The 60,372-nt window shown below is 30.3% G+C and overlaps 4 protein-coding genes across 7 annotated transcripts; 1 reads left to right on the plus strand and 3 right to left on the minus strand.

Annotated features, from left to right (window-relative positions):
- Positions 1 to 11,557: 11,557 nt before the first annotated feature.
- On the minus strand, positions 11,558 to 17,800 carry LOC107451542 (uncharacterized). Of its 2 annotated transcripts, none has more exons than XM_043046305.2 (2): positions 17,440 to 17,800; positions 11,558 to 12,580 (listed from the first exon to the last, which is right to left on the minus strand). In XM_043046305.2, the coding sequence occupies exons 1-2, from the start codon at positions 17,557 to 17,559 to the stop codon at positions 11,933 to 11,935; spliced, it is 768 nt and encodes a 255-aa protein (XP_042902239.1). In that variant the 5' UTR covers positions 17,560 to 17,800; the 3' UTR covers positions 11,558 to 11,932. The 2 variants fall into 2 exon arrangements, with proteins under 2 accessions (XP_042902239.1, XP_071043179.1); XM_071187078.1 differs by lacking the exon at positions 17,440 to 17,800 and adding an exon at positions 13,931 to 14,239.
- Positions 17,801 to 18,014: 214 nt separating this feature from the next.
- LOC139426895 (probable serine/threonine-protein kinase DDB_G0284251) lies at positions 18,015 to 18,593 on the minus strand. The gene has a single exon (XM_071187026.1). The coding sequence runs from the start codon at positions 18,591 to 18,593 to the stop codon at positions 18,015 to 18,017; it is 579 nt and encodes a 192-aa protein (XP_071043127.1).
- Positions 18,594 to 26,877: 8,284 nt separating this feature from the next.
- On the plus strand, positions 26,878 to 39,603 carry LOC107439101 (Tumor necrosis factor alpha-induced protein 8-like protein sigmar). 3 transcript variants are annotated; one of them, XM_016051593.3, is made up of 4 exons: positions 26,878 to 27,174; positions 33,221 to 33,262; positions 35,508 to 35,707; positions 36,657 to 39,603. In XM_016051593.3, coding segments are annotated over exons 2-4 (567 nt in total). In that variant the 5' UTR covers positions 26,878 to 27,174; positions 33,221 to 33,261; the 3' UTR covers positions 37,023 to 39,603. The 3 variants fall into 3 exon arrangements, with proteins under 3 accessions (XP_015907079.1, XP_015907068.1, XP_015907086.1); XM_016051582.3 differs by lacking the exon at positions 26,878 to 27,174 and adding an exon at positions 27,233 to 27,265; XM_016051600.3 differs by lacking the exon at positions 26,878 to 27,174 and adding an exon at positions 27,510 to 27,532.
- A 10,703-nt stretch (positions 39,604 to 50,306) lies between these two features.
- LOC107439091 (nucleoside diphosphate kinase homolog 5) lies at positions 50,307 to 58,449 on the minus strand. The gene is made up of 2 exons (XM_016051570.3): positions 58,295 to 58,449; positions 50,307 to 51,393 (listed from the first exon to the last, which is right to left on the minus strand). The coding sequence occupies exon 2, from the start codon at positions 51,337 to 51,339 to the stop codon at positions 50,584 to 50,586; it is 756 nt and encodes a 251-aa protein (XP_015907056.1). The 5' UTR covers positions 51,340 to 51,393; positions 58,295 to 58,449; the 3' UTR covers positions 50,307 to 50,583.
- Between the last annotated feature and the right edge of the window lie 1,923 nt (positions 58,450 to 60,372).

Raw genomic sequence — 60,372 nt, forward strand, 5'->3', positions numbered from 1 at the left:
GAATTAGGATAAACTACGTACTTTTTACTCGTACCGGCGGTACAAGTAACGAAAGTAAAAGTACTGCCTTATATGGTACATACTGTTTGGCGTGCACACATCGCTCATGGGCGTTACTTAGTAGGCGTTACTTTACATAGCATTTCAAAGCTAAATGCCATTAATAAGTGCATCAGTTCTTTTGGCGGAATCCCGATTTTAAAAATGAGTTTCTTAGCATTGAAATACGCTAAATAAAAAAAATAAAAAAATAATTCCTACTTAGAAAATATTTTAGATGAAGAGTGATTTTTTTTAAATATTTCTTTTAATCAATAACAGTCTTACAGTGCCATTTGTTCTTCAAGAAGAGATTTATATTTTAACTTATTAAATTCTAAAGACGTTTGTGAAATGGGGTACAAATTCCAAATAAAATGATGATGTAGAAAATGTTATTAAAGTTTTATAATTAAATGATGCATTGATGCATTTAAAGAAATACTCAAAGTAGAAATTAAATATTTGCCATAAATAAATCTAACAGTTTCATTTAAAAAAAAATTAAAATTTTTGCAAGTATTTGACTTTACTTTATTCGGATGGGCGAATTTGAAATTAGTTTCGTTCAGAAAGCTAAAGATTTTTCAAAATAATATTTTTTGTTTTTGTTTGAATGTACTGCAATAGCTTATATGTTCTTGTTAATTAAGAACACATAGGTTTATGTACATAAACATACACTAGTTCCTTCGTTTGAAAATAGCACGTAAGACAAAAAACACAGGTCCTTAACATATCGCATCATAAATTGAAATGTATTATCAGCCGATTACAGATTTGAAATCAGCGTTGCGAAAAATATCTAAGATCCGTTTGAAAATTAAAAATCACATGCAACAGAAGAAGATAAAATTGTTCTCCAGTGTAATCGATCCAAGTAAGATCGGTCAAGCAAGGCTGTGTATATTTTAACCAATGCTCCATATTGGATGGCAAAGTTTCAATAACTATATGAACGCTACAATCGGGAAATTTGCAGTCAAACAGAACTTAGAGACTTGGACCACTTTCCAACTATCTAGTAAGTTCATATTTAAACTAAAGACAATACAATTTAAAATTGTTTCTTAAATGATCCATCAAAATTTATCTAACAGTTTTTGACAAAAGAAACAACTCTGAAGAACTTTATTTTTGGTGTAATGAGAAAATTTCGAAGAAATTTAAATTTCGATTAAAGCTTAATTCTATTCGGTGATATAAGTTATGATCATAGCAAAACAAAGTACTAATATTGTTTTTCTTAAAAAAAATTATGCGCTTTATAACTGTATTCCGGTGTTCCAAAAAGGGCATCCAAAATATAAATTAAAAATCTGCGCAAAACCTTTATAAAAACCTTCGCAAAACAATTTCGCGATGTTGAACAAGCTTTCCTTAAAGTAACAAACTTTCATAAAATCTGCAGCTTAGATTAAGATATAGAAAACCTTCCCAAAAAGTGCAGCTTTGAAAAATGTTTTTTAATCCTTAAATAAATTGCAGATTTTCTGCAGATGATTTACCTTTACAAAATCTGCAGTTTTCATAAATGATGATTTCTTTAAGGCTTTCTCTACTTGAATCTAAGCTGCATCTTTTACAAAGTTTTTTTCTTCTTTTTTTTTTTTTGACTTAAGGAAAGCTTGCGCATTCTTACGCATTTGTTAAGATTTTTTTTGAAGGCTTTTTTTAAAATAGCTTCAACCAGCAAAAAATTAAAATATTCAAAATGATAGTTTGAAGGTATTTTAACACCAAATATGACTGCATTGTTTATTTAGGCAATTTATCTACTGAAAAGCTGCTGCCTTTGTTTTAGCAAACTTACCCAAGATGCTCCGTTTTTTTTAATGACATTTTCTTATTTTTTAAAACCATAAGAAATTGTAATAGAGGAGACCTCATTAAAAAAATTACTCTAGACACATCAATTGAGGTTTTTATTTTTTTTTATTTTTATTATTTACAACTGTAAATTTTTTGTTACATGAATGGCAAAACTGAAATTCTACATTGCTATGCATTTTTTTTCTTCTTTTTTAACAAATTATGAGACATTTCACAGAACTTAATGTTAGATTCAGTGTGTTTTTCCTTCTATTAAAATTCAAGAACTAATTGTAATGTCTCTCTGTAAAGATGTCTGTTTGTTCAATTATTTTTGCGTCATACTTCTGATAAGGATATTCTCCTTCTACGCATAGAATTTTCTTCCATAATTACTGAACACATAGTCTCACATATTTTAATCCAACCTCTGCTTCGTCCGTTTTTCATTATAAGGTTACAAGTTATTCTGAAATGCCCAACCGTGTCCATTGAGCAGCTCTGTGTAAAGATTGTTATAAATTGAATTTTCGTTCCTAAGTACTGAACGCAATTGATTGTCTGCTGGATATGAAACACGACTGCCAAAGACCAATGATTGTTTTTCTGCCAAGTCCCGCATATTCTCTCTCAATCTCTGCTAGGTTATTTCTGCTTTATGATGAGGATCCAATTATTTTGAAACATCTACAATCGTCAAGCACAGAGTACTGAACACATATGACAGTCCTTTGGACATAGAGCACGTCTTCTGAAGAACTATGTTTTTTCTTTTTATTTTTCTATTTTTTATTTTTTATTATTATTATCTGCAATGCATACACTCATATATTCTCATTAGGTCATTTTTGCACTATATATAGTTTGCTAAAAGCTAAAGAACAATTCTCATTTGGTATCTTTTTTAATTTTACATGTATATTTACTTATTTTTGCTTCAGTTTTTTTTTTTGCATCATATATTGTTTGCTAGATGCAGAAGAACAAATCTCACTTGATATTTTTTAAATTTTACTTACATATTTATTTATTTATTATTATTATTATTATTTTTGATTTTTGCTTTAGCATTTCTTGAGTTTTTTTTTTTTTTTTTTTTTTTTTTTTTTTTTTTTTTTTTTTTTTTTTACACAATGCATAGTTTGATGAAAAAAGTGCTGAAAAGTCCCATACATTCTCAATGGGTCAGTTTTTTTTTCTCATTTCAATTTCTTTGCTTCAATGTTTGTTTTCTACAAAATCCTACGCATTCGCATTCAAAATCTGCTACCACATATTTTCTTTGCAACAGAGCTCGGGATATGAGGTAACTCTGGCACTTCTATTATAAAAGCCATTTAGTCCTTCATAACCTATCAGTCAACAGCCTTTGTGTATGACGTAATATATTGCTCTTAAAACTTTTTTCTTCTTCCCTTTACTGAGGAGAGTCTTTCTTACACAAATTTTAAGGCAGGTTTCTTTCCTTGACAGTACACTTCTCTTAAAACTTTCATTCTATTGCGTCGCATATCTGAGCACATTAGGTGAAAATCTATAGGCTACTTTCATGTAAGCTTCGATTCTGTTATATAGTTGATATTCTAATTAATTAAAATGAAATCGAAGTATTCTGTTTTTGCAAGCATTTATTTTTTTTCGCAGTCAACTCATGAACGTGTCCTTCTGAAGTGCGCTGTTATTATTTGATGTGTGCTCACGCAAACCCTCCTGAATAGCTATTATTTGTGGACGATTTGAGGTTTGAGTGCTTCCAGAAATAACCCTCTTTTTCGGAACAGGTTTCTTATTTTTTGCAAATTCATCGGTTTCCAAAAACTTTTTTAGCTCAAAAACTTCCTGTTCCAATGCTGCATTTTTACGTTTTAGCACTTTACAATTCTCACATTCTATGAGCTGGTTTTTTTCAAGTGGTTGTTTCCACTGAGTGTTAGCTTTTTTTGCTTGCAGGGCCTTTAAGCTAACGTCAGCAACTCGTTTCACACCGTGATTTCTATCTATACTAATCACTTGGTTCTCCTCGCTACCAAAATTTTGCCATTTTTGATCTGGCCCTCTTCCTATTTGACCACCACTTTCAAAGAAGCAGTGGTCAATTGCCTTTCCGGAAAATTCCACTGGATTTCAATGCCTGTTGATAAGTCAAGTCTCAATGGTTTCCTTTCAACTGTATAAAATTATCGTCAAACAAAACTTATCACTGATCTCAATTCAAATACCTAAGTGAGTAGAAATTAATTTTCAACTGTTATTCTGTACCTTGTGTCCATTAAATTTGCCATTTTCCTTTATGCTGCCAAAAAACCTTATTACCAATAAAAATTTGACTAGCTATATTGTTTAAATTTTAGCTAGATCTCTGTATTTGATGCCAATGGACGTTACTAGTAGCATTTAAGACAAAATTGGAACTTAAATGGTTACTTGTAATTTCACTAAGTACAAAAAAGTGTAGACAGTAAAGAAAATAAAGCCCTGAATATATTTTTCTAACAATTAGATTTTTACTAATCAAAAGCCCATCGTAACGGCTGAAACGGGCAGCCTCAGATACGAGAATTAGGGATTCAGCTACAGAATCGGACATAAATACTTATAGTTATTCATTATAGCTAGCTATTGAAGTTATTCTTTATAACAATTAGGATTTGCACCCAGTTTGTGAAAATCCGATCATTGGAACGAAAAGTTACTCAATGTGATATCGTTTATTTTGCGCGCACTGTACAGCATTGAAACAGATACTACAGAAACATTTTTCGAGCCGTTCACAAAATGTTCAAGCTAGAGTTGGAGTAAGAATCTTGTTAACATGGAAGACCTCCGAAATCTGTTTAATCTGAAGAAAAATAACATTAAACTAGGAGGCTTCGCCCCCTGCTCGCTCGCGCTCGCCAACCCCCGGAACTGCTTACGCAGTTCATTTCGGATTGCTTCGCAATCCGATGCTCGCTTTGCTCACTCATTGAATACGTTCTTAACGTCTAGCTTTTGTATACTTTTTTGAACACTGAAGTTCCGAAAACTTTGCACTGTAGAAAATTCTAAGCCTGTGCATTTCAATATTAATTTGAAATTGCAAACAGTTCACATATTTTTCTTAATCACACTATTCTAAATTTCAGTTGTTGCGAAAAGTAACTGTTGTAAGTTTTGTTTTAAAGTCTTTCCCACCAGAGGGCTAAAACCATGTGTTGTAAAACAATATGAAATAGTACTGAAAGCTTGATGTAAAGCATCGGCTTCGATGAAGATAATTTTGTGAGAAATTTTTTGATAATTCGGTGAGAATTCACCCGATTAGACATATGATTCTCACTACGTGCTCTTGCGCGCCGAAGCCTATCAATTAAAGCGTATTAGCGTTTTATATAACATGGATTAGCCATATGATACTCACTACGTGCTCTTGCGCGCCGAATCCAATCAATTAAAAATGAAAACTGTTGCCAGCGCGAGAAAAGAAGTATCATCGGTTTTATTGATACATACGTACGTATTAGCGTTTTATATAATATAGATTATCAAAGTTTGATTATGTATCCTTACTGGGTAACTTAAATACAACCTTTAATAACACAGGCCTGCGATGAAAAAAATACAAGGGGTCTGATAGCTGAACTTAATGTATTTTTTGGTGCTGAAATGGAAAATAATAATGAAAAATGTCCATCACGTCACGTTTTTTATAAAAATTCAATTTTACTGGAATTTTTATGAACATTTACCATAAAAAAGTTTTCATTTTTGACTTTCTTCCCTTTTCGATGGACCAGCATTCTACTTTGGTCAAATCTATGAAAGTACCCCTCTATCACTACTTCCTGTCACCAGCCCTCTCTCTGTAATAATCTCTCTCTACCAATAGCGTCGCGAGAATCCTTATCTAGGTCCGCTGACCTCTCAGAAACACTAGCAATAAGCGTTATAGGGAGCCATTTTAAAGTTTGCTTTTTTCTGTGCGTTTCGTGAAACATGGCTTTGAGTTCAAGACATTGTGAAAATTTCCCAGATGACTTTTGTTATACATGCGGCGAATATAGTGTAGTTAAAAATCTCATGAGGAGCATTACAGACTATGTAAGACAACTTTATCTCGCATATTTTGACATGAAACTCGGAGATCAGGACAAATTTTGGGCACCTCATAAAGTTTATGGGCAGTGTCTCAATCATGTACGCTTATGGCATCAAGGAAAGAAGACAGCCTTAAGATTTGGAATTCCTATGACGTGGAGAGAGCCCCAAAACCACTTTGATGATTGTTATTTTTGTTCCTGCCATGTTCGTGGGTATAGCCGAAAAAATCAAAGACTAATATCTAAACCTGGCTCTCGTCCTGAACAAAATAAAATATATAGACCACAGTTGGACCATTTGCGGTGATTTGAAAGTTATCTCCATGCTTCTTGGTTAACAAGGGGGATTTATAAAGTACCCATGTTTCATTTGTGAGTGGGACAGCCGTGACAAGACTCAACATTGGGTCATAAAAGAATGGCCAAAAAGACAAAATGTTGACCCAGGCACCAAGAACGTTATTCGAAACAGCTTAGTTGATCCGAAAAAAGTATTGTTACTTCCGCTACAAATAAAATTAGGTGTAATGAAGCAGTCTGTCAAGGCTGTTCCAAGAGATGGCATTTGTTTCAAATACCTGTGCAAAAAGTTTCCAGGTTTATCCCAAGCTAAGTTGAAAGAAGGAATATTTGTTGGTCCAGATATCCGCAAACTCATAAAGGATAAAGAATTTGAGACTAACATTACAGAAACGGAAATAGAAGCTTGGGTTGCTTTCAAAGATGTCGTCAGTAAATTTCTGGGTAATTACAAGGATCCTGATTATAAGGAAATTGTAATGAAAATGCTGGACATATTTAAAACGTTGGGTTGCTCCATGAGTGTAAAAATGCATTTCCTTCACTCACGTGTGGACTTTTTCCCTGAAAATTTAGGAGCAGTAAGCGAAGAACAAGGGGAAAGGTTCCATCAAGATATCAGAGATATTTAGGGTAAATGTCAAGGAAGATGGGACAAGAACATGTTCACTGACTACTGTTGGATGATAGCTCGGGATAAACCTGAGATTAAGCATGAAAGAAGATCATCAAAAATAAGTTTCAGAGAAAAACGAGTATATACTTAAATAGAAACTTTTCTCTTTTTTTTCTTCTTTTTTTTGTTGCTTGTTTTGTTTTTGTTTCTAACTTTCTCATACACATACACAATATTTGTTATTCTTGGTTAATCGTCAATTTTACGTAAGTTATCTCAATTAAAACAAATTGAAATAGTATGTTGGTGATTTTCTTCTAGAAACTGATGTAAAAAGTTTGAACACAGGGAACTTATTGCTTTTCTCTTGACCAGAGGTGACTTCTGCTGTCTGGTAACAGTATTTTTTATTCATTTTAACCTATAAAAAATCAGTTGATAGCTCAAAAATCAATTTTCTTTCACAAGATTAAATTTTTACATAGATCAAAATGAATGAAGAGAACAGTTACCGGATAGTGCATGCAAAATTATTTGAGAGAATTCCTTTCCAAATAGGATTTCAGTAAAAACATTAATATCGATTTTATAAAAAATCCTGATGTGATTGGGGAAAATGAAGGTCATTTTCAAAATCAGCACATCAAATAACATATAAATCAACAATAACTTCTCTTGTATTTTTAAAAAAGTTCAATTTCGCAGGCTTGTGTAATCTGTCCTTGAAAAATGAAAGCCTACGAAAAGGACTAAAAACCAAATTGCAAGTATTACACATTTATTCAGATTATACACGATTTATACAGAAGTTCAGACAGTAATAAAAAGGAACCACGTAAGCCTGTATTCTCGAAAACTCTCGATGCTTAGAAAACAGGTTTGTTTTAGTTCAAAAATACAAGTCTTTATCCAAATTTATTTTATTGTACAAGAGGGGTTGGACGCAGATTAATTTCTGGGTTTACGACTATTACTGTTCAGCTCCATAAGCTTCCACATTTGAAACGAAACCAGAAGGCAAGGGAACTCCTGGATCAAACTAGCCTTCATGGAGGAATTTTGTTTCAACTAACCCGTATTTGCGTTACGTGGAGAGGAAACCCTGAAAGCCTCCCACGGTTAGCCCAACGGTATGAAGATTTTAACCCACGATCCGTCTACGACTCAGGATATTTTACGTCAGCACTGTGGTTGCTGCGAGTAGCAGAATTCGTATACACCAGTCAACTCTTGGTTTCAAAATTCAGCCATCAATGTTTAATTGAAAGTTGGCAGCAACATAATTGAAAAAATCTTTGTGTCCGAAATATTCATTAACATCTTAAAATAGTTCCGTTTTTAAGAAACTCACCTGATGCTTTATTCGAAACTTCTCATCTTGTGCAGTTTTAGCTCCCCATCAGCAGTATATCAGGAAGACACAATTCTGAAAAATACAAGATACAAAAGTAGAATGTTAACTGATTAATGACTGACTGACTAAATATGACTAATATTATATGAAATAAAGTATGTCATTGAACAATATGAAGAACATCTCCCGTAATAAACATATCACAGTAGATAAGTACAATTTAAATTTAAAACGCTAGTGATAGTACAGAAAGCTTCACTTAATTCTTACCAATAGTTATGAATATTTGAAAGTGTTTAATGCATGAAGTAAAAGAATTACTCTTAAACTATATTCCAAAGTAATTAGTTAACTTGCGCTTGTATGTACACAAGGATCGAAAATAAAATACGCAGTTATCTTCAAAAAAGTTAGAACTTTTATACCAATATTAGTATATTTATGTATTATATATTAATAAGTAGAGTAGTATAAGTATACTTGTTGTTGTTGTTGATTTAACTCGCACTAGAGCTGCACAATGGGCTATTGGCGACGGTCTGGGAAACATCCCTGAGGATGATCCGAAGACGTGCCATCACAATTTTTTGATCCTCTGCAGAGGGGATGGCACCCCCGCTTCGGTAACCCAACGGCCTGCACGCGAAGTCGAGCACTTTACGGTAGCACAGTTTAACGAGGACCAATACCGCACACACTCGGTCCCTACGCAGATTGATCCAAGTGGATCACCCACCCGCACACTGACTGCAGCCAGTGATGCTTGACTTCGATGATCTGATGAGAACCGTGTCTTAACGATCAGTCCACTGCGGGACTTGTATATACAATATTAAATATAGAGTAATAAGTGCTATTTATGTTATCAGAATTCATAAAAATGCTAACATTGGCGTTTGTATATTATTAATTTTTATTTTGTACTTTAATTTTCATTCACATTTGGACGCTTTTTTCAATTCCAAATGATTTCTTAAAGATTAAAATCTACTCTGTAGATCTTCAGTAGATCAAAATCTACTGAAGATAAAATGGATAAAGAATATCAAGAAATAAATTTTATATAAAGTTAAACAATTTGAATTAATCGGCTTTTAAACGCCCGGTGACTGAGTGGTAGAGCTTCGCGCTGTCATTCCACAGGTCCCTGGTTCGATCCTCGGGGCGGGTAAGGTGACTCAGCCTTTCATCCCTTCAGTGGGTCTATAAATGAGTACCAAGCATGCTTGGAAACTAAACACTGGGGGTCCCGCGTTCGGCTGACCACCTGACCCGAACATCTGCTCCTGCACCCCCGAGCTCAAGGTAAGGAAAACTGAGATGGGCACAGTAGGCCTTGGCCCTCTAAGGCTGTCGCGCCACTGAGTTTAGTTGAGTTTATTTTATTCATTTTTTTCCAGTTTTGTAATATTAATTTTTTATAGTCGAATTGAATGGCGATAAATCGGCAAAAAATGTTGCATTCACTATTTAGAGAACATTTATAACTTTTATTGTCGTATCATCCCTCTAGGTAGTTTGAATGAAACTGGCAAGGTTGACTTAGCCTTTCATCTCTTCAGTTAGTCTATAAAATGAGTACCAAGCATAAATGGAGGGTAAACTTTTGTATTTTAAACATTTTTTTTTAAACATTGAGGGTGAACATTTGTTTACCTCCATTGAATGGAGGGTAAACGCATGGGGGTTTGGTCATCTAATCGAAATGTCTGCTCCTGCCCCCTTGAGCCTAAGGTCAAGTGAACTTGGAAAGGTACAGTTGGACTTGGCTCTCCTTGCTCTGTTGTACCATTGAACTTAGTTTAAGTAGTCGGAAAGATTTTTAAATTTCAATTGAAGCTTATTTCTATTTGATGATACAAATTATGATCATAACAAAACCAAGTACTAATACAGTTTTTAAAAATAATTAGCCCATCAATAACTCCATTCTGGTGTTCCGAAAAGGGCATTCAAAATAAAAAAAAGAATCGCTGCACAAAAACATTTAAAAAATCTTCACAAAAGATTTAGAACAAGCTATCGTTAAAGCAATAAATTTTCATAAAATCTGTTTTATAAAGGTGTTTTTGACTTAAGCTTGTTCCAATTTTATTTACAGCATTTGTGAAGATTTTTTTTAAGGTTTTTGTAGGCTTTTATTACCTGTAAAAAATTAACTATCCAGTAAAAAAATTTGTATTAAAAATGATAGTTTGAAGGTATTTTAACACTAAATATGAATTGAAACAATCAAAATTGGTTTTATTAAGAAAAAAACTACTCTAGACACATCAATTTAGGTTTTTTTTTTTTTATTTCCAACTTTAAATTTTTTTTTTTGACATGAATGATTGAACCAATATTTTAAATCACTTTACGTTTGTTTCAGCAAATTATAAAACATTTGACAAATCTTAATGTTAGATTCAGTGTGTTTTTTCTTCCATTAAAGTTCAAGAACTAATTGTAATGTCTCTCTGTAAAGATGTCTGTTTGGTCAATCATTTATCAAGCTGCTCCATACTTCCCACAAGGATATTCATCTTCTACATTCTGAATTTTCTTCCATAAATAATGAACACACTTTACAGTCTGCTGGATATAGAACATTTCTAGTAAAGGCCAGTGTTTGTTTTCTACCCAGTTCCACATATTCTCTTTCAACCTCTGCTAGGTCATTTCAGCTATATGATGAGGATCAAATTATTTGGAGACATCAACAATCAGCACAAATTTCTGTAAAGACTGTGCGTAGGATTTTCGTTCCTGAGTACTGAACACATAGGATTGTCCGTTGAACATAGAGCACGTCTACTGAAGACCAATGTTTCTTTTATCTATATACACAGTCTCATACATTCTCATTAAGTCATTTTTGCACAATATGTAGTCTGCTAGAGAAAAAAAGTAATTTTTTCCTTATTTTAGTATTTTTTAGCTTTTTTTTTGCACAATATATGGTCTGGTGAAGGCAAAAGAACAATTCTCATTTGGTATTTTTTTAAATTTTATTTATATATATATATTTTTTTATTGCTTTAGCTTTGTTTCAATGACTTTTTTTTTAAACATTGCAGAGTTTGATGAAAAATGGTATTTTTTTGTTTTTATTTTAAGCTCTTTTTTTTTGTTTTTACTTTTTAGCTCTTTTTTTTTTTAGCCTTTTTTTATTTTTTATTATTGGCAAAGATTTTCTACTACTAAGTCTCTCAAACATTCTTCGTTTAACCTCTGCTAAGTTATCTATGCTTCATGAAGAGAATCAAGCATCTGGAAGCACACAATCTTGATAGTCTACTGTATATAGAACATGTCTACTGAAGTAGTACTACACAGTCCCATACATTCTCATTTAGTTACTTTTTCTCATTTCAATTTCTTTGTTTCAATGCTTGTTTTCTACTAAGTCTCATGCAGTCTCATTCAAAATCTGCTACATCATATTCTCTTTGCAACAGAGCTTGTGATATGAGGTTACTCCGGCACTTCTATTATAAAAGTAATTTAGTCTTTCATAACCAATTAGACTGCAGCCTTTGCGTATGACGTGATATATTGTTCTTCAAACTTTTTTTTCATTTTAACGAGGAGAGTCTTTCTTAGACAAATTTTAAGGCAGGTTTCTCTCCCTGACAGCACACTCCTGTTAAAACTTTCATTCTATTGCTTTGAATATCTGAACATATTGTGTGAAAATTTGTAGGCTATTTCCAGATATGCTTCGATTCTGTTATTCAGTTGATATTCTAATTAATTGAAATGAAATCGAAGTATTCTGTTTTTGCAAGCATTTATTTTTTTCCGCAGCCAACTCATGAACGTGTCCTTCTGAAGTGCGCTGTTATTATTTGAGATGTGCTCACGCAAATCCTCCTGAATAGCTATTATTTGTGGACGATTTGAGGTTTGAGTGCTTCCAGAAATGACCCTCTTTTTCGGAACAGGTTTCTTATTTTTTGCAAATTCATCGATTTCCAAAAACTTTTTTAGCTCAAGAACTTCCTGTTCCAATGCTGCATTTTTGCGTTTTAGCACTTTACAATTCTCACATTCTGTGAGTTGGTTTTTTTCAAGTGGTTGTTCCCACTGAGTGTTAGCTTTTTTTGCTTGCAGGGCCTTTACGCTAACGTCAGCAACTCGTTTCACACCGTGATTTCTATCTATGCTAATCAATTGGTTCTCCTCGCTACCAAAATGTTGCCATTTTAGATCTGGCCCTGCTCCAATCTGGCCACCACTTTCAAAGAAGCAGTGGTCAATTGCCTTTCCGGCACTCCACCTCTTCCGTCGATCGGGCATCAAAAAGATGTGAATAAAATTTAGGGCAAGTCTTATTTGCCCATTTGCAATGCCCGTCTCGGAAAACATTCCAAGCATTAAGCTCTTGAAAACATCCTCCTAAAAAATACAATTTTATTTTATTATGAATGAATTTTCGAGAGATAAAACAAAATTTTTTAAAATTACATTTGGACTGCGAAATTTCGTAAGAGCATCTTAGAATCATTTTAAATCGTTTCTTTAATAAGTGAAAGTCAAAAGAACATTCTTACGAAAATTTAAGAAAAATCTAAAAAATTCGGTATTCATTTCTATTTTTTTCATACTTTTGAATTTGGGTGTAAAAAAGCTTTAAAAAAATGAAAGAAATATATGAAAAATGAAGAATTTTGAAAATCTCTTTCAAAGCAATCAAAACAGTCGAAATTTGATGCCATTAGTTGCATGATTTTGCTTTGAAGCTGATTTTCGAATTTTCCTATCTTCTCTATAATACGCCTTTCCCATAATTGTGATTTGTAATTCTTACCACGGTGTGAAGTTTTGCATGTAACTCAATTTGAGTGGTTTATTTAAAATAAAATTCATGAAAATAAACTTATTTGCAGTTGTTAACCTCCGAATTCTGTCTTGCCGTGGGTATTATGATGAATATAACCTCAAAGATTCATAATTAAAGCTGGGAATGTTAAAACTTTTTAATTTATCGAGTTCTGTGTCTAAATTTTTGGGGCAAATAAATTGTAACTTTTTTTGTCGGATTTAATTTTTGACCTATTATTTTACTTTGAATCTTCTCATACCTGTTTATTTTATTTGCAGTATAAAAAAAAGTCGAAAAATATATATTATTTTGAAATGTATCGATAAATTTTGAGCGTACCTAAATTTTTGTGGCACAGTGTATCTACACAAAAACTAAATACCTGTGCAGTACTTGATATTTGTAACATTAGATCATTCAAATGAAATATTGAATAAAACTATCGCACTACTAACGAATATACTCACCATAAAATTAAGCTTATGTTTTAAACAAAAGAAAATTTAAAAAAAACTAGTTTTTATTGAAAAAATATTTTTATTAATTATTTTTTCAATTTTTAATTTTTCCATCATCTTTGTTGTTGTTGCTAATTCCCATCTGGTCTGACGGGGTCAGACCAGATCAATGAATCCGTTGATATTAAGAAAATCCGAAACCAGAATGGGAGAGGAATGAATGTCGTTCCAGTCCAGCCCTAAACAGTTCAAGATGTGCTCAGGAGATGCCTGGTTTCCATCATCTTTAGAATTACTGATCAAATCATAATTTTATACTTTGAGCCAATTTTGGGTGTTAATTTATCGTAGAAAAATTTGTGTTAGCAAATTTGGTGTAGAATATGTTACTTAAGTTATCAAAAATAATTATTTACCACCTTAAAAAACAATTAAATAAGGTTCTAGACATATATAAATATTTACCTGAAGAATGTTGAAGAGGACAGGATAAATATTCCTGTTCCAATTACCGGCGCAGGTTACTGCATTGCTCAGAGCTTTGTTGGTAAACAGCTCCAAGACCATCACTCCAAACGCCCACATGTCAAAAGCCTTGCCATCAACTTCTGTCGCACCCCCGAGTGATAGGCAAGCTTCTGGAGGTCTATACACACTCGGCAATCCAAGTTCATCCCTGAAAAAACAAAATTAAATTATTAAGTAAAATCCTCACCCAGAGACAAAAGTAACTCGGGACAAATCTATGATTTGAAACTAATTAGTGAAACTAGTACAAATTTCAACAAGATATACTTCGGTAATTTATTTTTAACAAACTTCGGTTCAATTATTGAAATACACATTATATTTTTGGTTCACTGCACTTTTGATAATATAAAATAATATATAAATAATAATATATTTATTTTATATTAATACAATAATAATTTAAAAATAATATAATCTACTAATACTAAAAAAACTGAATGGAATCATAATTTAATCTCAAAATTTAAATACATTTTAGGCAATACATTTTGACCAATATTAAACAAATGTTAAAGGGCTCACCTTGGTATTGCCTTCGTCGCAGATGCAAGACAAGAGAAGTCAGATATGACACCTCTATAATCTTGCGAGATCAAGATGTTATCGGATTTCAAATCCAGGTGACATGCCTCGTTAGAGTGCAAATACACCAGACCACAAAGAGTGTCATGAAGCCATGATTTGAGGCAGTCTAGGGCACATGGTTGACTCAAAAAGTGCCTATCTATAACTGCATCTTTCAAAGTGCCCCGGTGTACGGGCATTACAAAAACACCAACATCCGGGTCATTGAGGCTAAAATATTGCAAGAGGGGGATAATATTTGGGTGACGCATTTTTGGCCAAATTTCAACTTCACTTTTTTTAGTGACTTCAAGGGATACAACTTTGACGGCAACTTCTTGGCCAGAGAAGTCCATCATTTTGTATACGTCACCAAAAGCGCCAGACCCAAGTTTTTCGATGCAAACAAAGTGATTAGCCTCTAAAATTTTCATGGCATCTCTTTTGTGTTGGTACCGCTGCCCGGATGGATCGGGGAGCATGGGTTCTTCTTGACCCAAATCATGATCATTTTCATCAAAATGATCACCCATTTCTCAAAACTTCTTTCTCAAAGCGCAGGAAAAAAATTTCCCAAATTAATTTGCTGTTTAGCAAGAACTCTAAAGCGCACAATCAATCATGAAAGCACAAGTTAGAATGATCAAAAATGGTTTTACAAAGTATTTTTGCAAGTTTTCAACAATGAATATAATTTATTAAACATGTACTAACATCGTGTTTTAATTATTAAGCAATAATGAAATTTTTTATACACTGAACTCTTGATTACATTGTTTATTGTTAAGAATTAAAATTCTGCATCTGATTGTTAGAAAACAATTAATGAAATATTCAGTCAAAAGTTTATATTGTTGAAGTTCTACTTATAAAATACTGAATGAAAACCAAAGTTTTTTTAATCGATAGTTTCTAAATACCCATAAATAATACGTTTCACTAAACAGGGAAATTCGATACGACCCCACAATGCATTTATTTAAAATCCTACAATAATGGTTAAGCAAGGAAAAATAAATAAATAAAAAAACTCTATCGTCTTTTGAATTCTTAGGGATGATAGCTGGACTAAAAAGAAATGAAAATCTGTTTGCTTTAAAAGTTCCAAGTGTTTCGAATAATCATCTCCTTAACTCTTTTTTTTTCTCCTTGTAATCAAAAGGTTCTTAAATTTCAGTAGTGATTTTCTTACTCAATGAATTCATTTACGAACCATAATGAGTACATATTCTTTTCTATTTCACTTTTAACAATAATTGAAAATATATATATTCAGGGCGGTGATTATGACACACCCTGCGTGCTCCTTTACCTCAACTCAGTACATATCTTCCTGCTTTATAATTCAGGCAGTTCCTCAAAAAAAAGTGTCAGCAAAAATTGTCCAAACATTTGAAAAACAAGAAGACTTTTCATTGAACTAAACAAATGGAAACTTCAATGTTAATCCACTTTTTTTGCCATTAAAATATTAAAAAAAATGTAAAAGAAAAAAACTTCGTTCGATACAAATTTGAAATGGAAGAAAGGTTGACAAATTTCGAAAGCCTGAAAAGATGACTCTCCTCTTTAATTAATGGTGTTACCAAAATTTAATTTTTTGTCAGGGATTGTGACAAATCTGTTTGTTTAAATTTCTTACTATTTTTAAAACTGGTACATCAATTAAATGAAAGTTACCAGAGTGCAGATGGTCATGCAGAGACTAATGTGCAACTGGACACGACTTTCTACATCCACATCTACTCCATATTGGACTTGTTGATTCTCCTGACTGCATTTTGAGTGAAGAAAATGTAGACATGAATATATTAGGCTATTTGAACAAACACACCCTTGCACACACAATAGTGAACAATAGCTTAATATTAATTTACTAGAATGTTAAGCTATTTATCAGCCTGGTTGGCAGTCAATCTGCAGTAAATTGTGTCAATCTGCAGTACATTGCGTCAATCTGCAGTCAATTGAGCCAATCTGCAGCAATATCTTCACCAATTGAAACATGTCTGTCACCCAAACGTAATCAGGTGGAGACTATTGTAAACATTGTTTTAAAAAATCTATACAAGTTGTAATAAAAGTTTATTAAAAAATGCTAGTTAGTTTTTTTCCTTCAAAATTGCTGAATAACGTAAATTTTATCACTCTCTTGCACTGTATGAGTTTCAACTACTTTAATATTCTTTTATTGGTTTTGAAAACTGTCTTCTTCAGGATCCTTCATTGAATTTTTTTGCTTTCACTTTCGCAGTGAATCAGATTCTATTTGCTCGAAAAAGTCGATATATAATATATTCTTTCTTCGTTGTGGTGACAATTTGTCCAGAGATGGTTTCTTTTAAGTATTATATTCATTGCGGGAACTGCTTATACCACACTAAAAAAAGTAATGTTTAAGAAAAATAATCTCATTTTATTTAGTTTTAAATAAAATTTTACATTATTTTTAACTCATTAATCATTTCATGTNTTGTGGCACACTGTATCTACACAAAAACTAAATAACTGTGCAACATTTGATATTTGTAACATTAGATCATTCATATCAAATATTGAATAAAACTATCGCACTACTAACGAATATACTCACCATAAAATTAAGTTTATGTTTTAAACAAAAGAAAATTTTAAAAAACTAGTTTTTATGGGAAAAATATTATTATTAATTTTTTTTTCAATTTCTAATTTTTCCATCATTTTCAGAATTATTGATCAAATTATAATTTTATACTTTGAGCCTATTTTGGGTGTTAATTTATCGTAGAAAAATTTGTTTTAGCAAATTTGGTGTAGAATGTTACTTAAGTTACCAAAAATAATTATTTACCACCTTAAAAACCAATTAAATAATGTTCTAGACACATATAAATATTTACCTGCAGAATGTTGAACAGGAAAGGATAAATTTCCCTGTTCCAATTACCGGCGCAGGTTATGGCATTGCTCAGAGCTTTGTTGGTAAACAGCTCCAAGACCATCACTCCATACGCCCACATGTCAAAAGCCTTGCCATCAACTTCTGTCACACCCCCGAGTGATAGGCAAGCTTCTGGAGGTCTATACACACGTGGCAATCCAAGTTCATCCCTGCAAAACAAAATAAAATTATTACGTAAAATCCTCACCCAGAGAGAAAAGTAACCCGGGACAAATCTATGATTTGAAACTAATTAGTGAAACTAATAAAAATTTCAACAAAATATACTTCGATAATTTATTTTTAACAAACTTCGGTTCAATTATTGAAATACACATTATATTTTCGATTCACTGCACTTTTGATAATATAATAAATAATAATATATTTATTTTATATTAATATAATAATAATTTAAAAATAATATAATCTGCTAATACTGAAAAAAACTGAATAGAATCATGAATTTAATCTTAAAATTAAAAATGCTTTAGGCAATACATTTTCACCAATATTAAATAAATGTTAAAGGGCTCACCTTGGTATTGCCTTCGTAGCAGATGCAAGACAAGAGAAGTCACATATGACAGCTCTGTAATCTTGCGATATCAAGATGTTATCGGATTTTAAATCCAAGTGACATGCCTCATTAGAGTGCAAATAGTTTAAACCACAAAGAGTGTCGTAAAGCCATGATTTGAGGCAGTCTAGGGCACATGTTTGACTCAAAAAGTGCCGATCTACAACTACATCCTTCAAAGTGCCCCAGTGTACGGGCATCACAAAAACTCCTACATCAGGGTTACTGAAGCTAATATATTGCAGGAGGGGGATTATGTTTGGATGACGCATTTTTGGCCAAATTTCAATTTCACTTTTTTTAGTGACTTCAAGAGATACAACTTTGACAGCAACTTCTTGGCCAGAGAAGTCCATCATTTTGTATACGTCACCAAAAGCTCCAGACCCAAGCTTTTCGATGAATACGAAGTGATTAGCCTCTAAAACTTTCATGGCATCTCTTTTGTGTTGGTACCGCTGCCCTGATGAATCAGGGAGCATGGGTTCTTCTTGACCCAAATCATGATCACTTTCATCAAAATGATCACCCATTTCTCAAAACTTCTTTCTCAAAGCGCAGGAAAAATTTTCCAAATTAATTTGCTGTTAAGCAAGAACTCTAAAGCGCACAATCAATCACGAAAGCACAAGTTAGAATGATCAAAAATAAATTTTACAAAGTATTTTTGCAAGTTTTCAACAATGAATATAATTTATTAAACATGTACTTACATCGTATTTTAATTGTTAAGCAATAATGAAATTTTTTATACACTGAACTCTTGATTTAAATTTTTTATTGTTAAAATTTAAAGATCTGCATCTGATTGTTAGGAAACAATTAATGAAATATTCAATCAAAAGTTTACATTGTTGAAGTTCTTCTTATAAAATACTGAATGAAAACCAAAGTTTTTTTAAACGGTAGTTTCTAAATACCCATAAATAATACGTTTCACTAAACAGGGAAATTCGATATGACCCCACAATGTATTTATTTAAAATTCCACAATAATGGTTAAGCAGGGAAAAATAAATAAATAAAAAAACTCTATCGTCTTTTGAATTCTTAGGGATGATAGCTGGTTGAAAAAGAAATCAAAATCTGTTTGATTCCTTTAAAAGTTCCAAGTGTTTCGAATAATCATCTCCTTAACTCTTTTTTTTCTCCCTGTAATCAAAAGATTCCTAAATTTCATACGAACCGTAATGGGTACATATTCTTTTCTATTTCACTTTTAACAATAATTGAAAATATATATATTCAGGGCGGTGATTATGACACACCCTGCGTGCTCCTTTACCTCAACTCAGTACATATCTTCCTGCTTTATAATTCAGGCAGTTCCTCAAAAAAAAGTGTCAGCAAAAATTGTCCAAACATTTGAAAAACAAGAAGACTTTTCATTGAACTAAACAAATGGAAACTTCAATGTTAATCCACTTTTTTTGCCATTAAAATATTAAAAAAAATGTAAAAGAAAAAAACTTCGTTCGATACAAATTTGAAATGGAAGAAAGGTTGACAAATTTCGAAAGCCTGAAAAGATGACTCTCCTCTTTAATTAATGGTGTTACCAAAATTTAATTTTTTGTCAGGGATTGTGACAAATCTGTTTGTTTAAATTTCTTACTATTTTTAAAACTGGTACATCAATTAAATGAAAGTTACCAGAGTGCAGATGGTCATGCAGAGACTAATGTGCAACTGGACACGACTTTCTACATCCACATCTACTCCATATTGGACTTGTTGATTCTCCTGACTGCATTTTGAGTGAAGAAAATGTAGACATGAATATATTAGGCTATTTGAACAAACACACCCTTGCACACACAATAGTGAACAATAGCTTAATATTAATTTACTAGAATGTTAAGCTATTTATCAGCCTGGTTGGCAGTCAATCTGCAGTAAATTGTGTCAATCTGCAGTACATTGCGTCAATCTGCAGTCAATTGAGCCAATCTGCAGCAATATCTTCACCAATTGAAACATGTCTGTCACCCAAACGTAATCAGGTGGAGACTATTGTAAACATTGTTTTAAAAAATCTATACAAGTTGTAATAAAAGTTTATTAAAAAATGCTAGTTAGTTTTTTTCCTTCAAAATTGCTGAATAACGTAAATTTTATCACTCTCTTGCACTGTATGAGTTTCAACTACTTTAATATTCTTTTATTGGTTTTGAAAACTGTCTTCTTCAGGATCCTTCATTGAATTTTTTTGCTTTCACTTTCGCAGTGAATCAGATTCTATTTGCTCGAAAAAGTCGATATATAATATATTCTTTCTTCGTTGTGGTGACAATTTGTCCAGAGATGGTTTCTTTTAAGTATTATATTCATTGCGGGAACTGCTTATACCACACTAAAAAAAGTAATGTTTAAGAAAAATAATCTCATTTTATTTAGTTTTAAATAAAATTTTACATTATTTTTAACTCATTAATCATTTCATGTGTGAATATATTGAAGAATGGCTGGCAGAAACCACTACCAAGCTCAATCATTCATTTAAAAATATCAACCTCAAAAGAAAATAAATTGTTACTTTGAGACTTTTTTAAATGATTTTCACAAAAATACTGTTACAACTTTGGAATTTTTAGCTGCATTCAAATTAGACTTTTTAACAACATGTTAGAAAATGGTTGTTATTTCCGCTATAGCGCTTTACAAAACTACTACTTCAAGTACTACTGCTAAGATTTTAACACTTTTTTGTTTATTTTCAAAACCTAACACAATATTTTACTATTATTTATAAACTTTTTAGTAACATTTATTAAAGACTGCTGTGATGTGAAAAGTGCTATTGTGCCAATATTGGTAGTACAGAAATATTTAAATTAAGTAGATATTTTCTTGTATTAGTTACTATTTCATTTTTAAACCAATCACAATTTCATGACTGCTAATAAAAGAAACAATGAAAAATGAAAAAATGAATAAATATGACAAGCGAAGCTGACGTCTTCAGGGGGTACCAGCTCCGAAAGTCATAAAAGCAAAACCTTTTCTTTTGAGAGAGCACGACAAATGTCTAAAATTGTTCTCTCTGTACGCCAAAGATTTTGCCAAAGTCCAGGAAGAGAATACAACACAAAATACGAAATACATAAAGCAAATACAGAAGTATAAGAACTAGACAAATACATAAGAATAATACGCACAAAAACTTATTTGAAACAAAAATCCAATCACCAAATTACACTTCTGACTGCGAGACACAACTAAATTGAAACGAGATACAACTAGACTGCGAATAGTGATTAGTGTTGCTCATATATATCAGGGTCAATACGAATCCTTTGTTTTTTCATGAAAAAAAAAAAAAACTATTGAGGAAATAATTGAGCTAGGTATCAGTTGTGATTTTTTTTAGATAATAACAATTTTTAAAAAAAAATTAAATGAGATTACTGAGTGTTAACGGGTTCAATTTCCTAAACCAAGTAGTCTTAGCGTCCTTTAAAAAATCAAAGTAGTTAGGAGAATTATCAAATATTTTGCCGACTTTTGGATAAAACGAGATAATTCATTAAGTACTTTGTCACGTAAACAATTTAACTCTAAAATTGGAAAAATTTTTATTTTTAAATAAAAGCGAAATTTTAAAAGAGGCCATTCAAATATTACATAGGCATGTTTGAGGCAATTCTGAGCCTGATCTTCCCTTTTATTATCTATGTTTCATGGATTTTGCAAATTGTAAGTTTAAGTTGAACACCCAAAACAGCGGTGAAAGTCTGGAATAAAAATTCGATAAAAATGAAAAAAGGGTTTGTATCATTGTTTCTTATAATCCAGTACTATTTGTGCTAGGATCTTGAAATTTGGACAACAGACGTGAAAGATAACTTTATCCTGTGGTTCTGAAAATCGTAGTCAGAAATATTCAACCTGGAATATATATANCACACATTTTTACTTTTTTCTCCCTCCTACATGCAATCTCAAGCCTGAATGCATCACATTATTAAGATTTCTGCAAAACTCTACCTTATTATGGTACTGTTATTATAGTTCGACATAGAAATGATTTTTCTTAGAGATTTGTCGCTAATAGTTATAACAATCTATAAAATATCCTCTAATAAGATTTGTTGATAATAAGAAAATTTTTATCTTTTTGTATTTTAGTATAAGAGCCTGTAATAAATTATTTTAAAAAAGGAAAAATTTGTAATGGGATTATAAAAAAATCGTTTCGAGACTAGTTGTGAAACACATAAGATTCAAAGAATTGTTTTAGTAATATATAGCGATAATTTGATAAAAGAAAAAAAAAATGTTAGATTCTTTTTCTTTACTATCTACATTTAAACTTAATTTTTTATTTTCCAAATTTAAATGAACTACCAAAGAAAATCGAAGACTCCACCAAAAAAATTTTTATTCAATATCTTCCACTTTACTTCAAATGAAATTTTAAGAGACACGCTGAACTAAGAAACGAATTTATATATATATACTACTGGCCATTAAAATTGCCAACAACAGGAAGGAATGTAAATAACAGAATGATATTTATTGGACACATGCATTATAGTTGGAAGAACAAACGATTAAATTTTCAGAATATTTGAATGCATAGAACCTGAGGAATCAGTTTTCAAAGCAGCCTTTCCTGGCAGCAATAACATCAGTTATTCTCCTGGGCATCGAGTCGAACAGAGATTGGATAGCATGGACGGATACAGCATTCCGTTTGGCTTCAACATTATGCCACTATTCATCGACCGTAGTGACTAACGAGTGGTGGCGTGCAAGTTGTTTGGCAACCATTGACCAGACGTTTCTAATTGGTGAGAGATCAGGAGAACATGATGGCCAGGGTAACAGGCGAACATGTTCTGAGTCAAGGAAGGTCAGGATAGGGCGGGCAACATGCGGTCGTGCATTGCCCTGCTGAAACGTAGCTTTAGGGTGGCCTCGAAGATAAGGCAGAGTAACTTGCCTTAACACATAAAAAAAACCAGGCATCACCTGAGCACATCTTGAACTGTTTAGGGCTGGACTGGAATGACATTCATTCCTCTCCCATTCTGGTTTCGGATTTTCTGAATGTCAACGGATTCATTGATCTGGTCTGACCCCGTCAGACCAGATGGGAATTAGCAACAACAACAACACATAAAAAATGTAACGGCTGCTGTTCAAAGTGCCGGCAATGCGAACAAGAGGTGATCGAGACGTGTATCCAATGGCACCCCATACCAATGGGTGTTCTCCACGATGTCGCCAAACACGGATGCTGCCATCGTGATGCTGTATTCAGAACCTGGATTCGTATTAAAAGACGACTTCATGCCATTCCTTCATCCAGGTTCGTCGTTGATCACATCATTGGAGGCACTCCTGCGTGTGATGCATATTTTTTTAGTGCTTTACGCATTTGTTCGTTTGATCTTCTCTCACCAAGTTAATTTGTGCATAATAATAGAACTTATGTATTTTGTTATTTTTAGGAACAGAAGTGCTGGTTTAAGGCTTATTCATCACAATAAATATAATTCAGAAAATCTTACCTACCTTCACACAAAAAAAATAAAATAAGGTTTTAAAAATAAAATTATTTTTAGATGATGAGCTTGCTTTCTCTAATTTTATAAATCAATCTAAAAATAAATTATTTTAACATAATATCAATAAAAAAATAATTCTGTAAAAGATTACTGAATCACTGAATACTCAACTTCTGAATCACTCAGAAAAAAAGTGCAAATAGAATTTATTTTTATGTGATTAAGAAAAAAAAATAATGAAGGCATTGCACTTCCCAAGACTTATAAGCAACATTTAAATTCTATAAATAAGTTAACAATTAGTTACATGATGTATAAATATATAATTTATTAAACAGAATTATTTTAGCAATAAAATTGAACGTTTAATTGAACGTTAAGGGTGGCTAGATTTATTTAAATATTTTTATGTTTCCAAGAGACTCCGCTTTAGGAGACCGCTCGACCCCATAATTGTTTCTCATTCATCATTTTTTCTTTTCTTTAAAAGTCAGTATTTTCCATATAGCAAAGAACATTTTGTTCACTATTTATACTATAATTGTGTTGTTGTTTCTGTTGCCACTTACCATGCCAGCAAGCCTGCTTGGGAAACCAAGTGAATTTAAGGCAGATGATGTGGTTCTTACTCAGTGCTGCCATTTATGCCCAACAATACGATTTCAGTCACACTCGTCACAGCCCGCTTTACAAGGCGGAACCATTCATACATTCATTTATTGATCCACAGATTGTAATTTTGATCTGAACCAGTGTACGATCAATCTCCGATTCTGTACCACCTAAATTTCAGAAGATGCAAGCAGATTTTTCACCCCCTCACTTTTATTTCAGAGGAAAACAAAGTTTTCTATTTGGAAAATAGATTCAAAGAATGAAATTTTTTTAATTATCAATATTTCTTGACTTTATTTTTGCGCACGTCGAAATTTCAGAAGGGGCGAAACATTTTGTTCGCTCCGTCATTACTATTTGGGAAGAAAATGAAGTTTTCTACCCGGAAAATATAGGGAAAATTGGAAATAAAATATTTTTCCTACTTTTACTTTACTTTCCTAAATGTCAAAAAGCACATTATTCGCCCATTTAGTTTAATTTCAGAACAAAATAAAGTTTCCTACTTAGTTATAGACTAGCTTTCAAAGTTGAGAAAGAATAGCTTTGTTTTTATCTCTAAAGTCCCCAATTTTACTTGACTTTGTCTTGGCGGATATGCCAACAAAAGCAACAAATCGAAAAGAAATAAATTCGTTTTTTTTTCTTAGTAGAATAAGACCCTTAAGTAACGCTATTATGTTTGTATAACTGTGGTTAAAAAAACTCTTTTTGTTTTAACATATCAAATCTCTTGTTTAATAAAGATGTGAGCGATATCTGATAATTTTTTCAATGGGGATTTTTTTTTGTGTCTCCAACTCATACTTGAATATATTTAAATCAAAATTCAAAAGACGATCATAGTTAAGTATAAGAATCACATGGCTTGAATATGGGGTTGCCAGAAAAGGTGAAAGAGGTTGGCAAAATTGTTAATTGGCTAAATTTGATGGCATTTAACTGCATTAATGCGCTAAATGATCTCTGATTCAGAAAGGTGCCCCCGGGACTCGAACTCATTTTCTTGGGAATAGCAGTTATGTGCTTCATCTGACACTACGGGACCATGGTCATCAGTCTGCGGAACAAAAAATCAAGCTGAGTTATTTTCGCGGTTTTGCAGCGCAATGAAAACATCTCATACCTCATAATACACCTCCTAATTCGTCTATAATTTTGCCATTCGGTGTGGTAGTTTACTGCGTTATAACAATATCTCACCAAAATTCAGAATTATAGGTTAATAATAAGAGAAGATATAGGCCTTAAGTATAGTTAGAGCATGTGCTATATTCTTGTATTATATAGGGAATCATTCATTTACAATATTACATTTAGGTTCCTGAGTACCAAAACTAATTTGTCTATAATTTTGAGGCTTGGTCTCGTGTTTACTGACCTTGAAAAAAATATATGGTCAAAGTTAGAAAATTATGGATTAATTCAAAAACCAAATATTCGCTATCGCAATGCTCGAATACGCCATGTGGGTAGAAGACCGGTTCCATAGCTTGACCCTTCCCCTCTTCCCAGTTATATAGGAAAGTACTATGATATTTTTTCCTTTCTTATTATTTTTCGTATTTTATTAACACAAATATTTTCGAAAATTTCCACTGTGTCTCGCTGGAGGTGGAAAATTCTGCTCTACGCCACCTGTAGCCCATTTCGCGAGTCTATATCATTTATGGATGGTGTTTTCTACGCTAGGGAGCGCTGCAAGCTCGGGACTGCCTAAATTTCCGGGTTACTGTTTCAGTTGTATTTTAAAGCCATTTGGCATCATTCTGTTTTGAGATTCTTGCAAACAATGCATTTCATTACTTATTGCTTATGTTTGCAATACTAACAATACTGTTTACAATACTAAAAGTGTTAACACTAACGTAAGATGGTGCACAGCTTGCAACACGAACAAACAGTAATAAACAAATGGAAAGAGGCCAAATCAAGACTGCCAAAAAAGCGAGTTATTCAAAATCTAGCAACCATGTCACCTTTTTAAATAATAAATAACAAAATAACTAAAACAAATTTTCACTCCAAACTCCCCAGAATTACATATTAACATTAATATCTTATGAAATACGGCAGATTTGAGGTCAGAAATTATCTAGTTTATTTCTTTTATTGAAAACAAAATTATCTGTTTGAAAACATCACCTATAAGAATAACATGTAGTAAGCAGCTGCAAACTTTTTAACCGGAACTAGAGTAGGTCCCGAGCTCGAGATTGTTATTGTTTACATTTCTATTGAAAACACCACCCATAGTTTTATTATTGTGATTTGTGTTTAAACTTACCCGTACTTTTACCTTCCCTAAGAGTTTTGTGTAATTTATAAACTCTAAGATGTCTTACATAAATTTAAGAATAATATTACAACATAAATAAGGCCTATATAGGCTTTGCCATGTTTTGAGTATTATCCCTTATCTGACCATATTTGTGTAAAATATCGCTGTTCGTTATTTTTCCGGTTGCATCATAGTAGTCAAAATTAAACGGATTGAGCTAAGTTAAAATGAAAGAACGCGTTATATTTTAAAGACTACAAGCATAGTAACATTGGAAGATGCGCTTTTTCAAACTTAGTCATAAAATAAATCGAGAGTAGTCATTCGGAAGTTCGGCGACGAATATTACCCGTAGCGCCATCTTAAATTTTTTTTTTATGGTTATTCATTCAGTTTTGATATGTAACTACAACTTTGATCATGAATAAACTTTTATTGTTTGTTTTTTATTTTTTTTATCAGACAAAGTTTAATTGTATTTTGATGACCTCTCCTTTTCTTATAACTGACTTGTCAAGTTCATGATGATTGAAAATTAATAAGCATAATTTTTTTTTATGTTACTTCCAAAGAATTTTTTTCACTAAAGAGATTTTATGAAGTGTGCTAGTGCTATAATTTTTTGTGGACATACGCCGGTTTTTTAATTAAACTTACATACTAGAAAGAAACGCGATTTTGACTTGTATTAGTAATTAATTACAGGTAAGTTAAATGTTTCGTTTCAATATTAAGTAGAAAATATCAGAGAGAATTATTAGGACTAAAGTTTCAATGCTGTTTCTGTATCACTTTCGTATTGATATTTCTTATTATTTATTAATATATTTTATTAGGAGTTCGTTCAGTCAAAATTAGTATAATTTGTATCTTTTTGCAATGAATAAATTATTTTATTTTGTTGCAGCTGCAAAAAATTCAAATTTGTCTTTTCCCGGAAATGAAGATGTCGGAAATTCCTCGTTTAATAATAAACGATTGACTTTGTTTTGCCAATTATGTTTTTTCGGAAGGAGAAATAAATAATAAACTCGAAATATATTTTATTAAGATAGATACCATAGTTGAGCATTATTTTATTAGCTTCTTTATATATATTATATAAGTTTAAATGTTATTTACTTTATATTTAAATCGGATTTATTTATTGACTTGTAATTATCTATTATGAGCTGTCATTTAAAGTTATGCCGGATTTCTTCTTCCATCGATTGTAATAGATAGAGGTTATCTCTATAGATAAGACGAAATAGATCTACTTTGATAACAATGTTTGTTTTATTTATTTTATGAACGAATGTTATTTTTGAAGTTTTATTTATATACATTTTAATATGAAGTATTTTATTAGAGTTTTTCAAATTGTTTTTATTTTTCCAAATATTGGTTAATATTTTGTATTTGTGGTGACATTATTTTGAAGTGTTTAATAGGCTATTACAAAACATCTAGTCATTGAGATATTTGAGTTGTCATTTTTTAGCTTTATTATCATAACTGTTTGATTTTAAATGTTATTGAAATTGTGCTCTGATATTATTGAAATCTGTTGCTAACGGTGTCAAATCTTCTTGTATTTAACAGTAGGTGACATGGAACTTTTGAATTACAAATGTGTTTTGGAATAGTATTTAAATTATTATATCTTAGTTTATCTATGATTTTATATAAGACATTCAATTAAAATAATATTTTGATGATCTTGCTGAAAATCATTAAAAATTATAAATTATTTTCTGATTTTTTAAATCTTGTTACTTAAAAATGAGAAATAAAGTAATTTCTTCTTATTTAATTTTAATACTAGATAATAATGAAGCAAGCAATATTTAAAAACATTAGATTAATCACATTAAAAATTAGAATAATAGTGAAATGAAAATTAAAATTAGAATAATTAAAAATTAGAATAATTTCCTAGTGATTAATTTAATAGTTTTTAAATCTTAGAAGAAGTGTTTTTTTTATAAATTGTGATAAATTTTTTTTTTCTTTCTAATATCTTTTTTATATATGACATATTTTTTGCTAATTTCAATATAATATTATAAACAAAAAAGTACTATTCATCTATAAAGACTTAATTATACTTGAAAAAATTTGGATAATCTTTAAAATGTTGTGGTCTATCTTTCTCTAATTATTTTCTTATCCTATTTCCCCTCTTATGGTATATATGGCCTTCTGCTGATAACAGAATAATAAAATAGAAAAACCACTGATGAGTTTTGTAAAAGTTTACATGTAATTAAGAGAGAGACCAAGAATAGAATAGCAACTACTACAATTAATTCATTATTATTATCATTTCCTAGTCTAGATTATTGTCTAATAGTTGAGTATTAAAAATCACTGTTTTCAAAGTTTTTCATTATAATCTAACTTTTAAGCCTTTTTAGAAGGGCAGCCCATCCTGCTTCCCTTTTTAAGTGCCTTCTGTGCCCTTTATGTAAAAATAAGCCTCCATCCCTTAAAAACACTGCTGTTTTATTCATATTCCATTTTTAAAAAAATAATTCACTGTTTAGTTATAATAATTACCCACTAGTTAAATTATCTCTGTTTATATGTTTACTCATGTTGTTAGGATTATTCTCAACTGGTTAACTTTTTTTTTGGGGGGGGGGGAGTATGTGAATCAATTTTTAAATGATTTTATACAGGATGTGTAGCATTTTAAAAAAGTGCTTAAAGGTGCTTTTTTTATATTTGGGGTTTGTAGAAACTGTTTAATTTTCTATCTTTTAGAAAAAGAATTTTTTTTCTCTGCCATGTCGATTGTTCTAATTACAAAAAAATGCATGACTTTCACAATTTTCTCTGCATTATTTATCAGAAACAATTTATTTTATAATGATTATGTAAAGTTTTTTGAAATGTTTTTGAATTTTATTAATTTTAGGTTTATAAATTAAGAACCAGAGTTGGCCAAAAATGTAATCGATTACATTTTTTGATTACAGTAATCAATTACTTGTAATCATGATTACAATTTTCAAATATTTTGATTACAGCTGTAATCATGATTACAATATTGATTACAGTAATCAATTACTTGTAATCGTGATTACAAAGTTTGATTACAGCTGTAATCATGATTACATAGTCGATTACAGTAATCAATTACTTGTAATCATGATTACAATTTTCAAAAAATTTTGATTACAGCTGTAATCATGATTACAATTTTGATTACAGTAATCAATTACTTGTAATCATGATTCCAAGTAATTGCGATTACAAGTAATCACAACAAAAACGATTACAAGTAATTATGATTACAAGTAATCAAAATATATGATTACATGTAATTTGATTACATGTAATTTGATTACATGTAATTATGATTACATGTAATCTAATTACACGATTACAAGACTATTGTATTCTTATAAATGATTATATTTTACAGTAGATAGTAGAATGTATTTTATAATGATACATTTTGCACGTATTAACATGTACTGCATTTTGTACGTATTTGTATACGTACAAATGAATGTAACTGAAATGTATGTACATATGATTTTATCTAGTGCATATGTTCAGACATTTTAGTATCACACACATGTACATACACTTATATTGTAGGTATAAAATATATGTACGTATGTATATAGATAATAATTACGTATGTATGTGCAAACAATGTAGGCATGTACATTTATACACAATGAATATATGCATTTTATGCAAATATTTGTGTATGTAAAATGTATATCTATGTTCATGTACGCATGTATATACAAGTACTTGTGTTTGTACGAACATACATACATTGTCTGTACAATGCATGTCCCATGCATGTATGTGCAATTTATTTATGAACAGTACAATATATGTATGCATGTACAATATAGGTATATCTGTAGGATGTACAATATATGTATGTATACATGTACATGATATGCATGTCCAGTGTATTTATGTACATGTACATAATATGTTCATGCTCAATGTAAGTATCCAAATATGCATAATACATTTGTGAACTATTGTACGTACATTGGGCGTATTTATATTTCACATATATTCATACATGCATTCGACATGCATAACGTACGTACATACACACATTTGAGATGCATATATTGTACAGATGTATATACATATAGCGTACAGATGTATATACATATAGCGTACAGATGTATATTCATATAATGTACATATGATGAAATGAACATATAATGTTCATATAATGTACATATGTGTGTACATATACAGTACGTATGTGCATAAATATATTGGGCATAATTCTTTCGTACAAATTTTACATGTGTACATGCATGCTATCCCTATCTATGCATATGGTGCAATGTATATATGTACAATGAATGTATCCACACATGTACAATACACGTATGTTCCATGTATGCATATCCATATGTACTATATATGCACGTACAATACATGAATGTATGTACATACATTGTACATGCGTACATACATTACACGTATACATATGTACATTACATTTATGTCTAAATATGTGTACAATGCAATAAATAAAATGCATGTAAGTTAACTTTTAATGACTCAAGCAAGTTAAATGACAAAATCAAACGATATTTAAATTTAGTTTTCAGCTTTAATTGTTCTATATCATTTTGAAATTCTCTGAATAAAAAATTATTTTCAGGTATTTTCATGAAATGTTTGACAATACAGATTTATTTTTTTTATAACATAATGCATGATTCATAGAAATTTTTTAAATGGTAAGAAAAACGGTAAATTTTATGTGTGGAATTAATATTTAGAAATTCCAAATAAAATTATCGTTTGCTTTCTAAAAAATATGAGGTCGAGTTTCATATACCTTAGAATAATTTTAAAACAAATTTTAATAACTTTACTCATATAAATTTTTTTAATGTATGCACAATGTATGTGTATATTGTAATTACATATATTTAAATGTACGCACGTATTTGTACATTACTTGTAATTATGTACATGTATACGTTGTATGCACATGCATACATTGTGCATATAACTATTTTTTTGTACATCCATGCATTACATGCGCATAAGTATTAACAAAGTATGTAGTTATACAAGTACATACGTAAGTTGTACATAAGTACATACTTTGCGTGCACATATATCGATGTACATATAAATATGCATGTATACATGTACGCATTTTATTTACGCAACTATGTGCATATATTGTACCTTTAAATAACATTTTTACATATTGTACGCAAATACGTACAATTTTATATACAAACGTACATTGTATATACGTGCTATTATCGTAAATTTATACAATATATGCACTTAAGTACATAAAAGCATGCAAACGCATAAACATTATTTTCATATACGTTCATACATACATTGTCTATGTATACAAAGATACAAAACATTGCCTTTTTGTACAAACTAACATACATGCGTACATGTATCATAAATGCATAATTATATGTACTAAGCATATGCGCATTGCATTAAGTATATTACAATATAATTATGAATATTGTACGTACAAACAACGTTTGTGCATACATTGTATGTATAGGAATCGCAAATTGTACGTTCATGCGTGCGTACATTCTATGTACATAAAAATATGTAAACACATGAATACTTACATAAAAAATTTGACTATAGTATACAATCGTAATAACTTGTAATCGTATAGTTTGATTACAAGTAATCACAATTACATGTAATCAAATTACATGTAATCATGATTACATGTAATCATATATTTTGATTACTTGTAATCATAATTACTTGTAATCGTTTTTGTTGTGATTACTTGTAATCGCAATTACTTGTAATCATGATTACAAGTAATTGATTACTGTAATCAAAATTGTAATCATGATTACAGCTGTAATCAAAATTTTTTGAAAGTTGTAATCACGATTACAAGTAATTGATTACTTGTAATCGTGATTACAAGTAATTGATTACATAGCTGTAATTATCTGTAATCAATTACAGTTGTAATCGATTACTGTAATCAATGGCCAACTCTGTTAAGAACTATAAACGATAGAAATTTTTATTATTTATTATTGCACAGATCCTAATGATGATTATTTTTTTTTGTAAAGAGCTTAAAAGGTACTTAAAATGTGCTTATTTTTTGTTGAAAAGTATGGTTAAAATTTTTTTGATATCCAAATTCAGTTATTATATAATATAACTCATTTTGATAAATTTTAACGGTGTTAAATAATACCTAAATAAAATTAAGTAGTTAGGACACCTTTAAATTGCATTAGTTTGAACTTTGTTAACGTTACATATATTATTGTAATTCAGATTATGAATAGCTAGTTTGGGAAGTTGAAGTTGGCACCTTTGCAACAAGAGAACTGATCAAATGAACGAAAACATCTCTGCTTTATCCCTTTGTTCATTTCATCATTTCCCACAGAGTTTATTTGTAGTTAAAAGTACAAAATTTATTTATTTGTTTATTTATGAACACAGAAGTTCAAAATTTATCAACTATTCTTGATAGTAGGTAAAATTTTGAAAATCCCACTTTTCTCCCTTCCAAGTTATGGTCTAAAAAATCAAATTGATGTTATATGATAAGCCAAACAAATATCTTTTTTATAAATCAATCTCAAGTCCAGAAGTATTTTAATATAAATTCACTAGAAAAAAATTGCCTTTAAAGGGTTAAACAAAGATTCTAGACATTCGCTATAATTACTACTAATATTCACTAATTTCTGTATTGCATTGTGTATCATGTTACTTATTGAATGTAATTCATTTTTTGCAGGATTATTGATTTACTTTAAAGAACTCCTTTTGCTAAATAACAGTAAGTATTTGCAAATAAGTTCTCTGTAGTTTTTTTCTTTTTTTTTTGTACAAAAGCAATTATTACTCTTGGAGAAATATCTTTGAGCCATTCACATTTTCTTGTTATATTTATTTTAGGTAATCAAATTAATGTATGTATTTGCTTCTTTCATTTTTGTTTTTTCTTTCAAATAAATAGGAAAAAATGTAACTTAAGTTATTATTTAATCTTCACTGAATGTTATAAAATTAGATATGATTTTCCATGAACTTTAAAAGGCATTTAAGACGATCTTTAAAATATTTCACCTTGTTGTTATACATATATCTCCTATATATTATAAGATGGTTAAATATGTATTTATGTTGTAGGTTAAGTGAAATGTCAGGCACTTTGTAAGCGAGAATATTTCCGTATCGTGATCTGTTGCACCAACTACAATTGCGATGGTGCCGAATGGATTTTAAACTTTCATATTTCCCAAAAAAGAAAAATATGTAGATGTTGGAACACAGGTCACGATGTGGAAATCTCCCCTTGTAAGCCACTGATGTTTCTTAGCACCACGCAACTTACTCATTGTTCATCTTCTATTGAGTCTAAAAGCATATGGACTAATAGTCAGGGTTGGCTTTTTGCCGGTAGAAACTGCTTTTTGCCATGCCAGTGGCAGAAACTAGTTACAACCGGTAAAAACTGGCAGAAATGTCTATATTGGTTCTAGTAATTGCTTAATGGCATTTTGCTTAAGTAAATTGAAAAATGTAACTGTAACAAATTTTTTAATTGTAAATATTTGTTTATATTAAATACAAAGAGTGCAGTATATCAAATATTTACATAAAATAAAGAATAAAGTAATGTTATATTAAATATAAATACTAGATTTTAATTTATTATATTAAACTGAAATTCAGTAATCATTAACATTTAACTTTTAACATAACTGAATAGAGCTATTTTCAAATAGTTTTTTTCTTTTCAATACATAATTTGCATGGGAACAATCCAATTATTATAGCAGTAACAGTTAAATTTCTCGTTCGTGCATAGCAAATTGAGAAATTGTTTAGGTTTAGAAACTGCATCAAAACTTGTCTTTTGTTATAGATTACTGCAGAGTGCAAACAATGTGATATTTGATTTTGAATGGTGATAATTTTGTAAATAAATTGTGCTTTGTTTAACATTTAATTGTTTTTATATGAATTATCCATTGTATGTCAATCTCAGTACTTACTTTTATGTCATTTTCTGAATTTCTGCCAGTTTCTGCCACAAATGTGGCTGAAAAAGCATTATGCCATGCCAGTTTTAACTGGTTTCTACCAGTGGTTTTAACCACCTCTGCAGAAACTTGCCAACCTTGCTAATAGTAATGAGCTTACAAATATGTGACTAAAAAGAAGACACAATATACTTTCTGGAGGCTTTTCCAATTGGTCTCATTCTTTGCAAAATCTTGGTGGCATTTGAGAAAAGTGAATAGTGGTACTTATCAGTTGTAGGGACCACATGAACTTTTCTGATTCAATATCAACACAAACATTACACACCGCCTAAGTGAAATAAGATTTCTAATATCATGATGCTAATCTAACAGGTTTATAGTCAACAAATATCAATATTTTTAACAATAAATTGTAACTATTTTATATTGTTTTTACATTTGTTGATACTTTCATTACTCAAATAAAATGTATCAATACCTACATTAATATTGCATTCAATAATTATTGCATAATATTAAAAGATGTCATTCAAAAAAATTAAATATATTCTAAACATTTTAACATTAATCTTTGCAATTTATTGATGCAAACTGAGTTATTGTCATTTAAACTCACTTTTTTTACAAATACATATCTTACTCGTTTAGCAAATAGGTGTCTATTTTTTTAGTATTTTGATCCACGGATTCATTAACTTAGTAATTCAGTACGATATAGCAACCTTACATTATAATGTTCACATAATGGGAGGTTATACATTTACTGATAAAACTTTATGTAATAATTTTATTACTGCAATAATTTTATGTTGGTCTAAGTCAAATTTTTGTGACCCTGGACCAACGTAACTTAGTAACTCAGTACGATATAGCAACTTTACATTATAACTTCTACACATGAGATGTTATACATTTACTGTATAATAATTTTATGTTAGTCTGAGTCAAAGTTTTGTGTCTCTGGACTAACGTACCTAATTGCCATAATTTTGATCTCTTTTGTTATTTATTATCCCTGTGCATTTGTTGCAGTGGGTGATTCGAACTTTCGAGCAAAGGACATTGGCTTCCGTGCTCAGAAGAAGTTGCTTAGTCGTATGGCAAACAAGAGTATTGCAAAAGTATTTATCGATGACGCCACAGGAAATCTGCTGGACAATCTCTATAAACTTGGCAGGAGTCAGTCTGGTAATAAGAAGGAAGCTGAAAAAGTCGTAAAGAATATTATAAAAGTGAGTTTTATTTCTAAATCTAATCTAAATACTTTAATAAAATTATGTTTTATCTTGTTTCAGGTTAAACTTTTTGTTTTTTAATATTTTGAAATTGATTCTCAAAGATATTATAAACTTATCTAAGTGCATGCTGAAAAAAATGTAGAAATTTAAAAAATGCTTATTAAAAATTTATTTTGCAAATTAATGCTAAGTGTGTTAATTATTTTATTTTTAGTTAATAGCTTTAAAGTTCTGTTGATTTCAGTATAATTAGAAATTATAAATCAAATTTATTCCATATTAACTTTAGTTGTGTAACAAGTATGACTTGTTATAGTTGCTGCATGGTAGGAAAAACCTGTATGAAATGAACCTGTATGGTATGAAAAACATGAAAATAAGAGTTTAGATTGTTTTGAACAAATGAATAGATAAATCAACCAAAAGATTGAGATTTTATCAAAAATTGCAAGAAATTTTGAGAATAAAAAGTGAAGCGGTTTTCAAAAGAATTTATTAATTCCATATAGGGTCTCTATCAATTTATCTGATACTTTGTACTTAGTATTTCAAAATACCTAATACCATTAGTGCAGAATTATGTCTGAAAATCGAATCTAATATTTAAGAATTTAAAATTAGTTTTGGTTTAATCAACAAGAACTTTCCTCATTGTCTAAACACCATAATTTGGTGTATTCATATTGTCTAAATGCCATCATTTAGTGTTTCGACACCGAGGAAAGTTTTTGTTTATAGAGCTGAAATTTTGAATGTATTTTGAATTACATTTCAATGTCAGTTTTAAAAACTCTGATCTTTGATTTATTTTGTTTAAATACATTTAACTTTAGATTAAATTTTCAACGATACCATTTTACTTTACAGGTACATTTCACTTTTGTAATTTTACAGGTACATATAATTTAGATTAATTGCTTAATGCTGCATTTTGTTATTCCAGATTGTAATCAAAATAGGAATTTTGTATCGCAATGACCAATTCAATCAAGAGGAACTGTGGACAGCTGAAAAATTTAAGCACAAATTCCACTCCACAGCCATGGCAATCATCAGTTTCTATGAGGTCGAGTTCTCCTATGATCGTAATTTTCTCCTACAATCTTTAAACGAATGCTGTGCCCTTCTCAAGAGTTTAGTTGTCCGCCACCTAACGGAGAAATCCATCAACAGAATAGAGCACGTGTTCAACTTTTTTGCCAGTCCAACGTTTCTCGATGATGTGTTTAGCAGAGATAGTCACCACAAAGACATTTTAGGAAGAATTGTGTCCGACATGCATAGGCTTATGGAAGATGGTTCTCTTTAATGATATCTAGCAGAGATAGTCACCACAAAGACATTTTGGGAAGAATTGTGTCCAGCATGCATAGGCTTATGGAAGATGGTTCTCTTTAATCATATATCTCTTATAGCAGTGTCCTTTTATTAAAAAACAAATTTTTACACGGAACCTTTTTTTTTAAAGAATGAAAACCAGTGAATTTTAATCTCTAGGAATTATGCCTTAAAAACACTTTTTTTAAAGGGAGAATCGCACATGTTTTTGTAATTAACAAAGGAAACTGACTACAGGAAAAAAAATAGGTTTAAAGGGAATTTTTAAGGAATGCTGCCTATGTTTTTATAATAAACAAGAGTTATAGATTGTAGAAACTGTCTAACTCTGAATTTAGCATGTTTTTTTTATAGGATTGCACATGTTTTTTGTAATAATCATGGAAGATGTTGTTGTACATTAATAATCCTAAATTCAAAGAAAAATGTTTTTAAAAGACATTTTTAAGAAAGATTGCACATGTTTTTGTAATAAACAAGGGTAGTAGATTACAAGAAAATAGTAGTATGCATTAGGTATCGTAAACTGAGTTTAGCATGCTCATTTTAATTTAGTGCTTGATTTATAACGCTTAAGCTTTTTATAAAGAAATCTTAATTGTAATTTCCTTCAAGGATTTTTCTGCAAGTTTTTGTGTTTTGAATTACTAATTCAATTTGATATATTTTATTCATTCTTCTTTGAATGGATTTTAATCGACAATGTACCAGTTTGTAATTTAAATATAGTTCCTAGCTTTTGATATAATGTAATCCTTTCAATTTGCATTATAATTTTGTTTTAAAACTTTTAAGACATAGTACTGAATTTAGTAATTAAAGTAGTATGTATGCTACTTCATAATTGTCATAATTAATCATATAATGAGTAAATAGATTTTTATTTAATTATTTTAAAACTTTTATTTGCATAGTTACTATTATTAATGTTTGCTTACGAATTGTTTTCATTTATCTACAGTTGTATGTTAAAAATACAAGTTGATTAGTTATTGTGACATTACAATACACTTGCCATGTTTATTGCAATTTTTTTGCATTGTCCATGTATATTTAGAAAAAGATTTGTACACATCTGTTTAAAAACAGGTATTTTTTAATAATGAATTTTTGCAGTTATACATATTTGATTTGAGCGTTTATAAGTGTTTTTCATTGTGAGGTATAATCTGTCTTATTTTACTATCAAAATGTGCTTCCACAAGTATACAGACTCACACATTTGTGTACTTTAAAATTATGCACAATATTGAATAACAGCTAAACTTTTTGAAATGTAGAAGTCAACATTATGTAATGTAGTTGTTTGTAGTGTAAGCTATTGAAATACTTAAAAGAGAATGCATAGTTGCATTTAAAATATGAAGAAGATAGCAAAGTTGCCATATTTGTTATCGATGACTTAGAAAAAAATCACCCTTACATGTCTTAATTACTTCCCAGATAGTAGGATTAGAGGCGAAATTAATTAATATTTATCGCTTAAAATAGTAGGAACATTATTGCATTATACATATTAAACAATAATAAAAATTTATTATTTTTTATTTTAATTAGGATAATACTCTTAATTAATTTTCTATTTAAATAGATTTTTGGTATAATTAGATTATTTTTCTTTTAATTAAAAAAAAATAGAAAGTTGTAACAATCATTAATAATTATTTTGATCTCTTGCTTGATTTTCTATTCTGTTAAAACTAATTCTAAAATTTATTTTTTTAAAACTATAACTTATATAGCCATATGTTCAATTTGAAAAACTTAACTAAATGATCTCATATGACCCTATTGTATTAAAATTAACTTATTTCAAATATTTTGTTCTATTCTTTCAGCATTTTAGCCTCTATTTTCTAATGCAATATTTGTAAAGTATCCCTTATTTATGACTAAATTAAATCTTATTTATTAAAAAAAAAAATTCTAAAAAATATATCTGATATTTTTTGTTAAATATAGTTGTAGTTTATAATACTTGTTCCTATACTTTAAAAGTAAATTGTATACTGACAAATATTGTGGGGAAAAAATCAGATATAATTTTTTCTTTTTCTAATTGTTATAAATTGCACAATACTTTCCTGATAAATACTTAAACAACATCATGATATATTATTTTGATGCCAAATTTAGTATTGTGTGGAAGTGTTTAAAGAAATTTGATGCCATTTTTGTATGTTATGTGCTCATTGTAAAACCATGTAATTGCCTACATTTTGCATGAAACTGTGCCATAGTTTTGTACCATAAATTTATGATGCCTTATAGATGGTTTGAGTAACAAATGAATTTTAAACTTTTTAATCTTTTATATACTGTTCATGTTATATTAGATATGTAGTGATAATTACTGACTTACTTGTAACTGTTTGAAGTTTTTCAATCTTAACCGTGCATATCATATTCGAAATGAGGCCAATTATCATAGATTTAGAGTTCTACTAATCAATTTTGAGAGAGCTTTTGAACAGTACAGAACCTCTTATCCGGAAATCAGAAAACCGGAACGAAATTCAAAGCATTTTCCCACCATTTAAGAAAAAAATAAATTTTTTTTTCCTCAAAAGATTTCAGAATTTTTTCTTTTTTAAAAGATGTTTACCATCATTTTAGAAATAATCATTAGTTCCCTATACTCTCAAGAGAAGTAAAAGTTTTTTAAAATTATTCTAAATATATATACTATATATATATATATTTAGTTGAGTTTGACAATAAAAAACAGTTCTTTGTAGCGATTCAGAAAACCGGAAAAATCAGTTATCTGGAATAGCGATCGTTCCGGATAATCGGTTCTCTACTGTATATTGGTTGTGGTGTGTGCCAAGTGGTAGTTATTGCGTTGGTCCCCTCTCCTCTGTAGACTGATTGATTTGTGTGTGTGTGTGTGTGTGTGAGTTAAAACACATAATTTTCTTTTTGCTTCAAAAATTTTTTACTCTCAATCTTTTAAATTTATTTTTCAAGCTTTTTTTCTAATTTATTTGTTGAGATATTAGAAAACTTTAGAGTACAAAAGTTTTCTAATATCTCTACAAATAAATTAGAAAAAAAAAGCTTCAAGTATATCTTTAAAAGATTGAGAGTTGGTTTTTAACTTAAGAAAAACTGGAAAACGTTGATTCTGTTTCTGAAATGGGACTATGTTTTAGTTGAAAGTGAAAGTATGCAGTTATTGTATTTTCTTGTGTATAAGTTAACCCTATTTTAAACTTCAAATGGAAATCTAGTATGCATTCATTGTATAAGTCGATCCTTGATTTTACACTTGTTCAAGAACAATATTTAATCAATTAAAGTAATAATTTTTGAGTTCAAATGTATTACTGCTGTATTAACCGACCTCGTGCCCCAACTATCATTGCAACTTAGGGCCTCAAAAAGTCCACATAAAACGAGAACAACTCTGAAAATTTAAAACGAGATCTCTTGTTGAAACGTGTACATATTTAAAATATTTATGTGTTTGAAAGTAATCTATTAAGCTAGTAACCTAATTTAGTATTCAGCTTTTAGACTTACAATATTATGCCATCGAACATTTAATATTAGTATTCAGCATTATTCTTGCTGACTGGAACGTTATGTGTGAAATCTGTAGTTTTATTCAAAATATCCTGCCATTATTTATTTTGGTAAGCATTGATACAGTTTATCTTAATGTTATTGCTTCTTCTTTTTTTTTTTTCAAATAATGAGATTATTTTAATATATTTCTTTTTTTTGTACATATTTTTTTTAACTTTTCACTACATTTTCCAATGGTTTATTTTCATTAATAATTTTTTTGTTAGTGTGATTTTGATATTTTTAGACCTAAAAAGTAGTTTTTTACCTTAAAGTTTTCTCCTTAAAGTAAAACAGTTTTTTTTTTTAATGTTATTAAACAAGGAAATAGTGTATTAAGGAGTGATAGTTTGCTAATTTTTTTTCTTTAAGGTGTCCTTATTGTTGGGCCTCTAGTTTCTTATCTTAAATAAGAATATTTTAATTTGTGACACTTAGCTATGAAAAACTTTTTTTAATATAATATCAGCAAAATTACATTCCACATTAAAAAAAAAAACAGTGGACAGTATTTTATTTTAACATGTTGTGTTTACAGTTTATTTCCATGAGCTTGACATTTCTTAAAATTCGAAGCCTTGCTGGGTTAAGAAATTTGAATGAAATGGAACATTTACACACCAAATTTTTTTAAATATATAATATTAATTCACTGGTATATCAGCTCTTAAATTCAAAATTTAAGTGAATATATTTTATAAAAAGTGAGATTATGTTGAATTACATGAGCTAAAAAATTGTTTTAAATATTAATTTTTTTAAAGCCTCTAAACATCACTTAAAGCTGGTTGTTTTTCTCCAACCCACACTTGTTTCTTATCTTATTCTCAAAGTATGTTTTCATTGTTATTGGCGGGTTAATTAGATCAGCGGTTCCCAATTTTAAGCTATGGAAAATGTTAGATTTGACTTTGGCAAAACCTCCAGAGACTTAATAAGTTTTATTAGCAAATCTAAACATGTTAATTAACAAAACACTATTAATTATTTTGAAAATATTTAGTGTCTGAAATTTCATAAATTATTTTGAAAAGAGTTAATGAATGAATGAAATGTTTATATTCTATCGTTTCATGAACACTAGTCTTGAAATACTATTTTGTGTTTTGAGGGAGATATTTGAATTTGCAGGTTTGGAGCCCACAAATTTAGCTTTTGATTTAAGTTAGTGAAAGATTAAACTGAATATGAATTTGGAATCAGGGTTTTTGTTTAAAGAAAAGCGGAAAAAGAATGAAATATACTCTCGTAATCTCGAACTTCGATGTCTCTAAAACCTTGTTATGTCAAAAAATATTTTCCACCTTGGCATTCTATATCTACCTAATGATAATTTGAATTCCTATGTTGATGAGATTCTTCTCAAAACCTTGTATCTCAAATTTTTTTTCTAAATAGAAATCTAATTTTTTCGAAAAAAAACCACAATGTAAAATTTATGTACACTAATTTTTTTCTGTTTAATGCATAATTATTTATGTCTTTTAAAAATAAGATGATCACTGTTGTATTTAGACTTATAGTTAACTATCATTAAATACATATTTCATGACTCTACATTTTAGAGTATATTTGTCTACTTTTTAGAACATATTTAGTTCTGAACTTGTTATCTCGAAAACTCTCTATCTCAAATTTTTTTTTTTAACTGTCTCTTTGAGATATCGAGAGTATATTGTAAACGTTAAAAATGCTTATCAGAGAAACACGGCTCTTCAATGTTAAATTTAGTAATTTTTAATCTAGGCAAAATACTAATGTAATTTTTCATAAATGAGAGTTATTGACTGCTCATTGGAGTGACTGTAAACACCTAGTTCGGAAGACTTGGTTCACCTTGTCATGCCATGATCGATGATGATGATCATTCATTCAATTATTTGTTATTAGGGTTTTTTTTCACACACATTTGAATAGAATAAATTTAGACAAGTAATGAATAATTAGTGAGATAAAAATTTAATTGCAGGTTTAAAAAATAACTGGTAGAAAAAAACCAAATTTTCAGAACCGCTTTTGACCCTCCTACGGAACCTTAAGGTTCCGATGAACACCTTTTGAGAACCGCTGCATTCCATTGTTCTTAGAGGGTTTTGTATATTGAATCTTTTTTTTTAAATTGTAGATCAAATAATGTTTGTTTTTTTATTAATCAAGTTCGTGCTTATGAACTAGTGAGAGGAAATCTGTTTTCTTGTTTCAAAGTTTATGTGAAATTGAATTTAGATTGCTTGTGATATTAACCATCTTTTTTAAATTTTTTGTGATGTTGGTTGATTATATGCTTGAATTTCTTTAAAGGTTTTGTATATAATTATGATTCATTAATGTGTATTCAATTGTGTATTATCTAACTATATAATCATTTTTGAGAGTACTATTTCTATGCGTAGTAATTCGGTTGATTCCAAACTACGTAAGTTAGGGTTATATTATTCTTCTTGTTTAAAAGCTGCTTTGTCATTTTTTTTTATATTGCAAGCATTTGTTTTTGATCAATTTACTCCAAATATTATATTAGATTAGATTAATTTACTTTAATTACCACAGTTATTAAAGAAAAAAAAATCTATCTTAAAATATTGTGTGAGTTCTCTAAAATAAAATTGATCTCTTTTTTTTTAAAAAAATTGCTTTTGCTTTATGTTAATGTTCCAAATTTTATTTTTTTTATTTGCACATTTTAGTAAAACCTTTTTATTAATTTTTTCATCTTGTCTTCTGAATTTTATAGCCTTTGATCTAGTATATTTATAGAAACTAATCTTCTGTTATTTTTGGATATTTTACTTACAAAAATTATTTAAGTAATCCTTAGAATAGGTTCAAAATTTTATTTTTGTATTAATTACATTATTTTTCCTAGTTATTATTAACTAAAATTTTATTATCTTTCATAGTTTATTTATATTCCAAAATTTCCATTAAAATTATATTAGTTGTTGAATAAGTATGTATTTTGCTTTTTACATAATGTGTTTGTGCATACAAATATTTATCTTTTTGTGTATTAGGTTATCAGTTTATGTTTTATCTAATTTACTTTTTTATAATGTAATTCTAAACTATTTTATTGTTTTTTTTAACATTTTTGTTAGTACTTTTCCTCAAACGTTTTTTCCTCTATGCAAAACTTTTAGCTTATCACTCTTTTAAGAAAACATGCTTTTAGTTAACAATTATTATTAGGTTAACAATTAGTATTAAATCATTTTAATTTTGTAAATAAGTCCTGAGTTATAAAATATCAAATGAGGAAAATTGACGTTGTCCTAAATAAATCGCTGTTTCAATGTGATGTTATTTAAGTAATTTTTTGTGTCATTTAATAGTATTTTCATTGATGTTTCTTAACATTTGAAATTTCTCCAATCTCCACCTTTCATTACATTTTTTTAATTGATTTACTATTATTATCTGTAACTAGCACTGAGGTTTATTTATTTGTCGATTTCGTGTACCTAAAATATTTCATTGGTGGAAGAAGAAATATACTTTTGTTTCAATTGAGTTAAATACTTTTATAAGGGGAAAAAATGCTATGTCCATCAATCTGTTTTCTAATCTTATTGATTGTAACTTACAGCAAACTTCTGTTGATTTAAACAAACTCACATATTGGATAAAAGTTAATCTTTTTAATTATACACTAAGTAATTTTAGGATTTTTTTTATTTTATTGAATACTTTTTTGTTATGTAAACCTACGAAAAGAATAGCAACAAAACATTTTCAGCTTTAGCCACATAACTTTATGTATAACCTTTTAACTTTACAGAATTCATATCAGAAGAATGCCATATCCATAGCTGCCAACTCTACTGGATTTTGCCAGTTTCTACTGGTTTAATTAAAATTCTCCTGGTTTTTGTACATTTTAGAAAATTCCCTAAAATTGAGTAAGTTTCCTAAAAAAAAATTCCCTATTGAAATAGTTGTACAGATTATTGCTTGAATAATTAAGTATTACTAATGCATAATGAAGCAAACCTCATTTATATAAATCAATTTCAATACTCTTTTTACTCAAAATGTTCAGTTTATTTTTATTCAGAACTCTGTTTTTAAATTAATTTAAAAAATCTTTTAACTATCTTTGATGAATTAAATGCCTATTAATATTCGAAATTGTGAGTAAACATAATACATAACATTTCAAGCATATTTAATGTGAAATAACTGAAAAATATTGCAGGTTTACTATTTTGATGACTGTAAAAATCCCTAAAATTAACTGTGTTTAAAATATTTAGCTCATTATGCAACAATTATCATGAAGTTTATATCTACTGGATTTTTTCCTATCCATGTTGGCAGCTATGCATATCTAAATAACATGTTTTCTAATTTTTAACTGAAACAAGAAGACTTGCACTGTTTGCTTCTGTTCTGCTTAGCTTTTCCTTCTCATATCTTAGATTATATTGAGAGCTGTTGAATGAGGGAGGTGTAGTTTTTTATTTAATTGTGAGACATGGTCTTATGGACTTGGTTTAGTTTGTCTAAGCCAAGGGGGATAAGCAACAACAACATATATTTTTCTCAATCAATGTTTAGCATATATCCTTTACCTAAAACTGATTTAAAAAAATAAAATTTTGCCACTATTTTTTTTAATACAAGAAACAAAACATCGAAAATGCTGTTCATCACTTACAATTGTTTTTAAAGTGCCTTATTTTCATGTAGTATTCAAATTTTTTGAATGTAGAATGTGTAACTTTTAATTTGTAATGACTATAATTTTAATTTTTAATTAAGAATTGTTAACTACTTAACTTTAATTAATGTTTGTTAACTACAGTAATTAATTTTCTTTTAATCTACTTATCTCCCAATATGCTATCTGGGCATGGAAAACGAATTCCTTCATAAGATTTATGAACTGATGCTCAGATCTGAAAGAATATTTTTTTTCTTGTGTACTAATCATATTAATTTATATTAATTGTGAATAGTAGGATTACGTAAAATATACCGATAAATTTTTTTAAACTATTTTTTATTCTGGTTGAGCCTATAACTTTAAACTTAGTTTTTTATAACTTACTATTAATTGTTGATCTCCTTACTTAAGGTTTTATAAGCATACTTTAAAATATATGAAATTCGTATATTCAATTGTTTAATTGTTTTCAAGTTATGTATTCTGTTCCTCATTCACATAGTTGGCTTATATTGTTTAACTTTGTCTCCATGTTTTTTGCCATTTTGCTAATCTACATTTACACTTCATTGTTTACATTTTTCAATTTGCTTTTGTGGCTTGGATATATTATATGTTACGCAAAAAGCATGTTAACGTGATAGTTACTTGAAAATCACTACTTTGTACAGTTTATTATTTTAGCTGTTGTTTGTATTTATTCGGATTATCTATTTGTCTTTCATTATTATATTGATCATTTTGCTTAAATGATGTACTAAATATCAAGCATGTGATGTGCGACCATTAAATCAAATGAAAATCGCACTTTTGTTAAATAAATATTGGCACTCCCTGTGTTCATAAGCCAAAAATATTTAATGGTTTTGCACTTTAAAACGAAATTTAAAATGAAATTGACTGAATTTTTTTAAATGTGTAGTATTACACATTTATATCATATGTATTATATCATATTATTATGTTAAAATTTTTTATTAATAATTATTCGATGTAATGTGACATGGCAAAAAGCCTGCACTATAGTTTGTCTAAAATAAGAACTCCCCATACCATTCGCCTGGACCCCTGGTGGTGACTATGGTAACGAGATATAACTATTTCTGTAGGGGTGTGCAGTCACTGTTTAGGAAAGGTTTTGGCTCTGGTCAGCGAGAAAAAAGGAATCTTTATCTTTGGTCTATTGTGTTAGCCCTAGAAAAGTTACCTTCCCTGAAATGTGCTATTCTTGTTTCCATAGCAACAGCCTCTGACTTTGTGGCGGGGGGAGTTCTTGCCATAAACAAACTATATGTGCTATGTTGACCCATGAATATAGCCTAGCTTATTTGGTTTAATGGTTCATATATGAAGGTTTCTTCAATAATGAAAACTGTAACTTAATATATGAAATCCTAATTTAATTAATTTTTAAATTTTAATTAGTTTTAAATTTTTCTTTCAAAGAGATGCAAAATAGTGTCCTAATATTATTAAGAAAAATAAGAACATAAATGTTGTTAAGACTTAGTAAAACAATGTTTTGAAGGAATATTGTGATTTAATATGCTACAAAATTTTTTAAAAATTGTTACTTTCTTTATGAATTTTTTTTAGCCATTTATTTGCCCCAATGGCATTTCTAGTCTAGCATTATTCTCCTTCCCTTTTTTTATGTGTTTTGCAAAACAACAAATTTTATTGAAATGCATTTTCATTTCTGTGCATTTTAATGTTACTGTACTTAATGAATTTATCAATACTCCACTTTGCCATGTTTATAAGCATTTTACTGTACTTGTACATTTTTCACAAACAATAAAATGTTTTTTATATTATGAATTAACTTTTTTTTCTCTTTTTCCATTAGACTCATTGACATAAATATTTTATTTACTGTTTAAATACTTAATTTATAACCCAATTTTCATTACTTATTTTTGGGTTTACAAATATTAATATTCAACTCTGTAGCCTTCTAATTTTGAGCCTAACCCAGAAAACAAAAGAACTCGTGGATCAAGCATTGGGACAAAATAGCTTTCATGGAGAACTTTTTGATGGAACTAACCAACATTTGCATTACCACTATAACCTCCTATTGTTAGCCTGGCGGAAAGGGGATTCAGATCAATGATTCATTTACCGCTGACGGTGTTTTACATCGGCACTGTGGCGGTGCAAGACGGGAGCAGGGTTTGAACCTAGATCCCATCATTGGGGGACAAATGCTCTATCCCCTGAGCCACCGATGCTCACATAGTGAGAATTATGTTTTCTTTTCTCGTAGCTTCTTAATCATTGCTAAAGCTGCTTTTTCTGAAATTTATTAAAATTTTGCTGTTAATTTTTAGCTTTGGCTTATGTCTAAAATAAGTAGCTAAAATAAAAAAACTTTGTATTTGCAAGATAGATATTGAAACGTTTACATTTTTTGTTTATGTGTATCTTGTAAACCTTAGTACCAATCACACTATAATGCAGATTTTATATGACGTGTAAATTACAAGTTAGCTTTTTAATTTTATTAAGGTATTTTTTGTTAAGTGTGGTACATGAAATTTTTAACCAGTTGAATATGGAATTTAATTTTAGAAATCATGCACAGCGTGTGGAATTAAAATTAAGCGATAATGTGTACTAATCGAACGAAGGGCAAATTGTCCTAGTATAAATCAAACGAAGTTTATCATACGTAATTGGTTTCCTGCTGCAAACTCCCCTTTGCCCTGCAGTATAAAATACTACGCAGTTATATCGTCAATAGAATTGCTAAGTTATAATTGCACCACCAAGTGATGTTTTTTTATTGAAATTTCTATTTTTGATAATGATAAATTTTTTATTTTAGTATACATACTGCATACCTGCCAACTCTTCCGGATTTTCCGAAAGATTTTATTTTCATATTTAAAGTGGTAGCAATACTCATGTTATTCCAATTAACTTTTTGAATTATAATGATAATTATAAATGAGTTTGACCACCACTACATATAAATAATTATAATAAATATATAAAAGCATAATAATCCTTGCACAAGCGAATTTCAACGAGCAGGGCTGATTGTGCTCCGGAAAAATTCCGGATTTTTCGCTAACAGCGATCCGGAAGTTTCCGGAGATCGAAGGTCCAAACGTTTCAAAAAATCATTGATCACAGAAGTTTCCGGAAATCAAATTTTCAAAGGTGGAACTTAAAAACACAGTTTATTTTATTTGTATGTAAGGGAAAGCCAGAGAGATACTATATAAGCTTATATTCTTGATTAATATTCATTTTTTTATCAGTAAATAGTTGTTATAATCATAACCTCAAGAAAGACAGACATATTTGTAAATTTTAATTACTTCTCCAGGTCATCATAGGTATGTGTAAATGGTACAGGTATGGGTAAAATTTTAAATATATTTTAAGTAAACTAAGAAATATTGAGAAAAAGAAAAAAAAAAAACTTGTTTAAATNCAGAGTCAAAAAATATTTTAAATAATTTTTTTTTTTTACTCAAGAAATTTTCCGGAATTTTGACTTGGACTCACAATCACCTCTGAACGAGATCAAAATATAAATATATTTTTGAGTCAGATTGTTTTTCGTTTATTGTTTTACAACCACTCTGAAAATCCATTCTCAGAAAGAGTGAAAGTTAGCAGGTATGCGTACTGTAATATAGATTTGATCTGGCAGGGCGAATTCAATCTTTGCACTATTGGTTATTTCTGCATGATTAAGTGAAAAGAGTTTTTATTCAGTGGCGGTTTATCAGTGTGAAGTAATTAATAAGAAAGGTAAACATTGAGCTATTTGAGTATCTTAGCAACATTGAGCCCATGGAATTAGCTGGTAAGTTCTCCATAGTTCTATTCGTGTTATAGGTTTAGGTGGGGTGAAGTGAGTATATGTAAAAAAACATCCGTTTTCTCCTTTTAAGTTTGGATAATTTATTTAATATTTTTAGAGACATTTACTGGGATTACGGCAAGCTTTTGTATTTCTGATTTAGAAACTGATAAAAAAAATTTAATGTTAGCAAACTGTTTAGTATGTTAGTTTAGGCTGTTGAAGAATTTTATTCTAATATCATTTAAAACTATTAATTTTATTTCAAACTTGTAGATGAACATTGGACAAAAAGAAAATGATGAAATTGGAATTGGATCCCTTTGTCATTATGGCTTTTTATATATCTCATTAAATTATTTGTAAGTAGTGATGAGAAAAATTATATTAATTCTAGTTTATTAAAATATTTACTCGTAACCTTTGCTACCACTAAGGAAAATATTTCCTGAAGGTATGTTTAAGGACTAATAACCAGGGGTGCTAACTTTCTACTCTTTGTGGCAAAAGTTTTTTCTAGGGGTAGCAAAGTTTACATTTTAACCCTTTGACTACGAATTTTAAAAAAATAATTTTATTTGTCCCGTTTATTATTCAAAAGGACAAAATAGGTCACAAATAAGGCAAATTTAGTATTTGGGATTTTCTGACAAGCGGTTATCAATTTAGAGACTGGGACATATATGTCCCTGCCGTACTTAATGGTGGGATACATATGTCCCACCTGTAGTGATCGACTTACTACAAGCACATTCCAGAAAAATTTATTATATGGACTTTTTTTTACATGGTACTATACAGGATGAAGCAATCTTTGCATAACCCGACATTACACATGGGACAACTCATAATTGTTCTTTTTTCTATGTTCATTTGAGAAAATATGAATGGACATAACAATCCCAATGAAGAATACTAGTGGGATATATCTGTCCCAGCGCAAAATCACAATGCTATTTCACGCCAGAAACTCTTTAGCGCCATTTAGGGGATATTTGACGCATGAAACATATATACTTGGTTCGACTCTATGACTGGGACATATTACAATGAGTTTCTAAGTACTTTTCACCCCATTAGTAATTTTTAAACATTTGTTGGGACAAATGAGTCCCGTTAGTAGTCAAAGGGTTAAGGTATGATTCGTTGCTTAGAGAATTTGATTTAAAGTTATTTTCCTCCCCACTACCGATTTAAAGTTTACATTAAAAAGTACTTTATTCCAGTTTTTTTCTCTCGTGTTGAGCATTTTAAAATGTTTGGAAATTTTAACATAATTCTGAAAGCTTTAGTGTTTATTTGTCCACCACTCTATAAAATATTTTGCAAAAAATGTAGTAGTTGACATGCTTGATAAACCTGTCTACAAATCAAGGAATTTTATATTTTCTGACAAAACTATATTAATCCTTCAGCACAGTAAGATTGGCAGTTAGAATGTTAGGTCTAATTTAATCAGTTTGATGTGACTTCCATTCACGTTTTAGTAGAATTTGGATTATTGGCTAAAAGCCAGTCTGCCAGCCAGACCAAAGGATTGTCTGGTTTCTGACGACAAAGTTGCATGAGCCCTTTCAGCAAAGTAGGGTTGACAGTTTGAGACAAATAATCACTAGATGCCCCCTCATTGGTATTTTTTTGTTTAATGTTTTTTTCACTGGGAAAGAAGTAATTTATTTCTTGTTCAGCTTGATCGCTGTCTGTGCTCCCATACACAGCGTTTCTTAAGATGGACTCGCCGCCAAATCTTGCCCTGATGCTATTTGGATTTGTTATTCTCGCTAATTTCGGATCTTCTGGGCCAATCAAACGCTGCAATCTCGAAATGGTGCCTCTTCCTGCCACGATATACACTTCGATTGGCCCACTTGTCATGAAAGCAACGTATTCCTCTAGCTTCGAGCTCTCAACTGTATTTTGTACGCTTACAGCTCTGATGTCTGGAAGTTTCTGTTTCCCTCCTTCGGATGCTATCAATTCTTCATACACTCTGTAATACTTGTTCATCTCTTCGTCTAAGGATCTAAAATAAAAATCTCTAACTTGTTCTGGCTTTAAATGCATTCGGCGTTTTTTTAGAAGCATGAGACCAGAGTTTTTGACGATAGATATTATAGCTTCTGATTTAGAGGTGGCGTTAGGCTTAATGAGGCAAATAGCACGTTCGAATAGTCTGTTGTCTTCGTCCGTTAATGTTCTCGTTGAAGCTATTGTTGGCACCTTTAATTCCATTCTTTTGAAGAATAAAGTGCTTTCTAAAACGTAGATAGTCTATTTCTTTTTTATCTGAAATTAATAAAAATTCATTTTACAAAGAATATTTATGGATAAAATAAAAATACGCAAACAAAACTATCTTTCCTCAATTCGCGTTCTTCTCTCGAATGAAGTGCTTTGTTATTTATATTCTAAAAAAACTTCTTTTCATCCAAGAAGTATCAAAAAACGGGCAATTTTCAATTAATTATTTTAGAAAGTGCTAGTTTATAGATGGTTGACTGAATGTAAACAATAACAAACTTCCTAAAACCGTAAGAAATTTCAGAAGTAGTAACCGGATGTCTAACGATGAACTTTAACCTCTAGCGTAATCTGTGCTCAGCTTTACATGGTCAACCATATATATATATATATATAAGATCAAAAAGTAGAGAAATCAAGGGAAGAATTACAGAACAATGAAAGAAGGGTGAAAAAAACTGGTAGAGAAGAAAAAAAATGACAAAAATTTAAAAAAAATCCGGATGAAGAGATATCTTTTATTTTCCGGATTTTTAAAAAAAATTTTATAATTTTTTTTCGTATTGTTTTTTTTTTCTTTTCCTTCCGATTTCTTGTTATTTATATTTTTTAAAATTATTTTTCCCCCTTCTTTTATTGTTCTGTAATTTCCCCCTTGTTTTCTTTATTTTTTGAACTTATTTTATGAGTTCTATTTACTTGCAGCTTAAGCGCAGTAAATAAAACTTATTGTTTTACTTTATTGGATGTCAGGAATGTAGTTCACTTTAAACCTGATTACACTTTTATTTCACCTAATGAACTTAGGAATTCCTACATGTTTTGTGAAAAAATAAACTTATATCAGTTTGTTTTTTTTGTTCACGTTTAAAAAGTTTTTATTTCAGTAATTAAAAGTTTTATGGTTAAAATATAATTAGTTTTTCTGATAGGAATTCAAAAAATAAACAGAAACATTGAAATGTTTTTTCTTTCTTATCTAGTAAATATTTCTTTGATAGCAAAATACCAGGTTTTGGTGAAAGATCAGAAGCTAATCAAAATTTCCATGCTTAGTTTCCTAACTTGGAAACTTTATAACTGTCGTTGAACAGCCGACCCAAATTTCATGGGTTTACGACTACTTACGTTCAACTCCGTAGCCTTGAAATTTTGAACCAATCCAGAAGACAAGGAAACTCCTGGATCAGTACCCCCAGAGGTATTGATTTGTTGTGGGAACATGGAGGACTTTGAGACTCGACAGATTTAACGTGCATCAGTCACCATTTACTACACGGGGAGTCTTCGGCCGGCGAGGATCGAACCCACGACGTCTTGGATATGGGGCCAGCGCCCTACCGATCATGCTATCCCGGCCTTAACTTGGAAACTTAACATTCCCCCCCCCCCAAAGCATTTGGTTCTTACCAGTCTTTGCAAACTTCTGTTATTGTTATTGTTGTTAATTTTCGTCGCACTAGAACTGCACAATGGGCTATAGGCGACGGTCTGGGAAACATCCCGGAGGATGATCCGAAGACATGCCATCACAATTTTGATCCTCTGCGGAGGGAATGGCACCCTCGCTTCGGTAGCCCGACGACCTGCGCGCGAAGTCGAGCACTTTACGGTAGCACAGTTTAACGAGGACCCATACCGCACACCCTCGGTCCCTACGCAGGCTGATCCAAGTGGTCACCCATCCGCACACTGACCGCAGCCAGTGATGCTTGACTTCGGTGATCTGCTGGGAACCGTCTCTTAACGATCAGTCCATGGGGGACTTGCAAACTTCTGTAAAAATAGCTGAACATCACACACACAAAATTTAATTATATTTTAACAAAGATAAAAGCGATTGCTCTTTTACGTAAGGTTTTGCTTTTTCACATAAATACATTCGGAAAATTTCTTAATGAAAAAATTTAATTTAGCAAATTATAATTTCTTTGAATTGTTTAACAATGGATTTGTAAATTAGTTTATATACGCTTTCGAAAAGAAATCTTTTGCGTTTTCGATAGTTTTTATTTTAATCTAAATTAAGATTTTATCATCTAGCCATTTTTTATTCCCAGTTTTTTTTTTTTTTAAAATTTTGCGAGCCGAATTAAAGTTGTTCACAATGTTTTGAATTGAAAATGAGAACACAAATTATTTAACTTTACAAAATCAATTTTAAATGAATTAAGTAGACATGCATTGCGTTACAGCATCACTATCAATTTTAGAATAAATAAAATTATTTGATACAATATTCCTGAGATTTATTGATGGTAATTTATAAATAACCGAAAAGTGACCAGTAACGTCAGCTCTGAAAACAGTTGGATAAATAAGGATGTCCAGCATGTTTCTGAAAAAGATATGCTCAATGCACGATTTAGAATTGGGAAGAGTAATTTTGCTTATGAGAGATAAGAATGCCTTATAAATAATTACTTACAAGCAATAGTAATAAGATATAATCACTTACAAGTGAGTTACGAGATAAAGTGTCAATATTTGTATCTCCTGAAATAAGGGCCATCAGAGGAAAATAAAATACGAACGAAAGAAAAAATTTTACGAAGCAAATTTACTTTTTGATTCTACATACGTATCTCTTCCTTTTAAAATAGTTCCCAAGTTTGCTTAAACACTTATCCTACCTTACAACTAGATTTAGAATACCCTCTTCATAATAAGTTACCGCTTGCTCCGATTACCAAGAGGTCACGACAGTTTTCGCATCTTCGTCATCATCGTTGTACTGGTTGTCGCCAAAATAATGTTTGAAATATCGGAAAAGATAAAAAATCACTTTGCGCAAGGTCTGGGCTGTATTGAGAGGTGGTCCAAAACTTCCCAGCTAAAGGTGCTCGGGACTGAGCTATGGAGAGAATCATCGTCATGGAGTAGCAAAATTTCCTGTAAGCATAACAGTAGGAAGCTATAGTTTGTCTAAGCTAACAACTCCTCCAGCCACAAAGTCTGAGGACGTCTGGTGCTATGGAAATAGGAATGGCGCATTTTAGGGAGGGTAGTTTCACTCTAGGACTAACACAATAGACCGAAGAAAGAGATTTCCTTTCCCTAAACGTCCCAAGCTGAAATCACTCCAAAACAGTGACCCCGCACCCCTACTTGAAATAGTCATACCTCGTTACCATATTGTCACCGCCACAGGTCGAGACGAATGTCTGGTGGAGTTCTTATTTTAGACAAACTATACGTAAACTTCGCAAATCTGTAGGTGAGTGTATGCAGCGGACAGGCTTTTTTGTCGACTAAAAACGCATCACTGACCGAACCTCGCACGCGGCGGGCGATTTGTTAAGCTTGAACATTTTAAAGACACAAAACTGACCGTACAGGTTACCTACGCAGCTGTAACCGAGCACAGTTGCTCTCAAGGAATGCCAGTACACGACGATTGCACTCGTTGCGGCGCACGCGTCACCTATTAGTGTACACAACAAAACGGCCCTTACTTAAAAAACAGCCCTCGTAGTTTCTATCATTTTTAAAACTTCTGATTTTCTCGGATAACTCACTAGTAAAATTGTTAACATCAAATAATTTAAAGTTTAATATCTTCACTGTAGGTTAAAATAGATTCTGCAGAAATCATAGAAAACTCAATATTTCGCGAAGGATCTAAATTATTTCTCACAAAAACTACTACATCACTAGATTTATTTATTTCACGGCAGTAAAAATAAGATTTAAAATTACAAATATTAGAGGAGAGCCGTGATAGCTTTAGGGCAGTGTTTCCCAAAGTGCGGGGGTACGCGTTCTTATGCGAAATATCTTACAACAAACGAAAATTTCAAAAATTTTTGATTTAAAAACAAAGCTAGTCATGAAAATTTACAATTGCATATTTTTCTATTGGCTATTTTTTGCAGAGTTAACAGTTAATAACTAGGGGTGTCAACAGCCAGTTGTGATTTTTAACTATAGGGCACTTTTTTTATAATAAAAAATGCATTCATTTTTTTTATTAGTGGTACACAGCGGTACAAAATATTTAGAAAGGGTACACAAAAGTCATAAGTTTGGGAAACACATTCGTCTTCCAATGAGGTGAATGGGCTCGAATCCCAGCGATGGTTGGTCGCATCCGGCATGCACCAACCACAGTGCTTACGTGAAATATCCTCAGTGGTAGACGGATCATGGGTTAGAGTCCGCTTGCCGTCAGGCCGACAGTGGGTGTTTCTCGTGGTCTTCCTCTCCATGTAACGCAAATGAGGGTTAGTTCTATCAAAAAGTCCTCCACGGAGGCAAATTTCTCCTATTACTTGATCCAGGAGTTCTTTTGTCTTCTGGATTGGGTTCAAAATTACAAGGCCACGGAGTTGACCATTAGTAGTCGTAAGCCCAAAAATTGGGTCGGCTGTTCAACGACGGTTATAAAATAAAATATTATGGGGAAAAGATTCATTGTCCTAAATCTTTATTTCATATAAAATTGAAATATCTATGTTCAGATAAAATTAAAATATCTAAATGCAATAATTCAAACTTACTGGTGGTTTATCAAAATTAGATCTAATAGTACGTTTATTATAATGTACAATACTTAAATTTCTATTGAAATTATAAACATATAATAAAATTGCTTAAATTTATCCAAGGAGTTCAATTTTACTCAATCATCAGGCTGTACCCCAAGATAGCTGTACTTAAATTATTCCGAAATAGTACCATTGAAATCATTAATATTTGTGATACCATACAGTTTGGAAAACTCAGTTTCAAAGATTTTTCTATAACCAGTGCAAACAGAACGCGCAATTTTTTTCTGGTCAGAACTTTCGACTAAGAAATAAGAAGTTTTTAAGCTCTGGAGTTAAGTGCACGTTGAAGAAAATCGGCATAATTTACATATCTTTCGTTAATATCAGTTGTTCTTTAAGTTTTGCAGCTTTAAACGTATACATCTCTGCTATATTTATTGTTGAATTAAACTACGATGGGCTTAGGTTTGTCTTTTTGGTTGAAAGTACACGATGTTGAGCAATTGAAACTTGATTTTCTAAGTCTACATCAAGCATTTGTAAGACTGTTGGCAAAATGGCTCTATCTCTTCATTTTGTATTCCAGGTAAGTTTGCTATTTCCAAGTTGAATCTTCTTGAATATTGCTATAGCTCAGTAAGTTCAGTTTGGATTTGTTTTATTTCTGTTTTCAGCCAATTGTTTTTTTTATTAATTAAATTCCCTTGTTTTCTCTTTATTTAACTTCGGCAGACTTGAATTTTAAAGTATTTGTAGCGAGTCGTATTTGGCAATTAATGAAAAAATCCAATTCAAATATCTTAAAAATTTAAAAAGTTTCAAGCAGTTTTTTGACTAGCTTTTGTGCTTTTTAAAAGAAGACTTAAAATGGTTAGGGGTTTCTACAAATATTATTCTCTGTATCACAAGACAACATTAAAAAACAAATGATAATACCTTACAAAGCGTTCATACATCGAAATATGATTGCAGGAAAGAAAACATGCGGGAGAAAAGTTATTTTTATAGGGGATGATCACCAAAAATGCCGGTGTCATTTTTAATAAATCTAATTTAATAGTAAAAAAACGTGTTTTTTTACCGGCTTTACCACCAGTGAATAAACGTTAAAGTACATATTAAAAGCATTTTACGGTTGAATAAGTATATTACGTTATTTTTTGTAGTTCGGTTACATTTTATCAATAAATACTTCCAATATATATGAAAACGTGCTATACTATATACAGTTTAGTATTATATTCACATTTTTTTTAAACTATATCGTTCTTTTTTACTTTCGTTTTAAACTATATCGTTCTTTTTTATTTCGTTTTAAACTATATCGTTCTTTTTTACTTTCGTTTTAAACTATATAGTTGTTTTCACATTTTAGTTTTAAACTCTATAGTTGTTTTTACATTTTAGTTTTAAACTATAGTTGTTTTTGCATTTTAGTTTTAAACTATATTGTTGTTTTTACATTTTAGTTTTAAACTATATTGTTGTTTTTACATTTTAGTTTTAAACTATATAGTTGTTTTTGCATTTTAGTTTTTAACCATGCAGTTGTTTTTACAAATTAGTTTTTAACTATATAGTTGTTTTTACAAATTAATTTTTAACTATATAGTTGTTTTTACATCTTATTTTTATTTTTTTAACTATATAGTTGTTTTTACATTTTAGTTTTAAACTATATAGTTGCTTTGACATTTTAGCTTTAAACTATATAATTGTTTTTACATTTTAGTTTTAAACTATAGTTGTTTTTGCATTTTAGTTTTAAACTATATAGTTGTTCTTACATTTTAGTTTTAAACTATATAGTTGTTTTTACATTTTAGTTTTAAACTATATAGTTGTTTTTGCATTTTAGTTTTCAACTACGCAGTTGTTTTTACAAATTAGTTTTTAACTATATAGTTGTTTTTACATCTTTTTATTTTTTAACTATATAATTGTTTTTACATTTTAGTTTTAAACTATATAGTTGCTTTAACACTTTAGTTTTAAACTATATAGTTGTTTTTACATTTTAGTATTTACATTATAGTTGTTTTTAGTGTTTACATTTAATTGATTTAGTTGTTTTTACTTTTTAGTTTTAACTGTATAGTTGATTTTACATTTTAGTTTTTTAACTATGTAGATGTTTTTTCATTTTAGTTTTTAACTGTATAGTTGTTTTTACATTTTACTTACTATTTTTCTACCGCTTAATGAAATCTTTTTGCAAAAACTGGAGGAGTTGTAATCCTTAATGCATGAAATTTGAACCTATATGAACCTGGAAATATATTCCCATAATATATTTTTATGGATTATAATCATTGAAATATATCCCTGGGAATATATTCCCATAATATATTTTTATGGATTATAATGATTGAAATATATCCCTGGGAATATATTTTTTATGGATTATAATCCATAAAAAATCATACATAATAGAAGGTATGAAATCGTTTACTTACTGCATATTCAAAAATGTCTCATTTGTTCAGTTCAGACATAACCAGTAAACACATCCGACTACCAGTCAGGTAAAGTGAAAAATGACAACACAAAACTCATTTTCTCGCTCCGTATTGATTCGGTGAGAGAAGAGAGTTTTACCAGGGATTACCATAGTGACCGGAGGGAGGGGGGGTTGTTTTATTTTTGGCTAGGTTTCCTGAAAGCAGTACTAGAATTCCGCCAATTTCCCAGGTCCCCAATGCGTGAAGCAATTTATCCTTGTTTAAATTATGCGGTTAAAGACAACCCTTTTAATTTTACACGGTATCAAATCAGATTTCTGTCGTGCCAATGACGTCAAGAACACTTCCTGTTATCGAATTTTTGGCTCGTGAGGAAATTGTTAACTGCATATTAACTGCATACTACCTTTTCTCTCGAGATTAGAAATTATGATTTATTACCTATTTCCATCATGCAAGGAATGATTTTTCATCTTTAAAACTGAGAGTTTGTTTCATAAAAGCTATTCGAAAGAAATGCAGAAGTTGTGAAACTTTCTAAATATAGTGGATATAGCAGTGCTAAAACCACCTGGCGTGCTGTTTTGAAATTTCAGGACATTGAACTCGTTAAATTAGAAGTGGAAAATATCTAAATTATTATGCGAATAGTATTTCCGTGTATCGTCTACTAGGAGAACTTAGATATATATATATTTTTTTTTTTCAATCTTAATAAAAATTCTAACAAAAAGGACTTTCTAATGTCCAAATTGAGTTTTAATAAGTAAAATAAGTTTAAGTAAAAGAAAAAAAACCCCTCCTTTTCTGTATTTTTTTACTATTTTTAAAATTTTGGACCAAATTAATCCGTGTTTGGGGCCTCTTTGGTAGTTAGGTACTTTATTTAGCTGTACTTTATTAATAAGTCGGAAATTGATACCAAAACCGAATGTTGCTTTTGTCTCCAAGAAATCCAGAGATACAAACCTCACCTGATAATAATTGATCGAATCAAATAAGCTACTTCCGTAAGGACTTGACAGTGTTTTTAAATAAAAGTGGTAGCTTGGATTTAGAGAGAATTAATTTATTCTTCCAATATTAATGAAAATTTTCTCTAAAATTGGCTGATTCTTTTTCTTAATATTTAAGTGCTTTAACACGTTAACACTTTAGCGGTACTTTATTAACACTGGAGCTGCACTATGGGCTATTGGCGACGGAGTGGTAAACATCCCTGAGGATGATCCGAAGACATGCCATCGCAATTTTGACCCTCTGCAGAGGGGATGGCTCCCTTGCTTTGGTAGCCCGATTTCCTGCAAGCGAAGTCGAGCACTTTACGATAGAACAGTTTAACGAAGACCGATACCGCGCATCCTCGGTCCCTATACAGGCTGATCAAAGTGCTTATTCTTGACTTCGGTGTTGTACTGGGAACCGTGTCCTTACGATCAGTCCTCTTTGAACCTCTCAATTTTTTTTTAAAAAACGGAAATTGAATAAACTTCCCATGTTAGACTATTGCAACCTCTTCTGCAGCAAATTAGCAACAACAAAAAAATATTTGACATATTTAAACAAACAAAAAAATTAGAATTGAAAAACATGATAAAAACATTATTTTTTCTGTCAGCTATCATGATTTATGATTGCTAAACTTTTTATTACAACACATCCAGCCATCTCAGGAACTTAGTAGTATTTTTGTTTTATTAACTAATGAGAGTTGCTAATTTTTAAATTGATGTCAGCTTAGTCATAAATAAGAGTGTACATTCTATTGGATTTCATGGATTATGTTACGGAAACGCTTAAAATATTCCGCTGAAAAAGAAAAAAAGGGAGAAAAAAAAAACAATTATCACACAATAGTAACAAGTTAAAGTAGGTAACATTTTGATACTTACTATACTTTTATCACGTGACTGCAGTTACATAACTACCATGGATTCGTCCACAAAGAAACTCTGTGGAAAACATTTTATTCATCAAAGCAAAGACTATTTTAAATAACCCTACAGTAGTGACAGTGGGAAGGAGTATAAGTTACCCAAAGTTATTGAAAAGTCTTCTAATATATATATATA

This window comes from Parasteatoda tepidariorum, chromosome 10, assembly GCF_043381705.1.
Source record: "Parasteatoda tepidariorum isolate YZ-2023 chromosome 10, CAS_Ptep_4.0, whole genome shotgun sequence".
Classification (NCBI taxonomy): Eukaryota; Metazoa; Arthropoda; class Arachnida; order Araneae; family Theridiidae; genus Parasteatoda; species Parasteatoda tepidariorum.

Coding starts and splice junctions, on each gene's coding strand:
- LOC139426895 (XM_071187026.1), bottom strand. CDS start 18,593: ATGGGTGATCATTTTGATGAAAGTGATCATGATTTGGGTCAAGAAGAA.
- LOC107439101 (XM_016051582.3), top strand. CDS start 27,244: ATGCTGTTTCTGTATCACTTTC. Junction 33,263..35,507: donor ACTCCTTTTGCTAAATAACA/GTAAGTATTTGC, acceptor CATTTGTTGCAG/TGGGTGATTCGAACTTTCGA. Junction 35,708..36,656: donor TCGTAAAGAATATTATAAAA/GTGAGTTTTATT, acceptor TTGTTATTCCAG/ATTGTAATCAAAATAGGAAT.
- LOC107439091 (XM_016051570.3), bottom strand. CDS start 51,339: ATGGAATTAAAGGTGCCAACAATAGCTTCAACGAGAACATTAACGGAC.
- LOC107451542 (XM_043046305.2), bottom strand. CDS start 17,559: ATGTGGGCGTATGGAGTGATGGTCTTGGAGCTGTTTACCAACAAAGCT. Junction 12,581..17,439: donor TCCTGTTCAACATTCTGCAG/GTAAATATTTAT, acceptor TGTATTTTTTAG/GAGGATGTTTTCAAGAGCTT.